Here is a 71,815-nt window from a genome sequence, read left to right as displayed (position 1 = left end):
AACTTCGTGCCATTGTCACTCATGATCTTCACAAGTGTGGCCTCAAATTCATTTTGAACCCTCTTCGCAAACTTCTTTAAGATCCCAACGGTCTTGCTCTTGTCATCTAGAAAAAAGTTCAAGTGTATCTTGTATAATCATCAACAATAACAAGGCAATAGAGATTACCACTAAGACTTTTGTAGGTAGTTGGTCCGAAGAGGTCCATGTGTAGTAGCTCCAAGGGTCTTGATATAGACATCATAAACTTGTATGGATGTGATCTTGCAACTTGCTTTCCTGTTTGGCAAGCGCTACACAATTTTCCTTCTCGAATACAAAATTTTTCAAACAAACTACCATTTTGTTCTTGAACACCTTCTTGAGTTGGCTCATTCTAATTTGTGCAAGTCGATGATATCAAAGCCAACCCATGGATGTCTTGGTGAAGAGGCATATAGTCAAGCTAGCTTCATTAGAGGAGAAATCTACAAGATATATATGTCCATGTCTAAAGCCTTTAAAGATTAGATCATTATACTTCTTGTTAGTTATGATAACATCAACATTACTAAATAAGCATGTAAAACCTAAATCACATATTTGAGCTACAGAAAGCAAATTAAAGCTAAGCGACTCTACTAAAAGAACATTAGAAATAGAGAGATCATTAGAGATTGCTATCTTACCCAAACCTACCACGTTTGCCTTAGAGTTATCACCAAAGGTGACTTTGTCATGATCTTCCACATCATCTTCTAGTTAGGTGAACATCTTTACATTACCGGTTATATGTTGTGTGCATCCACTATCAAACATTCAATGCTTGCCATCGGGTTTGTAATTCACCTACATATATGAAATCAAGCTTTTTGTTTAGGTACCCAACCAAATTTGGTACCTTTGATTAGACATCAATTTGCCTAGGAAGCTTACCCTTAGCTTGAGTTTCAATGAATTTAGCTATGATTTTTTCACTCTTAAGCTTATGCAATAGGAAATGATGATCATTGAAAGTGGACTTATATTTAGAAGGCAAGATAGGAAGGGGTTTAGTAGGAATTGGACACTCTTGTGTTGTGACCGGTGACTTGATAATATTGGTAATATGAACCAACTTCCTTGATGAAGGAATTATTGATCTTGGTGTTGTGATGACCTTTTCCACCAGGTTGGGGAAGCATCCAAGGTCTCTTTTGTTGTAGTACAATGCATTCTTTATGAGAATTTTTTTGTGCTTGTACTCCCCCTTAGTCAACCGGGCCACATATGACTTTAGACTTGCAATCTCATTCTCAAGTTCTTGCTCCCTTGCATGGTTAGTCTTAGAAAATATTATATTATCACATAAAGCGGAGCATGGTATATCAAGAAGATCATCACAAGAAGTAGATATATTGATCTTAACAACATCAATAGTAGGCAATTCATTCATGCTAGGATCAATGGCATCATAAGTTAACTCAAATTCTTGATATTTGTATTTCAAGTCAATATGCTCAAGTTTTAGCTTCTTGTTACTAGCCTCAAGAGACTTGTTAGATGCAACTAATCTATCATATTTCTTAAACACATCATTGTACTTAGAAAGCAACTCATCATGATTAGAACTAAGCATAGCTTTAGCATTTTCAAGAGACTTGATTTTAGCTTCTTGTTTCTTGATGATAGTAGCATAGTCATTCATAAGCTTAGATAGATCATTAGGAGAAAGACCATCATCATCACTACTACTACCATCATCCTCACTACTCACCTTGTTGTTACCTTTTGCCATGAGGCATATAGGTGGTGGAGGTAGAGGTGGATCATCATTGATGATGGCGAGGCCCGCGAAGTTGTTGTCTTCATTATCGTTTGAATCATCACTTGAGCTTTCGCCAGAGATCCATTCACCAACAATATAGGTCTTGCGGCCTCCACCATTCTTGTGGAGGAGCTTCTTCTTCCTCTTTTCTTGATCCTTCTTCTTGTGCTTGTCATCATTCTCAATTGCATCAATCTTCTTTGACTTATTCTTGTTTCTCTTGTCGGGATGAGGACAATCATATGATATGTGGTTAAGGTTACCATAATTGTAGCACTTCTTCTTGTCTTCACCACCGGACTTGTCAAATTTCTTTAGATGAAATTTGTTTTTTTTTTATCATAGTTGTAGCCCTTCTTTTGAAATTTGGAGATCATCCTTATGGTTCTTCTCATGAGAAGAGCAAGCTCGGTGTCAGAGTCATCATCATCTTCATCATTTTCACTTGATGATGGGAGCTTCTTCTTGTCAACCATATTTGCCTTAAGAGCAAAATTCTTCTTGGATAAAGACTTATTATCTGCAAACAAGAACATCTCATGAGCATATATCTTCCCAACGGCATCGGTGATGGTCATGTCATTGATGTCCCTTTCATGAAGAAGAGAGATGACAATGTTGTATTGCGGCTTAGGAAGCACCATCAAGATCCTACGAATAACGTCTCTTTGAGATAATTGAGTGAGTTCAAGAGAATTGATTTCTTCCACAAGCATATTCATGCGAGAATATATATCATTGAATAACTCATAAGAAAGCATCTTGAATTGATTAAGAGCATTCATTCCTCATAAATTTTCCTACCCTCATGAATTTCACAAAGAGCGGTATAAATCTCATTAGCGAATTTCTTGCTCTTAACTCTAGAGAAAACATCTTCACTAATTCCCTCAAATATAGTATTCTTAGCATTAGCATTCCACCTAACTTGTTAGCTGGTAAAAGGTTGATCAAACAAAATGGAGAAGGTTAGCCAAACTTCGGGGGAACTAGCTCGCCATGCAAACTTTTCAATAGGCTAAGTTCTTTTCCTTGAACTTTAGCATACTACTTACACTCCCCGGGGTCATTGTTCTAGGATTTTAAGCCTATAAAGAGCACGATGCTCTGATACCAATTAAAAGGATTGAATAGCCTAAGAGGGAAATGAATTGGGCAATTAAAAACTTATACCAAAAACTAGAATAAATAGTAACCTTAGTCTAGATGAAAAGAAATACGACTAGACAAACAAGCTAGGAGAAAGCAACTAAATAAGCAAGCAAATACACTAAGAAAATGTGGAATTGAAAACTTGCAAGAATGTAAATACTCAAATTAAATTGCGGAATAGTAAAGAAATAGACAAGAAAATATTGGATTTTTTCCTGATGTATCGAGTAGTTGGCACTCTCCTTAGTCCTCATTGGAGTATCCACCAAGGATATTTTTCTCGTTGAGTCACCAAGACTCAAGTACTACCTCATAATTGTCACTTCTCTATCTCCAGATTGGCGGGCATCAAACCAAGTATGTACTTCTTCCTGAACCCGTCACTAATGACTAATTTTACCAAATTTCGTCGAGGGTTATAATTTAATAAGTAATCCGGAGTACATTCAGTAAAACGGATATAACTTTTATATACAGACTCCGATTTTAACATTTTTTTACTCTACAGACATTTAAGCAATCAAAAGCCATATCTAGAATTCCACATCTGTATATAGGAGTTTGTCCCTGTATACAGGAGTGTGCATTAAATAATAGGACTGAATTTGTCCCTGTTATACTTGTAATTCCACATCTGTATACAGATTGCTTGCTTCACTACTTCCTCAATATAAAGAATAAACGATAACAAACATGATAGTATCAGATGCTTGCTATATTAAACAAAAAAATCTCTGAACAAGACAGCTTCAGATCAGCTCATACGGTGAATTGGAACACAATAAACTAATGACACGCTAGATCAAAAAAGGGATATTCGGATAAAAAAATCTGAATTGGAGATCAATTAATCACCATTGTTAAAGGGGATCGTGTACATATGATCTTACGGCCGTTGGAGCCACCGGTTTGTTTGGAATCGGATCCTCTGACTTCACCCACTGGTGAAGTCAGGTGACTTCAAATCTTTGTAGACCGACGGATCAGATGTACTGCTACAGTGTAACGAAACAGTAAAATATGTACAGTAAATTAACGAAACTGTTCATCTACTCACAAATTACTGTTCACTCGTGACTAGATCCGGTTTGCTTGCCAGGGATCCGGATCCGGTTTGCTTGCCGCCGCTGCACGTGCCCTTGTCTCCATGGGTCAGATCTAACAGAATCAGATCCTCCTGTCCATGGGTCTTCGATCTGTACGCACCAAGAAAAATCGAATTGTTTAAAGAGTAGCATGATCAAAACAGTAAGGGGAATATTGGGTGTGGGGTGCGGGGAATAGGTGAAATCGTCTAAATAGTATTTTAATTAATTATTAAATTGATTATTTATATAATCACGATTGTAATGATTAATTAGAATAATATTTTGATAATTTCGATATGTGTTTTTTATTCAAGATCAGAACACAAATCTTTTCAATATATACCATAAAAAAAGTTTAATAAAGAGCAAGTAATTATCATTATATTATAAGTTCTTAAACATTAACAATTTACAACAATTTGCAGTAAAAGAAAGCTAGGAGGATAATAAATTAGATCAACTCCTAAACAACACAAGAAACTATGTAGCGGAAGACAAAAGCTATAAACAATAAAAGATAGATAGAGCATATACCCTTAGACTCCATCCTAAAATAATTTCACCCGAGTAGTTACCTACTTATACCTGCCACCAACATTGACGGGCGTAAAGTAGCCAAACACTAGCTCCTCCTCGCCAGTAGCAACTAAAAGAGTAGAGCGAGTACAAATGTATTCGCAAGATTTAATTTATAATAGGTACATATAAATAACCTGACTCAAGGATAATGTATTTGGTTAATTAGCAAAGAGTCAATCATAAGATTAAGTAAATTCATATACAGAAGTTATTTGACACAATATGTGAGTATCTAACTTAACCACATCTATCTTTCTATCCTACATTCATCAACATAAACCTAGATGTGACTGAAACATTATAATTAGTCAAATGTCATCACCTACCAAATCCCAATATACCATTTATCCCATACTCATGACTTTACAATCGATGTGGATAGATAAAAGTATGCTCATTATCGAGAGCACGATAATTCAAATTGATCTTACACCTTGCAGGGTATATCTTTACCCACACGACTCGAAGACCATTCGACTTGCGTGACTACATAGGCTCGCACAATGGGTACTTATGCCAACCTTTCTCATATCTGAAACTATCCACTTGCACATGCCCCTATAGCACCAGGGTTACCGTGAGCATGTCCCGGATACCTCTGGCTCCCCACCACCTAACTTCTTCTTTTTTTCTCTCTTATACGTGATAGGGATGCATGGCAAGCGTTAGCACGGCGTATAATAATCAGCTTGTCTTACCATTAGATCGATATGTGGTTAGTACGGAAAATGCTAAAGTCAACGCACCAATGGACGGTACTTAACCGATGCAAAAGGTTTATGGCATCTGGGTTCCTCTCTCGACCTACCCCTAGCACCACACACATCTCGTCTCATTCTCACATCACATATATTCCAACATTATTGTTATCCTTGTGAACAATTAGATAAGCCCTATAACTCGCGAACGATGGTCGAACCACCGATCAACTTCTACCGATGACATATGCATTGCTAAACATTTCGATTAACCTTTGAAGTTAGATATCAACAATATTATACTTTGGTTATAAGGATAAAGATAATTATCAAAATAAATATAAGTAACACATCAACATAGATTCTACCCACAAGACTCCCGACATTCGACTCACCACTCATGCAAACATACATAGAGCATAATTTATCAAATTAGACAACACATGATCGAAAATAGTAGGTAGAGTATACTTAGATGCTTGCCTTGCTGCTCCGGTGTCTGCTTGATACTACCCGCGCATCACTTAAAGAATTCTAGACCACCCTCGGTCGTACCCGCATCACACTCCGATCCTTCATTCACTAAAGAAGAAAGCATGCAATGATGAGCATGAAAAGGATGTAATGAAATATGCTACATAATGCATAACATTAAGTTAAATGTGCAAGACATGCGGAAGAATAACGAAGTTTGCAATCTAAACAACTTCTGAAACTCAAACAGAATTCAGAAGTTTCAGGTTTAACTCAGAACCTCCGGGTTCGGAACTTCTGAGTTGACCTCTAGACAGGGGTCCTCGATTAGCAATTTCTGAAATAACTCAAAAGTTCCGGGTCAAGTCGGAACTTCTAGGTTGGGCCGGAATATTCGGGTTAGCTTCTGGGTGAGGGCTCTCTGTTTCGCTTTGTTCTGTTTATCTCAGAACTTCCGAGCTATACCCAGAACTTCTTGGTGGTTAGATTTTCCGGGTGAGGCTCCGAACGAAGGGGGCTCTATTAAACCTAACTCGAGGTATCCGGAACTTCTGGGTTCCAACTCGGAACCTCCAGGTTGGGCATACTTGAGCTTCGCGATGATTTTCCTTAGACGATTCAACTCACGTATTAATCTACCCCAGATAAACTTGCATATGCACTATACAAAAGGTTATAGACTCAATTTGCACCCTAAATCCTCATGATTCCCGAGGATAATTCAATGGGGATTTTGCAGGGCTACGGAACTTTCGGGTTGAACTCGGAACATCCGGGTTGCTACAGAGAGTATTTTTCATAGGGAAACTTTGATCGATTCGATTGCATGCCTCACCAATTCAAAGGTACAAAGGTACTAACTCATGGGTTCTAGACTTTATCTACCAACACAATCACACGATTTTCTGGCTCAAACTCATCCAAAATCCTCTAATTGGCTCCAATGCTCAAGAACTCGAGACGCGTTGGAACTTGACAACTAAAGCTATAAACTTGAAATCTATCCAATCAAAATGTGCATTCTCACCATGGATGCCTAGGAGACTTACTCAAGGTTCTTTGTCGAGGTTGGTGATCATCAGTTGAAGGAGGAAACAGAGGAAAAACTCGGGAAAGAGGAAGAAGGCTAGTGCTCCTTGTTTTTCAACCAAAAACACCAAAATGAGTCAAGAATGGCTCAAATCCTTCGGGAATACACAAAAGAATAGGATGGATGGGAAGCTTAGGATCTATTGATCTCGTGGGTACCACATACATACCTCGGTTTTGCTTCTTGAGGGAGAAATCTGAGGACAAAGAGAGAGAGCTAAAGAGGGAGGGAGAGCTCCTTGCTCTTGGCCGATTGAGAGGAAAGAGAGGAAGTGGGTCGGGTTGTTGCCCCATTGAGAGATGGGGTGGTTGGCCCACCCATATGGGCCCTATTTGCTAGAGAGACAAGATATTTTTGTTTCAATTCTTCCTTTCCTGAATTTCTTTCCCTTATCCTATTGACTCAAAACGAAGTGTTTTAGTGCTTCAGAACAAAATGGCTCAAAATTAAGCATGACACCTATGAAGCATAATTATATTTAATTAACTGATTACGTGTTTTGGGACGTGATAGGGAACATGAGAGGCGGGGCGTGGAGGATTGAGCGGAACGACGGATCCATGCAAGGCTAGTTGCGGTGGATGGAAGCAGTCTTTTTTCAGGCTGTTGTTGAGATAGACCATGTGATTTTTTTTAGGTTAGTTCGGCTTTTTATTAGACATCAGTTTTCCTACGGTTTTTTATCGAGGGGTGAGGTAAGAGTGGGAAGGGGTGAAGCGCTAACCAATTCGTGCTTTATATAGTAAAGACTAAGATAATTTTAACTTTTTAAACCTATTCAGATATGCTCCAAAAATTCTACCAAAGTTACTAAAAAATACTACAAACAGCAAAGTGTACCTGGTCAAAGTTTTGTAACTTTTAGCTAAGCCATTTTTTCTCAAAATTCCAAACCTATAAAACATGATTTTTATGCACAGAAAAATTAAAAAAAAAGAGAAAATCTCATAAATACATTAACACTAAACAAATCAACCACCACAGATTGAACACACCAAATGAATTCCAAAAGTAAAGCAAAGTAATCCAACTTATACTCCCAAAGTTTTAAAGAAGCTCGATGTCTCGAAAATTAAATTCATAGTCTCATATTAACAATGATTAATTATCTCAAAAACTACAACCTACAATTTTAAAATGTTACAGTCGTGGTTGGGCATCTACGCCGTGATGGACTCACCCGAGCGGGTGAACTAGATGCTGAACATGTACACGTTGGTGGCCACCTCGTGGAAGCCAAAAGAGTAGCTTCCACCCGGTGACACCGACACGTACTTGGTTGGGACCGTCCTCCACGATGATGGAGTAGCCACGCCATAGAATGCTCCGGCATCCACTCGTTGAAAGCGCGGAGGAAGTCAAGGAGGTGACTAAGCTATGAGGGAGAACAAGGTGAGGATAGTGAGTAGTCTCATGGCATTGCGAGTTGTGGCGTTTGTGTTTGCTCTCGGGTGCATGGGTGACTTTTGTACATGGAGTTTGTCAATTGAAGTCAACGAGTTGCGTGGTCTTTGGCTGGTTAAGATACACTAGTTGGATTAGTGCACCTACGACGTATTTTTTTTCACAGAGCATAATAAAAAAAAATAGATTTACTAGTTTTGAACATCTCAATATTTATATTTAACACATTCATTTAATTATAAAGAAAACAGTAGTACTATCATACATGTACATAATTTTAATACGTAGACGACAATAATACAAACCTAACAAAATGTGTTTCATATTTTTTGAGTTTTAGATATTTTTCTTTATATTTTAGATTATTTCAGTCGATTTATCAATATAACTAATATTCATTTCGATATTTTTTAGAATTTTCTAAAGATAAAAATTATATTATATATATGTGTATGTGTATATATATATATATATATATATATATATTTATAGGACACCTATTTTATACTCCTAGGAGTATGTACTCCCACATGCAATATACCGCCTAAACAAACACTTTATACTCTTTTATCATTTTTAGTATACTCTAATACTAATTCTAAGATACTCCAATATGAGTTGTATGAAAAAAAATTCAATGTTAGCCTTTCATTTTTGCTATATACTCTTTTTTATACATAAAAGAAGTATATACGCAAATTATGATAAAAATCATGGAATTTCATAAAAATTTTCGTGGAATTTGTATTGTAGTATCTTATAATTACTAATGAAGTATATTTAAAGTGATAAAGAAGTATAACATACGTGTAAAAGTGTTATATGAGAAGTGGGAGTACATACACCCAGGAGTACATACTAGTTTTCCTATATTTATACATATACCTATATGTACACATACACAAGACCCATATAAATAGTATTTGCAGTGGCTCCCGATTCTTTGTAATATATAGACTAGGAACAGAGACGCGCTCCACCGCACCCATGTAGTATCCAACTGCATGGTGTGTGTTGGGTGCTACGGATGTTGGTTAGGCCAACAATTCTGCCGGTGGGGTGACTGTCGTGTGCCGTGGGCTTTGAGAGGGGCGTGGGTGGGTGGGCTGGGATGTATTGTTTATGTTCATTTTGGTCCATGTCCGGTTTGGTGGTGGACTGTTTGCTTGCTGAAAAAAAATCTAAAAAGGCCCACAAGAGGCAAGAAGTCCTCTTCTCCTTAGCCAGTGCCCTCATTACCGTTTCTCTCTCCTCCTCCATGGAGCCCACGCCGCAGTCAGTAAATCTGTCGCCAGCGATGGTGGATCTCGCCGCCGGACAAAAAAATGGAACCCCACTGATACCTCGGTGCTATTCATCATGTTTCCCCCTTCAACAGATTCTTTGTCGGCACAAGCTACCATGCATGCACGCGCATGGCTCATCTTTGCACCGATGAAGGCTTCTCGTGGTCAGGTTTGGTCCCGGTGGTGGCCCAGCTTGAGGCAAGGACGTCGTTGTTGAGGCCTGCGGAGTTTTAAGGCACGACCATGGCAGATCGGGCGGGAGGGGCTAGGAGGCGAGGATCAGGAGCCGTGATAGCGGGTGGAGGCGGACGCGGTGGAGGTGGCTGGAGCCTGGAGGAGCCTTCTCCCTGGCTTCCTGAGGCGTTGCCGGTGGAAGGAGCAGCATGGGAGGTGGTGACGCTGTGGGAAGGGAGGGATGGGAGGACGGGGTGAGGCCGAACCCTCTGCAGCCGTGGGCTTGTGGCCTCGTGGGCGAGAGCGAGCGCGGGGTGTTGGATATGATCTGGACTGTCTCTAACATGTCCCAACTGAACGGAGAAAAGAGGGGGAGCTTAGACTTCATGTATGCGCCTTGATAGGGGGAACTGACTTGATGGTTATGGTCCCGTATTCGTGAATCGCTATAAATAAGAAAAGGGGAGTTCAACGTTTGGCTTTGATGAGTTCACTGGAGGTCTAGCACTTACCCCGCATCTCTAACCTAGTTGATCATTAAGGACGCTGCCACGATGCGAAAGCCGCCACCGCCAGATCATCCACGCCGATTGACATCACCATGGCGGTGACCACCATGACTGTTGCACCAATATGTTCAACTACATCATGATCTACTTCACGCCTGCTACCGTGACATCGACCACAAGCTCTAGGTCAACAACTGGCACTACGCTACTAGAACAAAATCCTATCGCGGCTCTACACTGACGGAGCGACAACGAGATGGTATCATTCGGGTTAGGTAAATTGTCATGCTTCCGCTAATGGTGATGTGTTTGAGCTTAGAGCTAGCTTTTATGTTGATCAAAGGAAATTAGATCTAATACGGGGGACGCATGGATGGCTCTTGAGCCACCAATTCCACGACCAACAAGGCTAAGGGGGCACACGGACAGCCAAATTGGCATCAGCCTGAGATCATACGCTTGTAACCGAGCCGCGGGACACGTATTGTGCATGGGTTGGCGGAGAGGCGCGCTCACGCCCTGAGCCCATGGACCCTAAGCACCATTATAACTTAACTAGCTCAGTCCCCATGTATTGCAATGAAAATATAAGTATTGGACACTGTAACATCAAACACAAACTCAAATGTGGATGCATCATTGGAGCAGCATCGAATGAATTCATCAGGAACGATATTGTAGTTTGATTTCAGATGAGATTTAAAAAATAAGGATATTATCCACTAATTTCTCTTCTAATTTCTTCACTTATTTTTATTTGTAAAATCGGTCACATATCCACAGCCGGTAACGAGACGATGAGGTTGAAGAACGAGGGTAGATGGTAAAAGTGAGTGAAATATTTGAACTTTATGGGATTTTGTTAGATAGGATAAGAGTAGGGGAAGAAGTGACGCGAGAACTAATTTGTATTTTATATAGTAGAGATATAGGTTTGTATGATGGTCACTGAACAGGTGTGTATCCTAGATCGGGTCATTTGTACTTAGACTGCTGGATAGTGGACTGAGAATTTACCGAATTATCGACATAATTGACAAAGAAACATACCATTCTCAAAGCACTTCAATTGACAAAGAAACAAAACCTAGGATCCAAACGGGGCCTTTAAAAAAATTAGGCTCTAAAGCCAATTGTCAAAACAAAAATAAATAAATAGATAGATATATTAGGCTCTAAAGCCAATTCCCTAAACATACCGCGCGTGACTGAGAAGGCACCACTACTACAGAAACAACCTTTCTTCCCCTCTATTACTATCAGTTTGGCTAGAACAACAGTGGTAGTGTATCACATCGGTTCTTGTAAACAACCGGTACTAAAAGTTTATCCGAAAAGAACCAGTAGTGAAATCATTTATTGCTACCAGCTCGTGTCAAGAACCGGTACTAGTACTATTATTACCAATTCTTGACATAAACCGATAGTGAAAATAGATTTTTTTTACTAGAGGGAATATCATTACCTGTTCTTGTTATAAACTTGTAGTGATAATGAAAGATAATCCATCTTCAAAAATTCATAACTTTTCAAACAGTCGTATGGAGACAATCTTTATATGAAAATTATAGCTCTCAATGAGATCTATAATTTTGTAGTTGAAAACTTTTTTATTCAAAGTCGTTAAGGTACCCAAATATGGCTCACAAATAATTTGACATATGTAACTTATCGAGAGCAATTTTTTTTCATTTTGGTTCACTCATGGGAGTACATAACACTCCTAAACAACATGAATAAGGGTAAAAATAGTGATAACACTGTAAAATAATAATATATACAATGCATAAATATGAAAAGAAGATTAACATGTTTGTACATATAAAATGCACTTATCAAAACTCTTCTCCTGCTTTTATGTTGGCGTAACTTGGATAAAATATAAAATGATACAAAAATAAATGTTTGATAAAGAATGAACTCTAATGGTAATAATCACATAGTGAAATGATATATGTGATGCTTAAGTTGGTTTGTGATGAACTTGTGGAAAACATGTGTTGGTTTGTATGTTTGTGGTGAAATATTTAGAAATTTATAATATATTCATACGAGTTAGATGAAAAATATATATATGAACATTATAGCTCGCAATAAGATCTAAAACTTTATAGTTACAACCTTTTTATTTGAAGTCATCTAAATGCCCAAATAACATCCAAAGATTTGGATAAGAAGAGTCAAAACAATAAATTACCTCATAGTCATCAGCTACAACTGCAAGATGGGATGGTAAGTAAGCTTTGCGTGAGAAGTTAAGGGTGGCCCGGTGAAAAAAAAATCGATTTTTTGGCTCTAAAAATATTAAAATTTGAGATCGAGTATCATTGCCGATGCAGCGATAAATGTATCTCTGCCGGTTAACAAAGCGGTAATAATGCCAATTTGAAACCGATAGTAATCAGATTTTTTTAACTAGCACACACTACGAGATGGTGGTCGCGCAGGAGGAAGCCGTGCCACAAGGAGATGAGTGTTTCACTGATAATTAGGTCCAACCAATGTCAATGTTGTCTCATCTGACGGTGTGTGATTGTAGAGGTTAAAATCTAGTGTTTTGTGGTACATGCGTCCATGTACATGGTGTTATGTAACAGATAGAACAAAACCGCGTGTATAGTTACATATGGCTCTAAGTTCCGTTTTGTGAAATCTACTCTCTTTTTGGTCTGATTCCAAAGAGATTCTTGAGTCTTATTCCTTCAAGAGTTTGTTCCTATTTGTTGAGTCTTTAAGAAATACAACCATTTAGCCTTATTCCTATTTGTTCTGTTGAGCTACTTAGCATCATACGAGGTTGTTCCAAAGTATATTATGTCGAATCATATCATGAAGGCATGGTGAAATCTAATTATCCGAACCGAAGATTCATAATGCCAACAGCTAGTTCGGCCATTTTAACAGGACTTGCTACATAGAGTAGATAGGTCAATGCTGAATTAGGTGGCTTTGAACACGAAAATATTGGTCAAAGGTTGTTTGACCATGATAAAAGATCGAAATAGAGAAAAATTAATCTACAAGGCACAAAAGAATAGAGAATAAAACAATGGAAAGTCCTGTGTTATCCTATCTTGAGCGATAAAACTCCTCAAGAGGTGCCTTCTGCACCATGGAGCAGATGTATTTTCTCCAAACAATCTCCTAGCGGAGACCAGAAATTTTCCTGTCAAAATTCTATTTTGTAGTGTCTCATCATGTGACGCATCTTAGGTAACCTCTACGAACCTAATTTGGTGGTCATGGATGATGTTCTTCCTCGTGAGAAGATGTTTGTGAAACCTGATGAGTTGGATGACTGTATTTCTTGAAGACTCGTTCTTGGTTTTCCCTCCACCATTCTTCAGCCTGATCCTCCACAAATCTCCTCTTGCTATCCCAGCAGAGAAGTTCCAGTAGATAGTGAGATTTAGGGAGAACAACAGTAATTCAGAATTCATATTGTTTTTACTCCATTGAAGGGGAAAAAGGAACCTGAATCGGACCCGCTTGAATATTTTGGTACCATCCTTCAGCTGGATAAGTGTCACATATACGCCAGGTTCAAACTGCTCAATTAGTTGCACTTCTCCATGGGTACCATGCTTGGGGGCAAAATCATTCGGGGCCTTTGCTTGGTTTTCCATGACACGATGGGACGGGGATTCACTTGTGATGGAAATTGCTGAGCCACTAGCGGAACTGCCATCTTGAGACATTACCAAGTAACCTACACTTCTTGGCTTATGACTAGCCAAATCATGTCTTCTGCTTCCGCCACTAGATAGGTGAAGATGTTACAATGGATTCGTGAGCTCCGATGGATGACTTAATTGTTCCCTCAACAATGACTGTGCCTGAATTTGTAAAGCTTTTATGCTGTCGGCAGCATCACTGGGCAGTTTATATACAATACTCTTGAACTGCAGAATAGCGGTAGATTAATATGAATATATACGATGACATAAAACCGTTCTTAGATAATTTGCCAAACCTGAATCATATTTACTTCTACGTCCATTTAGTAGAGAAAGTAATTCCATAACACATAAAGCCATAATATCCAGGATCTGAAACGCGAGCTTATAAAAAAAATAATCGTACAATACCCCATGGTCAAGAAATTGAACAAACTCCACCACAGCATTGCATCTGGTGGATTCTTCAAATGCCATAGAGGCAACTGTTTTAGCTTTCTTATCTGCTTTCTGAAGCTGCTCATGTTGGGCTTCACACTTTTGTTTCTGCAAGTTATCAATGTCGGTTTTAGAGCTCTGTGGAATAGTAGCAGCATGAGGAGGTGATTTTGTTTTCTTTGTGTATGGAAATATAGGTGCTAAAGAAAATGCAGGTATTGCAGGCGACATAGCTAGAGCTGGTGACATCCCCGTGACAAACATGAAGCAAACATGAAGCTTGAGATGCCTTCATGATTGAGTTTGCTTCTTTCGTATCACGCCTAGCTGATTTTACCTCCATATACTTGACTAGCTCCGTTGACATTGCTACAAGCCTGGAAGGCCTTGTTTGTGGCCTCTCTGACTTTTCTCTGCCATCAGTAGGGCGACGAGAAACAACATTTCTTTTGTTGGAATTGTTGCTGCTGGTATCTGCACTCTTCAGTTTCAGGAAACATGAATCGCACACGTGATGAGGTTTGCCTGGAGTTGGTGCCAAAGCAGCCTTCAACATTTTTCTTGAGCTACAAGCATGGCAGTGTACCAGCCCACAGTTGTAGCAATTATGCCTCTTTCTCGTGAAACCAAATGCTTGCCTACAGCCTGTGTAGACTGACTGGTCTACACCTGATACCCACTTATGTATGCAAATACATGTTGTGAAGTTTGAACCACATGATATACTTTTGACATGCCGATCTTTAAGTGCTTCAACAAGAGTTGGTGTCCTTCTGTTATTGAGATCGCCATGACCAAGTCTTCCATTGGCTCCCATCCCCCATGTGTATACTTCACTTCTTGACATTAGAACCGCAACATGGGAAGCTCCACATGAGATCTCTTCCAATCTATCTTTCACTAAGCATGGCTATTTACCATCAGATTTTGGATTCCCAAGTTGACCATTGTCAGAACTACCCATGGTATAGACATGACCAGATGTAGCAAGGGCAACGGTCATATTTTGCCCACAGGCCAGCTGATGGAAATTGTGGTCAACAAGAGCTTGAACACAGGTAGGAACCAGCCTAGCTTCTTTGCTCTCATGGCCTAGACTATTCTTATCTCCGTCACCCCAGGTATACAGCTTCTTAGACACCACATTCATGCCTGTCTGGCCAGTAGCCTCCACAATTGCTGCAGAATGCCAGATTCCACATGCAACTTTGACCGTTTTAAATCCATTCAAGGCTTCTAGTTCTTTTGGGTATGCGACACTTTCACGGGTCCCATGCCCAAGAACACCAAATGTTCCATCACCAAATGGGTAAAGTTTTCCACTTGATGTGGTCAAAGCTGAATGCCATGAGCCACATGCAACAGATAGTACTTGAAGCCCCTCCAAGGGCCCTGAGACACGTTTTGGAAACCAATGGCTAGATCCAGTGTCCTATCCAAGCAATCCAGCATTGTAAGAACCATCTCCCCAATTGAATAGATCACCAGAAGCAGATATTGCACAAGTATGGAACTCCCCACATGAAATAAAATCAACTATAGCCACTGATATTGATTCAACAAGCTTGGGACGACTAATATCTGCATCAGTTCCATGACCAAGGCGCCCACCAAATTCCTTTCCCCATGTAAACACCTCTCCTTGCCTGGTAGTAAGAGCAACATGCCTTGAACCATATACTATCTGATTAACATCTAAGACAACATCTGATTCTAAAGGTTTAGGAATAAAAACATCTATTTTTGAGCATGACGAGCTTGTGTGTCCATCTGATGGGACCACATCAGTCCATACTTCACCCCATACATAAACATCACCAAGGGACTCTATGTCATCTGTTCCAGAACCCTGACTGGAAGAACTAGGGGCACTGGAACACTAAGTCGGCTACTATTTGCACCACTTGTACTTATCATATTTGCACGATCAGATCCCACATCTGATCTTCTGAAACTAGAAGAATTAGATCCGCAGTAACCAGCTATGTTAAAACTACGTGAAATACTTGAAGCAATATCTAGTGTTGAATCATATGAATGACTATCTGGATGATATGATACTTCCTGGAAAGCAAAAAAAAAGATCATAATATACTGCATTTCGTAATCAAATAAAGAGACTTATGAGTCTTCAGCACACAAAAGGAGGGTTAGGGTGGATAGCTACATGGTGGAAAGATCGAAGTGGATACTCATCTTTCACAAGAAAATCCAATGAATAAAATAGAGCTGGCTATCATCTTGAAACTTTTAAGCTTCGAACATGCATGTGTTGTTTTCTTTCAATAAAAATCATCTCTATGTGTAGATAGGAAATAATACAGTACGTGTACACTAAGTACATTTGTAAGGGCATAAAAATACAATGGGGTGCTTATAGAGGGTGTTACATAAGAAAACCGGTCATTTTTGCCACATCAGATGAGATGGGTGCTTATAGGGAGGAGGAGGTATTTAAGTTCTCTTTAGGTGCTTAAGGTGTGCTGACAAGATAGTTGAACCTATTTAAGAACCCATTTACACTGGAGAGAAGAGTTTTTATGCAAGTGCTTAATGATTTGCCCAAGCATCTCACATAGTACATGCCCTAATCACTACATGACCTCCAAGATTTCCGAAGTACCTTTTTTGGAATGGCCGACGGTTATTATCCTTCTTTAGAAATTTCTTCAAATGGCAGAGGGTTTTCAAGCTAATTTGGACAATTCGTGAGTGTTATTTAGTAAATGGCCGACGATGATCTATTGTTGGGAATTATTGGTTGGTGAATTTTTGTTGCTAATTCGTTTTCACCCTCAAGAAATGTCCAAATTAAACTAGAAAGTCCTTGGCTACTTGAGAAAAAAATTATATACAAGGACAATAACCGTTGGCCATTCGGAAAAAAAAACACTTGGGAAATCTTGAAGATCTTGTAGTGAATGACACATAAATTCAGTCCTGCCTTCTTGATATATTCTCACTTAGTATAAGAACTTTCATGTTGACATAGCAAAATTGAACCACGCGTAGAACTTCTTATGATTTAGGAACACAAACTCACATCGGAAAATGATACTTTATCCTTGTGCTCATCAATTAGAGAATTTTTACAGCATGAACTTATTAACCCCTCAAGTGCTGAAAACCACACTTCAACTTCAGCTTGATCCTTGCAAACCTACAGAATAAACAGAAATTCTTGCTTCAATTGCCCTCATTATATCATTCTATCCTAGCTTTAGTCTATGAATAAATCCAGATGCAAAGCATTTAGCATCAGTTAATGGTTAGAAGCTCGCTAATTTATCTTTACCAGATCAAGCGAACGTTGGCCGTTCTTGTATATGAGGGAAAATGACAGATAGTCCTTCTCAGGGCGTAAAAACCTCCTAAAAACAGCCTGATCAAGAGTTAAACATGTAAGGGGCACAGTTTGACTGAGATTTACATGTTCATGTTCCCAAAGAAAAATGTCAGCTAATTTTTAATATTTATGTCTACTGCACTTTGCAAACTCTTCTTTATCACATCTTCTGTTGTTAGGGCTATGCTAACAAGGAAAATCTTGATATTTAACTCAGATGATAGCAAACTAACAGTTCTCTGTCCAGGAATAACTTTAGAGACAGAAGACAGTCTGAGGAACTTTTCCTTTTTGTGAGAATACCAAATTAATGTTGTTTCGTCCTGCAGCAAGAAATATTAAAGAAACAGTATCAAACACAGTATCTCCTATGTCAGACAATTAGCACGTGCATATGACTCTAGTATAAATATTCCCTTAAATATATTGGTAATCAGATGTTACAGCTAAAAAATCTAATAAATAATGAACACCAGGGCCTACTTGTGGGAAGGCTCTTCTTATCTATATTGCAAGAGATGCATTCAAAATTTTGAACATGCATTGACTCAGGAGTAAAAGCCACAAAAATCAACAATCAACTCATCCCTAAACAGACAAGATAATCTTATAGCATTCCAAGTATAGCGCATCATTGCTTTCAAGTAGTTCATACTTTTACTGTTTATCCCTGACCTTGTTTCATTCAGAACTTCTCAGATAATTCAATCTGAGAATAAGATAAGGAACGTGCTTATGAACTTACACTAGAAAGTCTGAAAAACACGGATCTTGGGCTTCCCTTTCCGGCTATACTTGATAAGCTTGCTACCTTTATTTAGAGTAATAAGAGCCTTCATAAAATGAAACACGGCTGTAAGTATCACGGTTAACAAAATTTTGACACATCTACAATTAAACAAATCAAATTAAGGAAATTGCAGTAATATCTATAATTGTACATTTTCATCTGGTATCATCTAAACAACTACAAGTCAACATCCTATTGTCGACTCTTTTCATCCAAAACTGCAACAAGAAAAAAAAAAGATGTGAAACTTTTGAGGCATCATTGTCAATGGATCACATGAATGGTTTTTCAACTTTTCAGACATTGAAGTTGACGTAAAATGCATTTGTCAATAACAAAATAAAAAATTGTACCAAAAGGTGACAATACATAATGCAACGATGAGATAATATTGAAATTCCCCCTATAATGGATGGATTCATAAGATCCGCGCGTACCATGAACCCTATACATTCCGCTACTACATTAGGCATCTGTAAGGCCAGAACACACAAATTCACATCTAACCCAATCGAACCATGGTCAAGACATGGACGGAGTGTCGCAGGAAGATGGCTCGACGATTAAACCAGGGAAATTTTGGATCGGTCAAGGCTCACCCAATAAATGTTGGGGCGGAGCTCCGTCGAAAGAGCTCACGTCCGGCGATCGATAGTGTGAAGCGAGGTTGATCCCTCTGGTGGAGACGAGAATAGCGGCTTCTTAGGCGGAGGAGGAGAGGAGGCAAAGGGAGAACGCAGGAGCAGGAATGGAAGGGGAGAGAGAGAACCGGTCGGCTCCAAACCAACGCCGTGCGGAAACAAATCTTCCAGCGCCAGTCTTCTCGACCAGACCCGTTTATCTCACACATTAATACTTATTTATCCATCAATTTTCTTATTTACCTTATAATTTTTTACATATCTCTCCAATAGAAATATCAACATAAATGAACGATTTAGATAAACTATACATTCATATGACCTAATGAAAATTTCCCTTTTTCCTTCTCTTCCTTAGTCCAGTGTGTTTCGCAGGTAGGACTGTAAATAAAGCTCGAGGCTCACAAGCAAGCTTGGGCTCGGCTCCAAGAAGCCGGTGGCCTAACGAGGCGAGGCTGGACTGGCTCACGAGCTGCTCGTTAGCTTGATCATCGGCTCAGCCCAAGAGCCCAGGCCACTCAGCTCAGATCTGAGTGCCCACGCTGCCCCAGCCTCCAGCGGATCAGCCCTCAGCACCGAGTCCTTTAAGTTTAGGGTTTAGGGAAGCCTCGAGTCCATCCAAAAAATTCCAATCTCATCTCCCACATCCCAAAGACGGCGCCACCTCTCCGTCAACCGTTATCGGTGCCCGCTTGCTGCCTCTTCAAGACTTCGACAGCACCAACACATAATATGGAACTAGAGCGACAACCAAGCATTGGCTCCCACACCGTCGCCACGCATGAAGGGAAGGGCGCGCTTCCACCACCGATGTCGAGGCCACCGTGAGCGTGAAGGCTGGTGCATCCCAATCCGTTGCTAATGTCATTATCATGATAGACTCTTCATCAGCAACCGGTACAAATCAAGTACTCCACGCCTCCTGTGTCTACTCTGCTTGGATAGTTCATAGTTGGATTGCAAGATGACGATAGGATTGGCCAGCGGCCAAGAGGGGATGATGTGTGATCGGAAGGGGAGGAATATCGAACACGTGTGGAAATTGGGGAAACATGAGACGATTTTTTGTTTGAAGGGAGAAAGCAGACTGGGTTTTTAGAGAGGATAAAAATATTATCTTCTTTTAGTTGATGAACTAGAGTGGACAAGGGTAGAACTAAAGGAATTCTTGTCATTTTGTTACTTTATTGTTTTTGAGTGACATTTTACCCTAATAATGTTTTAGTGTCATATACATTACTCAATTTGATGTAGAATCCAACTAGCTCCAGAATAGTTTCCTTGATTAATTTGATTAAAATTAGCCTTTTGGGACATGGTGAACAATGCTTTAGTGCTTTACCCCACTCATCTCGTCGTCATAGCAAACTTTTGCTATACAAGCATTTCTGTCTAACATGTGATCATCAAGATGTATGTCAATATGAAAGGATATGAAGTTAATTACCACTGAGTAAATTCACTTGCATGCTTAAGTTACTGTCTTGCTTTTTGTTCTCTGTTAGTACCTTTACTTCACTGCAGTTGTGAAGTTTCTGTGGCAAGCTTTGTAGTTCTGTCTATCTTGTGGTTTTTAATGTTGTGGAGGTATTTTTATGTTAGTAGAGATAACATATTGTAATAAAGTTCAAAGTGTGGGTTTTTTAATCTTTTACTTGGAAGGCAAACATTATCATAATTTTCGGCCTTGTCTTTGTCCTATGTTTCCACTATTTTATTTGCTATACTTTCTAGCCATCATTTGCAATGATATTCTAAACCTGTATGATTTGTTATTTTGTTCCTATGTGGCTGTTATTTTGTGTTGTCCTAAAGCTAAAGTGTTTAAGTACTGAATTATAGTATCGTGTTATGTGTACTGATAAAGAGTTAGTACTGATCATAGTTCTATGAGTTATGATTTTATCATGTGTGTTAGTATATACTATATATTGATATGATAATTGTAGAATGGACTGTATGGTACTAATAGTTCTATTTATCTATTATTCATATGTGCTGGCATATTTTTCATCCACGATAAAATGATCATAGTTCTATTATGTGTCTTTACATGATGATTGTTGTATTATTTTGCTAAGTGCTTCTAGTTCTAGCTGGATTATATTAAAATCACTTTGCTAGTTTGCTGAAAGCATGAAAGTCTGATATCTGAAAGACTGAAATCTTGGCTGAATTGCTGAAAGGTTGAAACTGAAACCTTGGCAATTGGCTTACAAGCCTAGCAGAGCCGGCTTCAAACCCTGGCTCGGCTTCCCCCTATGCGAGCTCGTTCGGCTCGACTCGTTTCCACAATTCCACCCCTATTCGCAGGCATCTTCACGCCACGCAGGCACGCTAGTCACCACTTCCCATCCTTTATATTTGTTTCATCCGTTGGTCATTTGTTTGTCTCTAAGAAAAAATGTCATATGTTTGTTCGTCAAAGACTAGTACACAAGATGGTATTAAAAAAACTAGTACACAAGATGATAAATGTGGTTTCCCGGATGAGTGCGTAGGGTAGCATAAGTTTGTTTTTTAAAATCGTTAAAAGCCTACATGTTCTATTCCAGAGTAAAGGACAAATACATATACTATGTATTTTCAAACGGCGATTCCTGAATAAGGGGATAAATGCATTACAGAATATGACTTTTAAAAATTCCATGGAAATGCATGTTGTGGTGAAGGCTGAGCATCATTATGGAAGGCGCAATATGAACCATAGCAGTTCAAGATAACTTGAAGACTACAAATGTTAAAAACATCTAATAGAAAAGAGCGAGCAGCTTGTAAAAAAACAGTGGAACATTCGTAATCTAGTTTGTTAGAACAATTTTTCTGTGAGAACTTAGTATAGCTTAGTTGGTTAGGATTTTTTGGTGCAATCTGTCTATGTGGGTACGAGTCCTAGACTGAGCAGGGTGCTCATCTTTATCTCATAATTAAATTTCGGATAGAAATAGGATGAGTGATCAAACGTGTGTCCATGCTACGTGATGTTAGACCTTCAATCTGGTTAGATGTGTATTAGAACACATCCACGTAGGCATGGGTGTGGATGCGTAGGCATGGGTGTGGATGCGTGTGCACGTTCAATTTATACTTAAAAAAAGAACCACTTTCAAATATTCTAGTGTTCTTCTGTACTTTCCGTTCAATACTGGTGTGTATATATGAGAGCAAAGGAGTGGGTCAACACTTGAATGCCATTATTTGTTAAACTAAAATTTGATTTGCCAAACATGGTGACAGATTCTTTTTTTCCCCACGATATATAGCTTTGAAACACAAGTTGACACAACACAGCACAAGAATCGCAAACTGACACTGAACAAAACTTTACTACCAGCATGATGCAGTGCTTAGATTGTATCGGTACATGCAGGTCTGGCCTACATGACGCCTAACAATATCTATAAAAATAGAGCCTAATGTTCACAATAGAAATAATTTTGCAGAGAAATATACCCGAAAGAAGGCGGCGAAATCAATTGCAAGTATTCTTCTTTTCCAATGAATATGATAGATGCTGTTCTCGCAAGAAAAATGCTGTTTGAAGAACAGCTTCAACTATAAATATGTGAAGCGAAATAACTAGACATAAGCCACCACCCTGTACAGCACACTGACTAGGACAAAACAACACATAGGATCTATTACAAATAAGTAATAGACTACTCTCCTTCAAAACACCATCAGCCCACTCTTTCCTGAACCCAAACCACGGCGCAACCAGCGCTAGCTGACTGAATATTTTCAGCTTCAATCAGGCGAGCAACGGTGCAGATGAATCGCTGCATTTCCATTTCCTGCTGTAGTAGGCGTACAGCACCAACTGCGTTGCTCCAAGGATAACTCCAAGCCCATTAGGGAACTGAAAATTCACAAGAAAACGTATCAAAAAAGTTCGGTGTACCAAGTTCACAAAGATATCGTCAATTTCGTGGAAGTGAAAATTGAGGTGAGGACTGAATGCTCACATATATGAAGAAATCACGCAGCAGAAGCCCATACATCGCGAAAGAGGCACTCATCAGGAACGTCGAGAGGGACAGGTAGAACGGCATGAACTCCACGCACTCGGTCCGGATCACCAAACCCTGATGAACAAAGGCGAAGCACGCGAAACCGATGAGAAAACGGTTCTTGATTACATTGCACTGGAGGAGTAATCAATCAGGTACTCAGCTTGGAAAAGCATACCATGACGGCCAGCGGGGAAGCAAACATGGAGACCAGAGACGCCATGCTCACAGCGCCAACAAACAGCTGCCGAACCGGCTGATCGAAGAAGGCCAGGCTCCCATGCGCAATGAGCGCAAACCCAGACACTACGAGCACCAGGAGCCCCGTGATCTTCAGCTGTGGAGGAAATGGAGAACAGGCCTCAGCATCCATGCAAACATTTATCTCTTGCAAAAGCGAAGAAGAAAAACGGGGCTGCACAGTCCATGACACTGGCGTTTAACACGCAAGAGCCAGCACAGCTCTTCAGTCTGCGCAGGTGTGTATGCCTCTTTCTGATCTGAAACTCGGTCAGGGCAGCAAGAAAGAATCCTACCTGTGTCCTCCTGCTGTCGGCGTAGAAGATGAAGAGCGAAATGTAGGCGAGCTGGAACACCGCCCCGGTGCCGTTGACGGTGGCGACAAGGAGCCTGCCATCGGAGACCCAGGGGAGGCCGTACCAGAGGCAGATGCAGCAGTTGAGCAGGGAGAGCAGGTAGGGGAGCCCATCGAACTGCTCCGTCGATTTGGCCTTCAGGACCCTCTTGAACGTCGGCCTGACAAGAAGAGAACAGCAACGCATCCATGAGCAGTTCGTCCTTAGCAACAGCCGGATCAAAAGGCCGCAAGAGAGAAAGAAATCATCTGTATGGTTAGTTACTTACACCGGCGACAGGAAGAGGGCAAGTGCGAAGATGTTGCCTGCAATGGTTGAGAAGAGTGGCCAATTTAGCAGAAGCTCTACTCTCTTGAAAACAAGAAGGAATTCTGTAAGCATGAGAGGTGAAGAACATGATGGTTACCTGCAAGGCCAGCAGCGAAGCAGGAGATATCGTACAGGGAGCTCATGAATGCGCCTCCCTTCTTCGTCCTCACCTTTTCGCAGCCTCCCTCGTGCGAAAAACCTTGGACTCTTATAAAGTCGGGAACCAGCACGGGTCAGTGAGCAGCGAGCGACACAAACACGACAACCACCGATTTAACTCTGTGATTTAATCACTGGAAACCTTACTGGTCCTGCGAATATCCCTCGTTGTCCTTGCGGTGAGATTTATAGTATATCTCTCTGTCCAATAAACCACAAATATCACTACTATTTAAAACACGAACATTTATATATCATACCTTTCTCTACTCCCCTCTTATCTAATAAAAAACTTCAAAATTTAAATAATTTATCTATTTTTGTTATTCACCTCTCCTACATCATTCCTGTCTCGTTACCGGTTACAAATATAACACCAATTTTATTAATAAAATAAATTAATTAATTAAAAGAAAAATTAGCAGATAATCTTCTTATTTTTTCAAATTTAATCTGAAACTAATGATATCACTCATCTTCGTACTTTAAAAAAACCTACCTAGTATCCATTGAATCTCTCCTGTCCGGATACCGGGTTGGTTCATTTTATCGCATGGTCGGAAACACATTTCCTTTTTTTCAAAATACAACAGCGAGTCACTGAATGGCTAGCAAAAGGGCAGTGTGCATACTTTTCTCCGAGGAAAAAAATAAATACTGCGAATTAATCGATTTGCACATGGAAAATGTACTGGCAGCTGTCATTTTCAGAGATGAGTAGAATCTCTTGCCTGACTGGCGTTCAGCCATTCTGGTGACCGGTTGTGTGTGTACCAGGCCATGCAGCGAGCACCAACCGGCCAGGTCGCTTTACGAACTGGCGGCCGTGAAGGCTGGGTGGCCACCGCTTGCCCCTGCTGATTCAACCAGCCATCTAGCTAGCTTGCGCGACCAATCGCTTTGCACGGCCACAAACGCTTCTGGAAAACGAAGGGTTGAGGGCGAGGCGCATAGTTATGGCCGACGCGATGCGCCGTGTCAGCCTCTTAAAAAGACCCGATAAGCGAACGAGCTGATAGTATCAGCTCGGTGGTTCGTTCCTCGGTGTGCGAGCGGCCAGTTGGGAATCTGAATAAGGCCCTATATAGGAATTTGAGGTTTCGGTGTGAAATACAAAATGAGACTTTAAAACTGGAAAATACAGATAACTAAAGTATACTTTTACTTAATTATATAACATCATGTTCTTTCTATACTTAGGAATATATCAAATATTAATATTAAAAGAGAAAAGATAGTACTTAAGTAATAAACTGATCTCATATTCTACTGAAAAGCATAATCTTTTTGGTATTTCTTGAAAATAAAATATTATATTATATTTTCATAATTAATCTTCTCCAAGACATTATTTTTAAGTGCTATTATCGCGAATCTATTAAATTTTTCTTGTGGCATAGTTGAACGTAAGTAGGACTTGAACAACTTGAGTTTAGAAAAGCTCATTTCCAATGCAACAGTCCTGGAAATAGTTAACACAATTTTGTATGTAATAATGACATTAGAGAAACAGCCTAGCTCTTTCAAATGCTTCAGGATATCAAGAGGGCAAATAGAATCGTTAATGATAAACTTATGGATGAATTTTAACTCCACACACAATTCTTTTCTATCAATGTTCTCAACTCTTCAGTGCTGCCTCAAAATGAATAGGAAAATAAAACAAACTTTTATCATCTAAGAAGCATAGCCTATCTGAAGTAAACAAGAAACCAAAAGTATTTTAGTACCTCTGGTATTATTCAAATCTGCTAGTAAGTTAAGCTATAGCTTGATCAATAACATGTATAAAATAATTGATCGTGAATGACTCCTCTACAGATTGTGTAGCAATAGATGTATCATCGATGCTCTTGTCAAATTGTCCTTTTCTTTTAATTTTACGCTTGGTGTAGAATTCTAGATCAATATCCATCTTAAGTGCAATTTTTTTTTTTGCAGCTTTCATTGCATTTGAAAAGTCAGTTTCTCTATACTTACTTAAAAAAGGAAATCAGCCCCTGTACTTTCTCGATTGCAATATCAATAAGCATATCCTTTGCTTGTAGCTGCTTACTGACCAAATTAATAGCAGATAATATTTCATACCAGATGACTAGTTGTACTAAAAATTTGAAGCCACAAGTTCATTATCCGCCAAGGATTTAGCTTCACTACTTGTATTTGGATCATTATCACTTTCAACCACAAGTAGTAAAGCCTCCCTTATTTCTGAATCTGAAATCTTATAACTTTAGCACTATCAACACGACTTTCCTAACGAGTAGATGGCAATGACTTCAGAGTCAATCCTGTTATGTTCTCTTTCAAAGTGTAACATTTTTTAGTAGAATTAGCAAATATTGTATCAATACGTTGTATAACTCCAAAAAAATCTTTTGCTTTACCACAAGACTTTGCCATATCACATAGTGTTAAATTCAGACTATGACAACCACAAGCTGAATAAAAAGCTATAGAATTTATATCCAAAAGTTTCTTTTGTGCCCCTTGATGTTTTCCTTTCATATTTGACCCATTATCACATCCTTGTCCTCTCACATCATCTACATCCAGGTCAAGATTCTTCAATTCATTTTGTAGAACATCAAACAATCCTTGCCTAGTTGTATCGTTTACATCCGCAAAACTTAAAAATGATTCAATGCAAACAGAATCTGAAGACGCGTCAACATACCTTATGATCAAAAACATCTATTCTTAGTAGCTTGCATCATGAGTACAATCAAGTATAACTGAGAAGTACTTTGCTTCTTTTACCTTTCTAATGATTTCATACCTGATTGTAGCAGCAAGCAAATTTATTAACTCATTCTGGATGGCATGACCAATATAATGAATATGAATTTCATCATTCGTGGTGCGTTGAACATGCTATTGGATAAGTGGATCAAATTCAGCCATCATTTGAACAATTCCTAAGAAATTGTCATTGTTGTCTTGGTACAACCTGCTATTAGTGTCACTAAATGCTAGATTATGTTCTGCAAAAAATTTACAATCAAGATAATTCTGAACAAGACTTTTCTCCAATGCTCCCTTTCTTTTTGAAGTTCCCGCTGAGCAACTTTATTAATTGTTTGATTCTTTTGCAACCTGAGGCGCAAGTCATATCAAGTAGTCATATTCAAAATATGTTCTGCAGTAGTTTCGTACTCTTTAAGTCTAGTGCCAAGATGATTCCAGTCATTGAAGCCCTCATTTGCTAACTGACATTTTCCATGCCCTTCTCAATAATTTGCAATAAAAATAAAATACTCTATCAAGATCTTTGCAATATACAAGCCATTCTCTGTCAAAAGTTTCTCCATTTGAGAGAACTCAAGTGTAAGATATTGCAGAAAACCTTCTAGAGAATCTATCTTTAGGATCTTTCTGAATATACAAGTCACTTTTAGGACCCTTTTGCACCAAAATATCAACTATTTTAGGATCAAATGCATCCCAATATCTTGGATCAACTATATTATGCTGAAAAGAATTATTGATGTCATTGTTACTTCCAGTATTTGGTGATCCATCCAAACTAGCATGAAGTCCATCAGCATGGCCACTAACTTCATCGGTATTATTGGCATCATCACCATGATCAATTTCTGTAGTGCACACCTCAACTTCTACTGTGTTGTTATCATCATCACCATGACCCTCGTCAACATTACCATCAGGGATTTGATTTTCAAAAGTAAATTGAGATTCTTTCACAACAAATCTATCAAGAGGATCCTTTTGAGTTTGAGTTGCTGCTTCCAATCTTTGTTTCTTCTTACGCTTCATAACCAGAATCATACCTGCTATTCTAGAACTAGAAGACATGATGAGGATTGATGAAGAACAAAAGCCTTCCTATTTATAACATGAATTTTAGATGTAGCTAGAGATTAGAGAAGGAAAGAAATAACCTAGATGTGGAATGATGGACAGGGGTTGTACCTTCTACCTTGAGTTGTTGGCTTTTTGGCTATTGTGATCTAGAGTAAGGAGTTCAGGAGTCAGGAATTGTTGCGATGTGCGATCGAGACTTTGGGGATTGGGAGTTGCAACTAGCAGTTGGCTGGCTATGAGCCTGCAACTTGGCGCACCTGGTGGACCTACGAGACTACTAGTCGGCAGTCGATGGAGAACAGGAGAAGACAAAGCGATCAGCCGATCAGGGATGCGGGAGTTGCTGCGATTTGGTCGAGTCATTGGGAGTTCACATGATGGTCACGAGCTCACGATGGTGGATGTCTCACTTAGCAGGCCTACGGGTGCCATTATGGGCCTTTTTCATTTTTTTTCTCTTTGTTGGGCCTTCTAATTTGATGCTAATTAAGTATATATAGTTAATACTAAAACTAGATTAGGGCCCCCTAATTTTTGGAGGCCTTGTGCGGTCGCCCACCCTGCACATGCCAATGGACGGCCTTGGTCTGAACTCCCGACCTCGTACTTACGTTCGGGTTTAACCCAGGTTACTAGTTTCTTCCAATTCGTCTCAAGCACCCTTGGACCAAAGGGGAACAGAATGTATCCATCGCTTGCAGAGTCGGAGGCTTTGTTGATCTTTTCAATAGGTGTGTGTATATGTTATATATCTAAGATGTGTGTGGATGTGAATGTGTAGGTGTGGTGTGAGTTTAGATACTACTAGTTGAGTGCCCATGCGTTATAACAGAAACAAAAAAATTGCATATGCAAAAGCTATTGCTTACATCAATGTAGGCAATCAACGGAAATAGGATGCACTTCGTGCTTTTTAAGTAGTATAGATGAAAGGTTCTACAAGAAACAAAGAATTTCAAAAGGCTGTGAACATGTAATATGCCTAAAACATGATTTGCAGATAGTCAAAGAAACTTTTAAAAGAAATAACACAAGGGAAGACAAATTGGTATGGGGATGTTGAATTACCTAAAGACCAAGTCCAAGCTCTATATTCCTTGCTTCTGTGATTTCTATAATTCTGTCATTCATGGGCAAGGGATATCCTAGGGTGTCCATGACCTGAGGTCTATTGTAAAAATCCCAAATATTTCCTCTGAAACGATGCATGTCTGGTGGCACACAAGCTCAAAAAAGCCCTAGGATGAGTGAAAAGAACATCTGGAGGTGGTTGTGTGAGATGTAACAAGATAAGAAAGAAGCAAAGAGTGAAGATATAGGGAAAACAATAGTAAGAGTCGTTACCCTGTAGGCAGCAACATCCTGCCATGTGAGTTTCCTCTTTTCAAACTACACTAAAACATAATCAACATCCTCTAGTTGGTGTCGCAATTTTGGCAGACAGCTCTCATCGTCAGGGTCCATCCCAAATGCCTCAAAAAGGACTCAATACACGTCAAGCATTCCAAAGCACAAATATATAGCTCCAAACAATGCCCAGAATACAGCCCTAAGACACATATAGATATTTTACTGAAAGTTTACCAGATATGTACACCATTTAGCAACACACATTGCTATAAGAAATAAGAAATTCGGAAAGAATGTCATCCACAACACACGGTAGCAGCATGAAGGTGTGAAGATACGGTTATGTACTCCATATTCTCATGCTACTAAGTTTCCCACAATGGATTAGCATATCAAAAAGGTACAAAGCAATACAACATAAAGGGATGAAATATTGTAACATTTAGGCATATATGGAGACAAATCGGCAACAAAGGCTACAAAACATTCAACATGTAACATTGAATCATACAGTGACACAAAGAAAAAAAGAACTGATCCTTTTCATATCCCATGTTAATATTATCATGCTTAAATCTAACCAAATATATTTAAAAAGTCGACTACCAATGTGCCAACAAGGTTAACAAGCCCTATATCGCCGTCGACATAAAGCAGTCAGGATATCTAACAACCTAACCATGTTATGTCCTGTTAATTGAATGCAAATATTCAGGAAAGATGCGGTTGCTTCATTTTGCACAAACCCACCACTAACTACTCAAATTATCATAATTTATCATCAGAAACAAGGTTCCATCTCTACACTTCTAATTGAACATTTTCATTATAAGAAAGGAACGCACACTTTCAGTAAATGGATAAGAACATGAACACTCACTTGGACGGCAGCTCCCTGTCCTTGCGTATCATCTTATCCAAATCATCATAAGGAAACACCAAAATTGTGCAGGCTGGTCGCCTTGATCCATTTGGGAAGCACCTTCTTCCGAGTAAGAGCGAACACATGCTCCCTCATCAGCCCATGTGACTTCATGGGATACCTCTGGAAGAAGAACTCGTAGAAGGCGAGCTCTAGCAGGTACTGGCCCAGGAACCAAAGCTTGGAGTAGCCATTGCGGATGTGTCGTGTCCGCACGCACTCGCAGGAGGGGTCCAGGTGTTGGAATGTGAGGTAGAGAAGCACCTCGAAGTTGCGCGTAGGGTAGTCATCCCCTTTCATCGAGCGTCTCTGAGGGCTCGAGTAGGAACCCGAGCGCCTGCTTGGCAACGAGAAGGTACTCGTCCATCTAGGTCCTATCAGTGACGGAGAGTGGCGCGGAGGGGAGGCAAGAGGAGAGGAGCGGAAGCGCCTTCATGGATAGTTGCGGGCTGCTGAGGAACCGCTGGGTGAGGTGCTCGTCATAGAGTGGCGGCTTGAGGATGAAGCGTCATGGCAGGTGCTTCTTCCTGGGGGAGACAACCTTCTTATGCTACGCGAGCTCTCGAAGGATGCGACTCGGACTATTCTCCAGCTCTGGAGGGGAGGTCGACAGCAGTAGAGAGGTGTGGTCGGTTGCGACAGCGAGGATGCGAACTTGGACATGGCGGCACGAGATGGAGAGAGTACATCAACGAGCTCCCAGAGGCGCGTGTGGGATATCCCCGACCCTCCCGATATTGAGGCCGTTGGAGAAGAAACGGCCCTCGCCGACGGTGATGAGTGTGGAGACCGTGGTGGTGGAGGTGAGCGTGGAGCGAAGGGAGGATATGAGGGGCGAGAGGCGAGCGCGGAGGGGAGCGGTGTGGGGGGATCTAGAGGCGCGGAGCGTGAGAAGGTCGGCAATGAAAGTGCATCTAGCCCTTATGTGTGGTTTTGTTAATTAATGATAATACCTATGGACTAACAATATTGTTGAGAATTGTTAGTAGGTTGTTCCATAGGTGATGCATGTAGCTCATTGAGAATTGTTAGTAGGTTAAGATATGCATGAGCTCTAGGTAAATGGGGAAATTGAAAGTGCATCAAGATGAATGAGCTCTTAGTGATGCTAGGTGATACTCATGAGGAGAAGGAGAAGCTCAATAAGATTGGCAATATGCATGAAGGCTAATAAATACTTGTGGACATCAAGTAACTTAAGGTATAAAAGTTGTCAATTGAGTTTTATGGACTAACCCATGTGCTTTGTGCTTGAGAGTGGGTTGAGGTTAGGATCCATAAGAAGGTATGAGTTGAATTAAGATATTCTATATGCCAAGAGTGAAAAACAAGATTGGACTCTATCTATGATAAAGTGAATTTATTGAAGATGTCGAATACAAAATGGTTTTCTATGGCAAGACGGTGAAGGACAAGCAAGACTCAGCTGTGATGGACCATCTCGTGGTGAAGAGCAAGCAAATGGCTTAGCGCTGAAGGACCAAGATGGTGGTGAAGAGCGAGCGAAGGCTTTGCGCCTATACCGTGCGAGGTCGTGTGAAGCTACCGATGATTCACATCAATCATATGAAGAATCAAGAAGAGATGGAGTGACGATGATATAAAAGCTGATAACCCTCTAAGTTTGAAGGAAAGAAACGGCACTTGAAGATATTCAAAAGCTCAATGTGATTCAAACATGTTTTATCTTTGAAATTGAGTATAGGTGTGTCGCACTATTAAGAGAGATGCAACGTGAGTAATTTGTCGTGTCTCGGTGCTCAAGAGTTTTCTAACCAACCCAAAGTGAGAGTTAGCTTAAGGAGCTCGATGCAGAAAGTGTGGAAGTGTCCGAATCCGGTTTTGGAGTGTTCCTAATTTTATCCAATGTGTATGAGGCATGAATTAAGTTGGGATGTGTAGCCCTCTAAATAATCTTTCCATAGAGTCCAAAATCGTTGAAATCGAACTTTGGGATCAAAAGTTATCGTCGTTTTTTAGAGGACCAGCTGTGCTGAACTCGGATACTCCGGGTTCTCCAGAGTCTCCGGGTGAGGTTCCGAGTCGAGTGGTCTATTAAGGCCTAAGTGTTTTACCCAGATACTCCGGGTTTCAGACCCTCCGAGTTGTACTCCAGCCAGGGCTCTCAGTTACGCGTTCTAGTGCCAACCCGGAGACTCCAGGTTGACCCGAATACTCCGGGTAAGTACAAAAAGGTGTGTAACGCCTAGTTTTTGGAAGTTGGGTATATATATCCTCTCACCCCATTCTTTGTTGCTACTACAAGAGAATGAAAAAGAACATCTTTAGAGCCAAAAGAACTCCTCCTCACTCCATTTTAGTGAGAGATTTGATAAAAAAAAAAGTGAGTTAGGTTGAGAGATTGAAAAATTAAGTGCAAGTGAGCTAAAAATCTATTATTGAGCACTTGAGTTCATCAGCAAGAAGTTCACGAAGTGTTTGTTACTATTGGAGTTTGAAGCTCCTAGGAGGTTAGGCGTCGCCAGTGAACACCCAAGGTTATGGTGTACCGTGGGAAGTTTGTGAAAGCTTCAATTTTGCCTTCACAAGGGAAGAAATCAGGAGTGGAAGTCAAGTTCAAGTGTGACCGAGCCCCTCAACGGAGACATAGGAACCTCTAGAGGAGGTGTCCGAAGTTTGGGAAATAAATCGTGTGTCTCCTCTCTTGTTTTCATGATCTTGTGTTCTTACTTAATATTTGTGTATTTTGCTCGATCTACCTGTTCATGTGTATTTGATTGTAGGTTCTCTGTGAATCTACTTAGAATCATTACTTGGAACATACGACTTCATTTGGTTTAAGCTAGAACTCTTTAAGCGTTGTTTAATTTCATTTTCGAGCTTATTTTCTGGTAACCAGGAGTACCTGGGTCAACCCGAAGACTATTGAGGTTCCGGATTTAACTCGGATACTCTGGATACTGTACAATCAGTTCTGAACCCAGAGTATCTGGGTCAACCCGGAGACTATTGTGAACAATGTTTTTCGAATTTTCAACTAGAGTTTTCTTACATATCTTTTGTTAGAATTAAATAATTTTTATCACCCTAGGATTGTAACTTCTACATTTATTTATGGACGAAGATCACCCTAGGCACTAATTGAGCCTAGCATATCTAGGATTTTCACTTGTGAAAAATTCGTTAGTTTATTTTTCACTGCAAGTTTAGGTCAATGGTAAAAGGTGATGAATTTTTGTAAAAATGCCTATTCACCCTCTCTAGGTGACATCATTGTCCTTTCAGGCGGTGAGCGGGCATAGTGCATCGACAGGCTCCCAAAGGCGCGTGCGGGAGCGAAGCGCGAAGCGGCGGGAGGCGTGGAGCGGGAAGAGGTCGGGGAAAGGAGGGAAGAGATGAGGGGTGAGTGCAAAGCGGAGCGGCAAGGGGGATCTGGATGTGACGTACGAAGATTGGGTGTGGAGAGGAGCAATGAGGGGGGATCCGGAGGCGATGGCGGGAGGAGGCCAGGGAGATGGCGGCTACTAGGGCTGGGAGCAAGGACACAGGATCAAGAGTGTGGAGGGCCCACCTATCAGGATGTGGGCAGGACGTGAAAAGGTAGAACACGGAAAGAAAGCAATACGTACTTTTTAAGTAGTAGAGATAACTTGTACCCTAGTGTTGAGGCTAAAAAAATACCAATAAAACCTGGAAAGACCAAATGTGACAGGGTAGAACTAGCTAGTACAAACGTTTACCTATTAGTAAAAGCTTTCGGTAAATTAAGAATTTATTTGACAGAGCTCTTAAATCAGCTTTTAGAGTAGAATCAATAATAGTTATGTCAAACGGCAGTTTGCAAAACTACTTTTTTCTGATTCACTTTCCTATAGAGTTATTTTCTTTGTAGAGCTTGCGCTAGAAAATCACTGTAGAATACTGTATTTCAAACAAGCCCTAGCTCATACTCGTTCACGAAATTTTAATTCGAGATTACCAAACATTGGGCAGAGCTTCCGCACCATGCAAATTTGTATCCAAAATTAACGCCATTATTAGTCTACCTTTTGTAAACTGTGGCCATTTACCATCTCTCAAACAGCTTCAACATCAAATTTGTCCCAGGCTTTTGAAAGACAATACTGTATTTCGCTACCGAATCCTTTCCGTTCCGTTCCTTGTTCATTAAAAGAGGTAAGCATGTTCCAGTTGAAACTCACAGCAAGCACCATGTGAAGACAGGCAGAGCCAAAGGGAACGACCCACACTTTGACACAATACAGAAGCAGTTGAGCTCAGTTTCCAAGCGAGCGGTCCCGACTCGATCAATGCTCTGCTGGGCATCTCAGGTTTTCTTTTCTTCAAATTATGAGCAAATCTGCCTGAGATGCTGTGAACTATCTCAAGCTAAGGCTGCAAAGAACATCGCAAATTGTTTGAACAATATACTCCTTATAACGTGAACCATGAGAAAGGGACATAGCTGATGACACCCCCAAAAATAAGTACAAAAGCAGAAAGAATAAAATTTCTTTACTGTCCACTCACTTCAACGTTTATGCTACAGAAACAGGACCTAGATGACACTAGACAAGGCGGCAGGTATTCGGAGTAACAAGGAAATCAAGAATATTAACCACAACCACGAGGGTGTAACTTTGCACAAACGGAGAAACACAGGCCACGGACAAACATCAGCTCGATGTTATTCAAAATACTTCAGCTTCATCATTCATCTGATAATTCTACCAGTTTAGTTACAAATGCCCATCAGCTCTGAACTGAACATCGCATCTTCTGTCTTCTTGACTTCCAAGTTCCAACCCTGTATCCGGGAGAAAATAAGAGAATGTTAAAGCAAATACTAAGATACTACTAGTATCACAGAAAGGAAAAACAAATCTTTACGTCTTATTCTCATAAGTCAGAAATAAATGTCTACTCTTAAACACCAGTATCCATTATTGAATTAGTTTATACTGTGTAATAAACAGCAGAGCTGCTTCAAACATAGCAGCTGAAATGAGGAACCATATTTGTCCAAGATTGGCAGTATTCTTTTTCAATGAATTGTTGTTCAAGTCCACATTGATATAATACTAATTTGATCAGTTTATTGAGCGTATTTCTGTGCATTCCAAACATTACTTAATATAATAAATATATAAAATGCAACATGGACAGACTAATAGGTTGCAAGTACAGGCCTCGGATGGAATCATCCAACAATCCTCATTACAATTTATGGGTACCACAATTGCCGTAATCAGTCATCATGTAGCAGATGCCATCATAGTACCCAAAAGTAGTCTGGTAAGTACTCTTTTACATTAAGTCTAAAGTAGAACTGCCACCGTCCTGGATGCAATATTATGCTGCCAGCTAAATATAGTACGTAAAAGAGGTCATCTCCAGCTATTAGGGGATTCACAAGTCTGTTCTACTAAATTAAAGGAAAAATAAACAAGTCAAAGAAACATATAAAACTTGGGAACTCATTTTCAAATACATAATGTGACTATTCACTAGTAAGATGTCAATTTGGTGCATCATATACAGAACATGGATATCGCACTCAAGTCAAATAAATGGTGTGTTCTCAACTTTTTATAATCGCTGTTGTCACTTGTCAATAATGTTCTCATGCTACACCATAATTTATAATTTCCTTTCCAGGGCAGTTTATCAGCATTGCAACCGTTCATGAACTGAATATAGCAAGCATTATTCTTTGTCAAAAAAATCACTACTGACATACATAGAACATACGATTTGGTCTCTCAATTCAAATACATGATACAATCCAAATTAAGTGTCATCTTCCAGATAACTTCTACCAGCACCAAACTCATTTCAGAAGTAATTAATGATATGAAGCTCATTACCATATATTTACAAGAGTCAAAACAAAAACATCCATCTCACAAGATATGACGCATCCATTCATATAGAAACCTTGCCATGCCAATGAAAGTCTAGTTTCAACTTTTTCAAGGAAAGGGAACCACTGAAAATATACTCAGAATCGATAACGAGGGATGTTACTCCCTTAAAAGTGTCCAATGATTGCAAGAATGCTTACGAAACAAGTCTATTGATAAACCCACAATCACAAAGGCATTGTTTGATAGATTAAAAAACATGCAACTTTCATAGATTAATTGATGATTGTCTAACTACATTCTCTAATGTGGTCCAATCAGCTTTACATTATCTTCACCTTGGACAATTTGTTCAATGAGCTTTCTAGACACTGCTCTAACTGGGTCAAGTATGCTCTCCATTCAAAACTCAGCCAATGAAGTTAAGAACGGAATTACAGAGCTATAATGCATAGATGTACATAATAACTTCGCTGCAGAACAACATCAATTGTGAATGTTTCTGGTGATAAAAGTCAAATGCACTGGTATTAATCCTACGAATGGAGGCACAATTGTTAAAAGTCAAGATTTGGAGAATAAAATTTATAAGCAACAGTCACACAAGTTAAGTAGAAATTCTTTCATTGAGATATTCTCAAATTACATCTAACAGAAATGATAAGAATCTCACAAGTCGCATGTTAAACCATGTGCAGGGAATACAAAAATGCACCTCATGATTCAAAGGTTCACCGTGATAAAAATTGCTAAGTACCCCGAAATCCAAAATTTTAAGCAATTTTACAGATTTCCTAGAAACTGCAAGCTGAATTGTATTTTCATCAAACTTAAGCATTGCTGTCTAACTGAAATCACAATTATATCACCTGTCATGCTATGTACGGGGCATAAAAATATGCATCTCATGTTTCAAATGCTGAAGCAATAAAAGTCAGCACCATATTCCCAAATACCACTTTCATTAAGAATTGAATGCCATTCTGAGTCACCAAAGCAATATCATGAGACATAAAACCATCTCACCTTCATCTATTTCTCTGAACCAGCAAATCCATCAAAAAGCCCGCAGCAATTCCACCATGTTGCCCGCTGCCCCGAAGTGGCCACTGCCACTGCAGGTCCACGCACCACCTGCAACAAACATAACCCCTCCCAATCAGAACTCATAGCTTCAAGGCGTGGGGAAGGAATAGAACTTCAATCAAACATTATCTACCTCTGTAGTATGGACGTCAACAGCCTCCCGAGACCACGACACCTCAGCGGAGTCCTTGACCACCACATTGCCACCTTTCGTCTCTGGTTCCTGCACCAGAGGTGTCGAAACCGTCTCCACGACTGTGACACCGTCACCCTTCACCTCCGGTTCGTGCACCACAGGTGCGACAGGCGTCTCCCCGACCACCACCATCTCATCAACCTTTGGTTCTGGTTCATGCACAGGATGCACCTTGGCCACCCTCGTCACCTCCAGTTCCTGCACCGCAGGTGCCTCGGCCACCTCCGCTTCCTGCGCCGTGGGTGCCTTGGCCACCACCACATCCTTCACCTCCGGTTCCTGGACCACAGCATGCACCTCCACCTCCGCATCCACCTTACCCTGATGAGCCTGCTCACCGGCTTCGGGCGGCAACGCGTCCACCATGACCTCCTCCCCGGCATCACCCGCCCCCGCGACGTCCGCCTGGACCACCTCGACGGCGCGCTCCACGTGCAACTCGGACGCGGCCTTCCTCTCCTCCTCGTCCGCCTCCGACGCGGCGGCCCTGGGCGTCACCATCTCCTCGGAGCTCTCCATCGAGTCCTCGTTCACATCCACTGCGCCCACAAACACAGCCTCAGAAACCACACGCATCCATCGTACATATAGCGCGAGAAAGGGAGCAAGGAAAAGGGCGAACAGCCCGTAAAGCAGAAGCCGGTGGGAGTGGTTTGTGTGTGTGTGTGGGGGGGGGGGGGGCGAAGGGGGTGGCCGCGGCGCCAGCGAATGACACCCTCGCCGCACACGAAAAGGCGATTCCCCCCACGCTGGTGCCGAAAGCGGCCGCGCGGATCTGCCCCAGGTTAAAGAGGGGGGGAGGAGGGTTAGGTGCCATTCGTACCTTGATGGACGTTCGGTGGGATCCGGAGGTGGTGGTCAGCGTCGCGGCGGCTCGAGGTGTTGTTGTCGCTGCCGCTGCCGCTGCCGTTGCCGTTGTGGTGGTCGTTGCCGCCATCGTCGTGGTGGGCCTGCTGCTGCTTCTTCTTGAGCTTGGCGCGCTTCTTGGCGCCCTTCGGCATGGCGGAAAGGGATTCGTGGGGGGTGAGGGGGCGGCGGAGGAGCGGGGGAGAGATGGGAGGGGGAGGAGGGAGGGGCGAGAGGAAGGGAAAATTGACTATATGGTCCGTAGTTGATGAGTTTTTTATAAAATGTTTAAAGTTGATGATTTTTTATTATATATTCTACAGAGATTAATTTATAATAAAATTTTGTTTTAATATTGTAACTAGATTCATGTACATAAAATGACTTTTTGCTGCCTGCTGCCCTACCCATTCGACTCTTTCCTGTAGGGAGCGGTCGTTATAAGAATTCAGAGAAGCATATGAAGGGGAGATAGACAAAATTCAGTGGCCTATAGTGGATCAAGTGTTTGTTGTGCATGCACCACTGCCAAAAAGGGTGCAGAAAAATGTAGGAAACTAGTGATAAGGGGTGCCCTTGAGGGGGGGTTGAGGGAAAAAAGTTAAGATGGGGCCAAGAACAAATGCAAAAAATAACATTGGGTAGGACATAGGGAAGCCGGATGTCCATACAATGGGATAAAGAAAATGTACAAATACTTTATGTATTCAACTTATGCAGATGTGTGTGTTCTGAAATTGCACTTATGCAAATTTATATGTGCTTATTGTGATAGGAAAAGTAGGAGAAATGCTGCTTCATGAAAAGCTGCAAGCAACTCCACAACTATTGAGACACCAAGCAAGTAACTCTATCTAGTCCTAGACCTGTCATAATGAGGTAAAGACCTTGCTTGCTATCTTATTTGCAATTTTTTCATATGCAGTCTTGTGATATCATCTTTCTTTTTTCAATCCAAGGTATGTCACTCCATCTAGTCCTGAACCTTGTCACAAGGTCTCAAACTACCATGTCACTTGCCGAGACTCTAAGGAATGCCATTCCATCTAGTCCTAGACCTGTTACAAGGTCTCAAACTACCATGTCCTCTTCCAAGACTCCAGCCAAGTCTCTTGCAAAGTAAAAGGCAAGACCTTCCAAAAAAGTTGACTCTGAAGAAGAGAAAACGCTACCATCTTTGATCTAGATGGAGTCATTTCGTCAATTGCAATACTTATGTCTGATTGTCATTTGCTTAGTACTTTTCTTATGATGAGCTAGTACTTTCCAGTGTAATTGCAATACTGATGTTTGATTTTCTGCATGTATGATGAGCTAGACATATGGTAGTTGTATCTCTGCAGAGGATGAAGCAATACCATACTGTGAGTTTCATCATGTGAGTTCGTCCATCAGAGCTGCACTTGAGCATTTTGTGCAACATTCCATCCATATATTGGCAATCAGAAATGAACCCAAAAAAAGAGTAAAGAGAGGTAGTGCCTATTGGCCGAGCAGGGATCAGAGCAGAGCATGAACTGAACGGAGAGACAGACGAACAGGCCTGCAACGGCGCACTGCTGCATGCTAATACTAGCACGAGAGCAGAGCAGAGGATACGAGAGGAGGCAGACGCAGTCACGCAGCTAGCTAGCGCCAGCTCGACCGATGCATTCATGCTAATGCTGCCAAACGAACATAAATTGAGATATTTGTCTGTGAAGAGTAAACTCATCTATTTATAGAGTTATTTGCAATCTATTTGTAAAAACGACCCTGTAGATATATATCAAACTATACAAATAACTTTAGACATATAATCAAAGGTTCATTAAATTTGGACATTTTATCAAATATTAATCAACTTCAAGATATATAGTCAATTTTCCCCGAGAGGAACAGGGAAGCGGATTTGTTTTGTTGTGGAGGGAGGGGGATTGGCCCAAATTTGTTAGGTTTACCCGGAGCATGGATTTTACTGGAACAGGAGGTGATGTTCTTTTTTGCACTCTTTTTGGTAGAAAATTGTGCCAAGTAATGTTGATTTAGAAACTTATAAATATTAGTCATTTACTCTCTTTTTACATTATGTTAAATTAACTCTTGGACCTATGATTTTTGTGAAATTATGAGACTCCTTATGTTATTTACCATGTTTTACGTAAATATTAGAAACTCCATATTCTTGAAGAAGAGTTTGACATCTTATTAGCAGGAATAATAAAAAAAAGAAAAATGTTATACACCGGTAGGCCTTCGAGAGGTTGTTCAGAACCTAAATGAACTATATAAATTTGAAATAGGTGATCTCAAGGGCATTCTGGTGTGAACATGAGATTTTGACCCCATTCACACTGAACTGAATTCTTACTGGCGATGAGTTGTACTAAAAGTGTGAACTGTATATGGACTAAATAGAAGATGTGGACAAACAAAATAAACACACTAGAAGAAAAATATCATGTGATCACGATGAATGACAGGTTGGAATTTACATGTTACTGTAGCTTAACTGGCTACTGTAAGCCCTTCTTCTTCTTTCATCAAAGAAGAAGAAGAATAAGAGAACAACAAACACCAAAACGGGAACCAGCGATCTTACGTTTGCGAAAGACGATTGGTAGCTCTTCAACTCGTGTTGGCATAGCAGTTTCGTATTTTTGTTTGTGGGATGCGTTGGAGTGGACACCGGAGGTTAGATCATCTCTAACCGTTTTCCGTGAGGGCCCAAAATTACTTCACGAGGGGATTTTCGTTCCCTTCAGCGTTTCAACGGTTTTCCTTTACGGTTCCCGTCACGAAAGAATTCCCAAGGTCATTCTCTTCAGGATGGGATTCTCTCTCCTTTCCCTTCACGAATTCCTTTGAAGAGAAGCTGTTGGAGATAAAAGAAAATAAAAGGAATGGGAATGAGGAGGGAAATCAGGAAGAGAACGAAATGAAGAGAATATGGTTGGAGATGGTCTTACTGCCCCCGTGCATAGAGGCACCCGGCATGCAGAGAGTTCATGTTACTTCACTGCACGGCGTGGCGTCCCCGCTTGGCACCCATTGGACCTCGACCCTGATTCTCTACGCCTTACCCCGATCCCCGATTCTCTACACCCTCCCTCATGCCACAACCGTATGAAACAGTAGCAGAGCATGCTCTAGCTGTGCAGTGAACAGTCCACTCGAACACACTGGTGGTCTCCCGTGGGAGTGATACAGTAAGGGTCTGTTTATTTCAGTTGTGAATTTTGAAAAGTAGTTTTTAGATTTTGAATAGGTGAAAGTTGGATTATGGAAAGCTAAAGGTTTAAAATCTGAGAGCTGTTTGGTAACCTGAATTCTGAGTGAGTTAGATTGCTGTTTGTGCATATCAAAAATCTGAAACGCCCCTATACAAATTTTTTTAGTCCCTGTTTTATAGAATTTTTAGACTACTCTTAAGCCACCAGAAAAATTCGAGAATACAAATAAGAAAAATGAACACACTAGTACACGCAATATCAAACATTAACTGGCTTTCTTCTTCCTCGGTTGTTTTCCTGCCTCTCTCTCCAGTCCGTTCCCCCCCCCCCTCTCTCTCTTTTTCCATCGCTCTAGACTCACACCACTGAGCAGCCGTGCGAGCTCCACCACCACTAGCTTCGCTCTGAGCTATCCAGCTGACCAGGAGCTTCTAGAAGTCCATTGATGTCCAGGAGCTCGGCTGCGATTCCGACGACAGAGAGCCCAACCGTTGCAGAAGGACCTCGCCGACAGCGGCTCGGCCAACCGACGGCACCCATAGCACTAGCGCTTAACAACGAGTCCAACCAGGAGGTTCTCGACCACGAGGCCCGACCGAAACATGACCAGCGGCGGCGAGGCGCACGACAATGATTGAGCCTCACGATGAAACCCGTGCCGGCGACGGGCCAGAGCCAAACACGCACGCGCACGAGCATCTACACACCTCCATACATAGAGGAAGGGCCACAGTGTTAGCAGACATAAGAGGAGATGTGCGGGGCGAGAGCTAGATGGAGGGGTCGGGGGACAGGGGCATAGCGGTAGACACGGCACGGAGGAGGGAAGGGTCGTGGCGGCGAGGCGTGAGACGGTGAGGGGGAGTCAGCGACGAGGTGACTCCCTTCCTCGTCAGGCGAAGGGGAGGGACAGCGGGCGTGAAGGCACAATGGCGCGGATGCATCCCCGGCGTGGAGAGAGAGAGATGAGTTGGGGAGAATCAGGAAAAAGCGATTCGTTGTTGAGATCATAATGGTACTGGTGAGTAAATATATCAAAAATCCATGCACATGTTGATTTACTTAGATTTAACAATCTGTCAAAAGCTGCTCTCCACCGAATTATAGGATTGTAACAACACAAGAAACAGATTATAAAACCTGAATTCTAAAAACTGTATTTGTTTCCACTTCAACTTATAGAAATTGCTTCCTTACTTTCTGTGAGAAAACCAAGCTAGAGCTCGATTCGAAACATTTTCCTTCTAGATGCCTCGTGTTTTTAAACAGAACCACAAGTTTTTTTTTTCCGAATAACATAACCACATGTTTCAGTGCAGAGAATGAATGACCAGATCGCGCTCTTGCCTGGAGCTAGAGGTGCCTGTCCCCAGCGTGCACGTGTCGCTGATAGTCCATGCGTCGTATTCGGTTTCAGCGTGGCCCGCGCTGGGAGGGCGACTACGCGCCGATGATGTGCTGCCATCCACGGGCAAACTGGATCCAGAAACTCAGCTGTCAGCACATAGTGGCATGAGGGCGTCGTCTTGGAAGGATTCGGCGTCTAATCAAGGTTTAGGTGGTGATCACGTGCAGTTAGTTTTTGTTAGTACTTAGTTTATTTTTTTAATTAATTGGAAAAGAGTGAATCTTTAATTTATTTTATAGTTTTTAGTCTACCAATAACTTAAAAATACAAAACTTATATTCCTATACGCGGTTCTAACATCTAGTTGTTCATGTTTTTCTAAAGCCACTTTTTCCGGTCCATGAATGTGTTTCGGCATCTTAAATACTTTGAGATTTTTCGCATAGTTCTTGTGAGAATAATGATGTTCGCTATACAATCCATACGTGCATCCTGTAGCGTTGGAAAGAGCATGCTCCTGAAGAAATAAAAGGAAAAAAGAAAAGAAACAAGATGCTTATTCAAAAGTCCGAGTGTTCACACACCTGACATTATTTTATGCCAGGATCCGTTATCATGATCCAAGCATAAAGATTCCTTTGATTTTCAAAAATTCGATTCCGTCTTGTACCCGTTCAAGATCTAGCGATCCACGACAATAAATAATACTACTATATGCTTACTAGTTCCAGGCGCTGTTTGAATTTGCTTCTTACAATAATTCTGTACGGGATGTGGATGGCAGCGCTACAAAATATACAATAATACTGCTCGTAGTCAATTTCCCATCAACATGCTCCCATGGATCGCCCTGCACACAACTAGTAGGTGTCGCAAAAATAAAAGAAGAGAGCGTTCAATTTAAATCGTCAAGATGCCCCTAGAAGAGGTAAGCGTTGGCAGCGTGCAGCTGCTGCTCAACAGTCTTCCTACAGTCCCATGTTGCACTTGCACGTCATGGGAATGAAACGGATCAGATCGGGCCTACAGTAAGTAGGCAGGCATGAATACGACGTAAAGGAATTTATTAAAAAATTTAATTATGTGGTGAACTATATCATTCTTCCATTAGCATAACTAATGGATTGTATGCTATATTTATATATGGTCTTTTCTCAAGACACTTTGAGCTAAAGCAAGAAAGCGGCCTAGCACAAGCATAATCAGGCCCGTCATGAGATGTGCACAGCCAGTATAGAAAGATCGATGAGAATGCAAATTTGTTTTCTTCACCGGGCAAACCAGTTCAATGACTCCTCACTCCTTCCTATTCCTCCTGCCCTACCGTACAGAGCCATGGGACTCTCCTCCGTGTTGCCATTCGATAGGTTTCTCGAGCTACGAAAGTTTCCCACCTGTAGGCAGCTGGCGGATCCAGTGGCTCCCAGGTGCCGCCTGTTAGCGGTTGGTACTGATGGAACACGCGAGTACAACGGTTTCGCAATGAGTTCTCGTACCTGCAACGCATGGTCCCGCAGTTAACGTTCCGCGTCGCGACCTTTGCCGTTCAAAGTGAAGTCCTGGCGTTATTTAGGCTATCTCCAACGGAGTCCTCAAATCTGTAAATTCTAATGCTACAGTACTTTACGGTCTACTGTAGCACTGAAAATTCATCTCTAACAGATCCTCTATCCAGTGATACAGTACTGCTACAGTGTTAAGGATAGGGGATACTGTAATAATATTTTGATGATAAAAATTTGAGATAGCTGTTGGAGATGGTCTTAGGAGTTCCTTATTAATTGCTCTCAAGCTAAGTATACTTATTTTTGCTCTGATGCATCCCATCCATAATTAATCGGGAGAAACGTTACATCACAAGTTAATGTAGCGCCAGGCCCCGAAAACCCAAGGAGCCCTAGCATATTATGTATCAGTGTATGGGTTTTGGCTGATGTGGTGTTGTTCAAATGGGCATGTCGGATCAGCTTAATACGGTTCGGCTAGGTATGATCTGGTTACGGTATGACCTAACAGGTCCAGTAAGATTAATGAGTCATACCGTGCTGACCTACGTGTTTAAAGCTGGCATATGGCATGGTCCGTCAGTCACTGTGTCGTATTAGACCGGTCCAGACACTGTTGCGGCATGGCTAGCCCGGTGACACGACAGGCACGATGCGACAATGGGGAGGGCGGAGCGGGGGTAGAGTGGAGAAGCCGAGGGGGGGGCGGCGTGGGGGCAAAGTGCAGAGGATCAGAGTTGATGTCATTGCCCTTGTTGTTTCGAGGCCCAGGGTGCTTGATTGTTTTCTGAAGATGACTCATGCTTTTGGTACTTCGAGGACACAAAGCGAAGTGCCGTGATTAAAGCAGTTTTGGTGGCCCATGATGTCAAGCTTCTCCTCTAAATCGCACTTCGCCACGTAGAGGGCGGTGATCTCGTCTGCATGGTGACTCGACGACTTGGCCTAATCGGTGACTCTTCATCTCATGCAGTTCTACCATAATCGGTGACTCGCACTACTGCAGAAATCTTTGTACATATGGTTTAAAAATCCCATGTAGAACGTTTTTTTGAACCGTCTGTGGAAAAGAATCTATACTAATCATTTGTATCGATAGTTCATAATTAGTACAGACGGCTCAGTGATTAAGTCATCTAAACTAGTGAAATAGAACATACGGCTCGAGATAGGAGCTGTCTGAACTAGCGTGGTAAGTACAGACAACTCGTTATCTGATCCATCTGAAATGGAAATTCAGCTCATCTGAAATTCATCCCCATTTGACGATATGTGTCTCACAACACAAATCAATCCGAGATACAATAACCTCATGGATAAGCGAGGCACTTGCGCAAGCAAAGCAAGACTGCAAGATCAGATTCAGAAACAAGAAAAACACAAGGCACTTGCTCTTCTTCTCATTAAATCATAAGACCATAAAAATTCCAGCACCAACAACTACAACTAGAATTAGACTAGACCCTGCCCAAATCTAACCACACTACACATGACGCAACACTAGATACATAGAAGACAAGAACACCACCACCACATGACTAATCAAATCAGATCAGTGCTTGCTACTTCTTGGGGGACTTTGTGCCGCGGATGGCGGCGAGGTAGACGTGGGTGCCGGTGCCCATGAGCTGCGTGTGCTGGCCCTTCTTGAGGTAGCGTTCAATGCGGCCAATGGGGAATTGGAGCCTAGATTTCACGGACCACGACATCGGCTTCTTCTTTGGGCCGCACAGCTCCCCCCCCCCCCCCCCCCCGCGGCCACCGCCTTCTTCAGCTTGCCGCCACTGCCATCCATCTCGTGGGATCCGAGGGGATTTGGAGGTGGAGAAGGGATTATATTGTTTTTTTTGTGCGATTTGTTTTGGATGAGCTTCATTTAGGGTTTCGAAGGAGCGATCCACATGATGTAGAGTGGTGGCCATTCAATTTGATGATAAGCTGACGGTGGGGATTGGATTTTAGGGGTACGGTCCGTGGGAGGACGCAGCGAGCCAATCAGGAGCGAGGGAGCGGACAGGTATGTATTAATGCAAAGCGTCCCACCTCCCCCAACTATTTTCTCATACCATTCTTGTTTGGAGTCATTTATGATATTTATTTTATCACAGATGGCTCTAAATATGATTCGTCTATATTAATATTACAGACTGTTCCAAATTAAAACTATCTATACTAAAAGCGTCCCACCACTTCCGGATGTGTCTCATCATCTTTGCAGACAATTTTTATTTAGAGCTATCTGTAATAATCTTTGCACAGACATTTCCATAAAACTGTCTGTACATGGGCATCCCACTAAATCATTTCGTGTAGTAGTGTCAGCAACTTGGTGATCGGCATTCATCGTTTGCAGTAATCCATCAATTGACAGGTAGGGGATACAAACTCTTGAGAGTTCCACGTGATAATTGGTAAGATTTTTTTAAGTTGATTCAATGTTTTTATAGCTTTGCACTGGTTTTCAGTTATTAATGTATTTTTTTCAATTTTCAACACGTTATTGATATCATGCCTTCTAGAAATTGTTTAAGATAATCTTTAGAAAGTTTTTGAGATAAGCGTTGTTTTTTATATACTTTAAGTGTTTATCGAAAATAATTTTCTTAACCCACTAAATATTATCTTTACAATTTATATATTAGTTGTTTTTTTATATTTCAATTCAATGGATCCCTTTTTAGTTTTGTCCTAGTCAGTGAAATCTCAGGACCAACACTGTGTAGCGCATGTGACTTTCTCAAAGGAAACTAGAGTTAGACTATCCCCAACTGTTTCCCTTCATTTTGTTCTCTTCTCAGCCTAAAATCCCTTCTCAGAGGGATTACCTTCCAGACTTGTTCCCTTCAGGTTCCTACACTCCAACAACATTTCATTCCATATTCTCTTCTCTAACAGAATTTCAATATTATATTATTTCTGTGTAACAAAGAAAATTTGATGAAGCATATAAGAGAAAATTGACAACCAGCTGGATTCCAAGAACTCCATTAGCAATCGACAGCGATTACCGGAAGAGAATAGGAATTAGGGAGGGATAGCAAGAATTTGGGACGGAGATCAGACGGAATTCCATTAACAATATCCGGAGGAAGGTAGCACGAGAAGGAAGAAAAGGTCCGTTGTCTTACATGCCTCCTCCAACCAGCCGAGCTCCAGCTCATATACGCACGCCACACACGCAAACCAACACGGCTCCCCCTCTCAAGGGCTTAGCCCACACACACAACTCACACACATTCGGGCCCAGACACTCTCACATTCGGTTGTTTGGCCCGCTTGCTCTGGGTTCTTGTCATCCACCGGCCTGCTCACCCTGACTCGGCCGCCAGAGTTGTTGTATCAACTATAGGTGTGCTGACAGTCCTAGGGTCTTGAGAACCTGCTATCCACCAAGCAGGCACAAATGGGAAGGATTGTTGTAGAGCCTCAGTGTCCTCCCACGAAGCCAACTCTGTTGTCATGTGAGATCACTTCACGAGCACCTGATGAATGGCTTTGTCACCACGGCAGACTACTTTGCACTGCAACACTGCTTCTGGGACCTGCAACTGAACAACATTGTCAGGTAAAACAGGATCACTTGATTCTTACCGATGACCTTCTTCAGCTATGATACATGGAAAATAGGATACACAATGCTTTGTGATGGTAGTTCTCATTGATAAGCCACACAACCAATTTGCTCAAGGATCATGTAAGAACCATAGAACTTGAAAGGTAGCTGTTGATAAGAGCGATTTGATAAAGAGGACTGCACATACGGCTGTAGTTTTAAGAAAACCAAATCATTCACCTCAAACAAATGCTCAGACCTGTTCTCTTCGGCACGATGCTTCATGCACATCTGTGCTCTCAACAGATGTTGTCGGATCAGTTGTTGCATCAACTGTCTTTCAGATAACCAAGCATTGACATCAAGCAGTGGGGAAACTGAAGAAATGTCAAGACCAAAATGCCTAGGTTGATGGCCATACAGAACTTCAAAAGGAGAGTGTTGAAGAGCAGAATGATAACTCATGTTGAACCAATACTCAGACAATGGAACCATTTGCTCCACTGCTTTGGACAGGAATGAGCAAAACAACGCAAATACGTTTCCAAGCACTGATTTACCCGTTCGGTCTAGCCGTCTCACTGGGGGTGGTATGAGGAACTCATCCAAAGCTGGACATTGGCTAAATGAAAGAGCTCCTGCCATAACTTGCTGGTAAAGATGCAGCTGTGGTCAGAGACAATAGAAGGTAACCCGTGCAACTTATAAACATTGTTCAGGAACAATTGTGCCATGGTGAGTGCTATGAATGGATGCAAAAGAGGTATGAAGTGGCTATATTAGAAAATTAGTCCACAATGATCATATTACAGTTGGCTGACCCAGATCTTGGCAAACCTCTGTAAAGTCCATTGAGATCATCTATCATGCTCCAGTAGGCACTAGTAGAGGTTCCAATAGTCCTGGGTGCTTAGCCCTATCAGGTTTTGTCTACTGACATATTTGACAGGATTGCACAAAAGCTATTGTGGCTACCTTCATATCTATCCAAGCAAAGAGTTGTTTGATCCTCCCATATGTCACAGGGAAACTTGAATGCCCACCTAGTGCTTAACAATGAAGAGTAGTGAGAATTTGCTGGTGCAATGCAGTATTATTCCCAATCTAGATTCTATTTTTGTATCTAAAAATGCCATCATTGAGGGTGAAGTGTGAAACTGCTTTGGAATCAATAGAGAGAGATGTCAATAATTGTTGAGCTCTATTGTCAGCATTATAACCATTTTTCACTACTTCCAACCACAATGGCTGACAACTTGATGCAGACATCAACTAAGAAGGTGGATTAGGGTGCCTTGACAAAGCATCTGCCACCCTATTCTCTGTCCCTTTCTTGTACACAATGTGATACTACAATCCCAACAATTTAGTGAAAACTTTGTGTTGCCAATAAGTGTGCAATTTATGATCAGTCAAATGGGTAAGACTTTTCTGGTCAGTAAATATGACAACCTCTGCTAGCTGCAAATAAGACATCCATTGTCCCATAGCCACAAGTATAACAAGGTACTCTTTTCATTAGTAGAGATGCCGCCAGTTTTAGGACCCAATGCCTTGCTAATATATGCTAAAGGATGACCATTCTGTAACAGCACAACGCCCACTCTGAACTCACTAGCATCAGTTTCAATTTGAAATTGCTTACTAAAATCTGGCAATGCCAAAATAGGAGCATCAACAAGAGCTTGTTTGAGCGTGTTGAAAGTAACAGTATGAGTTTGTGTCCATTCAAACATAGTATACTTCTTGAGAAGATCTGTCAAAGGCCGGCTGATAATAGCAAAATGTTTGACAAACTTCCTATAATACCCAACTAGCCTCAAAAAAACTTCTTAGTTGTTTAAGAGATGTAGGTACAACCCAATCTTTGCTTGAATTTTGGGTTGATCAGTTGTAACACCATTCTCAGATATTACATGCTCAAAATAAGCTAATGTTCTTTGAGCAAAAGAACATTTAGACCACTTAACTTGCCAATGATCTCTATGCAGGAGTTGCAACACTTGCTGGAGGTGCTGTACATGATCTGATAGAGTCTTGCTATATATTAAAATATCATCAAAAAACACCAATGCATATTTTCTCAATAAAGGTGCAAGAGTTGTATTCATAGCCTTCTGGAATGTATTGGGAGCACTAGTTAAACCAAATGCCATAACCCCGAATTCATAATGTCCAGAGTGGGTTTGAAAAGTTGTCTTGTATTCTTCCCCTTGTGTCAGTCTAATTTGGCGATAGCCGGGTCTTAAATCAAGTTTAGTGAACCAGCTGGCCATAACTAAGTCATCAATGAATTTATCAATAATAGGTAAAGGAAATTTCCCTTTGATAGTCAAGGCATTAAGGCATCTATAATCTACACAAAAATACCAAGTACCATCCTTCTTTTTCACCAAAAGTACAGGAGAAGAAAATGCACTAAAGCTTGGTTGTATAATCCTAGTTTGGAGCATCTCCGCAATTTGTTTTTCTATTTCATCCTTAAGTGCAGGTGCATATCTATATGGCTGAATTTGTATAGGTTTGACACCAGGCACTAGAGGGATGTGATGGTCACATACATGAGCAGGAGGCAACCCTGAAGGCTCAGCAAATATTGCAGCAAAATCTTGTAACACAGTCTGAATAACTGCAGGTATAAGTGTTTCGTAATGTGCTTTAGTATCTTCAATAATATGTAACAATTCAATTAATGTGCAAGCAGAAACATCAAGTAATAAACCTTGTAAGACAACTGCTGAACCTTGATAAGAAATGGACAACCACTTTTGGCTCCAATGAATTTTTATAGGAGAATGAGCTTCTAACCAATCCATTCCAATTACCATATCATAATTAACTATTTGAAGTACTTCCAATGGAGAATTGAACACATACCCTTGAATAAAGGATTGGCCATTGCATAAACCCCTTGGATGAAAGAGGCCACATGAGAACTAAGAAATGTGTGTGAACTTCCAGAATCCACAAGAATCACCAGATCATTGTTTTGAATATGACCATTTAGCTTCAAAGTACGAGGTGTTTCATTTCCCACCATAGCAGCTTCTAAAATAACCATGAATAACTGCTCCTGAAACACTGAAGACTAAAGGGAATCAGACTGAATATCTTCTTCTGTTTGAAATAGGTCCCAGATTTCCTCTAAAGCATGAAGCTGCACTGTAGGAGCACATTTATGCTCTCTACTCCACTTTTCACCACATTTTTGACAGAGTCCTTTAGCTCGCCTATATGCTCTCAGTGTCGCCATTTTGTCATCAATAGTTGGTGTTCGAGCAGCTTCAATAACTCTTTTGTCATCAGCAAGAATAGATTGCTTGTCCAAGGTGGAGGCTGGTGGTACTAGGAGCGGATGAGCGTTCTGAGAGCAGGCTTGGCAGTAGGAAAATCAACTTTGTGATATTCCCTACGCTGCCTAGGTTCCAAGACTTCTTCTTGTAAAGCAGTAAGCACACAAGCAGCATTGAGGTCTTTGGGACATTGAACCAAAATAATGGAACGAATATCCTCTCGTAATCCATCAATGAACCTCATGGTATAGTATCTAGGATCCGTAACTGAATCATAGACCACTAACTGATCCACTAATTCTAAAAATTGCTCAACATATTCAGAGACAGAACCGGTCTATCGAATATGGAACAATTGCCGAATGAGTAAATCATGGTGATCTCGACCAAATCGATCATGGATTAGGGACAAAATTCATCCCAAGTAATGTGGCGAATACGTCATTCTACGGATTGTAACCAACGAGCCGCATCCCCCGTAAAATGCATAGTAGCCACCTTAATCCATAAGAATGGCGTGACACGATAAAGCTCAAAGTAATCTTCACTGCGGGATTTCCATAGTTTTGGGTTAGATCCATCAAACGAAGGGAAATGTAATTTGGGAATCTTACTACCAAAATCATGCAAACCACTGTAATGAGGCAACTGATGATGGCTACCAACAGGAAGACTAAAAGCATGCTCATCACACGAGAATGGTGCCAAATAGGAATCGGATATACCCTTGACTGGGAGATGAGGGAGGGTGTTAAACACCCCATACCCATGCTCCCGATGATGTGTGTCGATGTGGTGCCTGCCTGGACTGACGATCTACGGATTATCAACCAGAGTTGATGGAGTTGCCGCAGCCGCCTCAGGTTTGTCCAGGAGTCCCGGTGATGGAGATGTATGCTCGAGGAGAACGTGCTCGATGTGCTTACGCAACACCCCAAGCTCGCTCTTCAAATCTCTCACAGTCGCCTCCATCTGGGGCTCCAAACACCCATGGCATTGATGGTGCTCTCCAACTGCACGAAATGCGCATTGTGTTTCTGATCGGCTTCAGCGAGCTACCTCTCCTGCATGTGCTTCGAGTTCTTCATCCAATAGAGCATGATCTTCGTGTTAGGATCCATGGCACCCAATTTTCGCTGAAATCAAGTATAATGGTGGTGAGACTCTAGATCTGGCGCGGGATCGGTGTCTCTGATACCAATTGTTAGCAATCGACAACCATTACTAGAAGAGAATAGGAATCAAGGAGGGATAGTAAGAATTTGGGACAGAGATCAGACGAAATTCCATTAACGATATCTAGAGGAAGGTAGCACGGGAAGGAAGAAAGGTAAGTTGTCTTACATGCCTCCTCCAACCATCAGAGCTCCAACTCATATACGCACACCACACGTGCGAACCAACACGACTCCCCCTCTCACAGGCTTAGCTCACACACACAACTCACACCCATTTGTGCCCAGACACTCTCACATTCGGTCGCTTGGCCCGCTTGCTCTGGGTTCTTGTCATCCACCGGCCTGCTCGCCCCGATTCTGCCACCGGAGTTGTTGTATCAGCTGCAGGTGTGCTGACTCATCATATCATATCACAATTGGCCTCAGAAGGTTTATCTCAACCTGACAGATATTGATATTCTAACTACAAAGAGTTCAGATCACAAGACGTCCCACATGAAGAAGGTTTGTCTGTAGCAATCTTCAGTTTTTTTCAACATCAAATCCCAAGAACACAACTGAAACGTTCTCATGAAGAAGGTTTGTCTGAAACCAGCATATTTAGATTTTTCATGAGAATTTTGGCCTGAAGGTTCTCAAACCACATAAACAATCTACCTCTTCTGCCTGAGCATGCGACCGCAACCACCAGCACCTGGAGCACACGACGGATCTGCGAAGGGATAAGAGAGAGGTTCCCGGCCTCTCTCATATCCTGTCCTGCGTCGGCCCGTGATGGACAACAGTTGGAGCTCACGTTTTGTTCCTGTCGCGATCTTTTTCTCATCACAAAAGGAACAGGAATCGCAACTGGAACCCCTTTGAGATAGTCTTAGGGTATGATTGTTTGGTTTGTCTGAAAAGTAGATTTTAGAAATATGTTGTTGGCTTCTGCAACACATTTTTAGTTTATCAGAAAAACGTCTCTCAGCGAGCTTCTCATATTTAGTTTATTTTTCTCAAAAACAGCCTTCTGACTTTTTCAAAAATCACTTCTTAAAAATCATATTTATTCTAGCTACTGATTTGTAACACTAGCAGAAGCAAAACCAAAACAGTAAACAAACACGTTAGAGCGCTCCGGTACGTTCAGTTCGCAGCGTATCAGTTTTTTGAGTTCTTCTCTGTCTCGAGGCAAGTGAAACTCTTTCGGCTCGATCGCCTAGTGGGCCCAGAATGTGCCTAAATTTCTTTTGGGCCAAAGATAGTGTTTTTCGAGGAATTAATGGCCCAAGTCAAAAAAGAAAAGAAGAAGCGATAACACCGGAAGCCAATAATCACCACGGCATCACATATAAATAATACAATCAAATCAACATCTACACATGCATGATAGTTTGCAACACATAGAGCATAGCCAAATAATCAACGAATCACACGGAAATATATCCGACACACAATCGACACAATTAACAAGACACACATGGCGTACCCAATTTAACACACGAACACACGCTGCCTCTCCATCTCGTAACACCAGAAGCCGATGAAATCAAAGGCGCGCACACAGCTAGCGTGATCACCCCCATGCTCGCCAAATTGATCGATCGACCTTGAATCTTTAGGCGAGAACGGTACGTACTCTCGCCGATCAGATCAGAGCCGTTCACCTCCCTCCGTGAATGGCGAGCAGGTAGAAGAGCTGCGTCACCGAGAGGATGATGGTGAAGGACTCCATGCATATCTACAAGAAGAGGAAGAAGAAAAATTCAAAGGCGTAACACAGTTATTAGTAACGTGCCAATCTGCCATACACAATCTACCATCGTTACAACCTACTGTAGATATCAGGTATGTGGACAGGGTATGTTTGGCGATCTTACCAATCTGGAATTCCTGCCGTGCAATTCAATCTCCTTGAAGGCCAATCTGACAACAAAGTAGTTGCCGAGAAGAAATAAAGGTCAGGAAGATGCATGGATCATAGACGGGAAGCAAGTAGGACTAGTGTGTATGTGCGACGATCGATTTGTATCGTATACGTACGTACCCCATGGCAAGCAGGGTGAGCGTCCAGGCAATGAACCCGGAGGAGGCCGCCGCCGGCAGGCTCTCCGGGCTCCACGCGCGGACGTGGTGGAACCCCGCGAGCGCCGCGGCCGCGCCGACGACCCCGGAGATCACCGCGAAGATGACGAAGAACCCGGTTGCCGCGTTCCCGATCGGGAAGTAGATCGGGGAGAATTGCGCCGGCAACTCCAGGCCGGCGCCTGCATGTGTATATATGCAGGTACGTAATCAGCAATGCACTCAATCATACATGTATACACCCATCAACTCACGATAGCCATTGTTAGTGATCATGCACGTACCGATGAAGAAGCCGTAGTTGATGGCGTGGTTGATGGCCCAGCCGCCGATGGCCACAACGATGACGTACATGCAGAAATTGAGCACCAGGAGGAGCCCGGCCACCGGCTTCAGACCCGCGTTCGCCATGGAACCTGACTGATGATGGCCAACGAGACCGACAACCAGTTAATCTCCTAGCGCTTCGCAAGCTAGCTACGTAGTGTTTTCTGCTGGCCTGAGATAGAATTGGCCGCAGCTGGGCCTTATATATAGACGCAAATATCAATTATTTACTGACGAGATACGGTATGGGTGTAGTAGCTGGCCTGGCTGGCTTTGTTCCTTGCTTCCATTGGCTGCATGAACAGGATCGCTTGTGGGGCTTAATTACGTGAAGTTTCTGACAAACGTGATGCTTAAGGCAGGAAGCTAGCCAGCCAGGCCCGGCGGCCATCTACCCCGCGGCCGGGGGCTTTCAGTTCTTAGTTACTGTGATCAGAGATTCTGTTCGTCTCGAGGTTAGGATTGCGGCTGGAGTAGTGGATTGGATGTGCTGGATAAGTGCTACCTTTTCCTCCGAGACATGCATCCCTTTCAGTTCAGTTCAGGCGCTTTATTCCTTTACATCAGATCGCAGCTTTGGCCATCGAATCCGTGAGCCTTTGGGAGAAGTTTGATGCCCTGCTCTGCCGAGCACATACGTCTGGTCTCGGAGATGCTAAGGATGTTGTACGCAGATCAAGATCCTGTGGGGGGGTTTTCCGCGGGGAAATCTCATTTCCATTAACAGAGTAACGGAATAGCCACCAGTACAGAGTTTACAACCTTAGATACGAAACAAGAATTAAAAGATAGTCTAGAACAAAGGATCTAAGCCAGAAGCGTAACATAGCAATGTGCAGACTAAACGTTAGAACAAGCGCCGAGGGACCAGAACTGAGACTAACCAGACAACCACAGATACCACAACAAGCACACAATCGCGCCTCAACTGCCCCATTCTCCTGGTCGTTGTTGGTCTGATCTTCGTCATGAAGAAGCATCAGGTGGCCACGAGGGGAGCTTGGGGTGGCTGATGATGGGCCAACATCTGGGATATAGATTGTAAGTAGGCTTTGAGCATCACAAATCAAATCTTCATTGTTCATATATTTGAGGAAATCTGCTCAAAGAATTAGTGAGTAACAAGTATGAAAAATGATTTCACTAGGGTGACGACGAATCAACTTTTTATCAAAACAAGCTCTATTTCTAGCTTTTCAAATAGCCTAGCATATAGCTACAAAATCCATAGTGTAGAAGGTATTATCAATGCTCACAAGAGACTCAATCTAGATATAGTACTAAGGAATGGAACTAGGAATAGTTCTAGCCCCTAATCAATTAGCAACAAACCCCCCGGATTGCCTTAGCAAAATAACATAGAAAGAAAAGATGCCTGCAACTCTTAAATTGAGTACAAAAATAAAATGTATCATGACCAGCCCATCTCCTCTTAATCATATTGTCTTTAGTTAGAACTACATTATGCTCAAGAAGCCGTAGGCATTTTTGATTTTTTTTTTTAAGGAATCTTAGTCTTGCAAATATGTTTGTAAGGTCAGCTGAGAGCATCTCTCATCAACCAGTTAATGAATTTTCCATTAGAATTAAAATTCCATATCACTATATCCTCATCATTTGACATCTGAAACTAGGAAAACCAGTTCTAAATCAAGCCCCACTTATCATGAAGATTAGCAGTTAACATCTCCTAAAAGAGATATGCCATTGATTCATGGCAACTTCATAGACAAAAGAGTTTTTATTCAAGAAGATATAATAAAGACTAGGAAATATGGTTTTTCAATAAAGGAAGTTTTTATTGAACTAAGGCAATTACATCAAGATGATACAATCGAGCTGAGAAAACTCCCGACCTATGCATAACTATGATACACACAGCCATAAAAAGAAAATAGAAAACACCACAAAGGCTTAACTTCGGTGGAAACAGAAGTTGCTAAAGTGCGCCAATTCTTCGACTAGACCGCCACCCATTTTCCTAGGTAAAAAACTCTCTGACCACATGCTCCAAGTGCTGACACGTCTGTACAACCATACCCTGAGACTCCAGCCTATATAGGATGCCCCAGGTACGGAGCTAATGAGTACATTGATAAATAACATGCAAAGGAGAAAAATAATTCTCTTATCAAACACCATATCATTCCTGCATAAACATAGGGGCCAGCTAGTAGCAGCCTCTTCTAGCAGGACTTGCGGTTTCAAGTCCTTCCTAATACCCCGTAGTCAAGTACGAACATATGAGATACACTACGAGGTTTGAAAAATCCTAAAGCCACTTGTATGATAGACCACACAGCCCGGGCAAGACAGCATTTAAGAACAGATGTTTAATTGTCTCCTCTTTATGATAGAAGCAACAATATGTACTATCTTGCTAATTGCGTTTAGCCAGATTATCTTTCGTCAGAACTACACCGTGGTGTAAGTACCAAAGGAAGATCTTGACTTTGAGTGGTACCTTCAATTTCCAAAGGTGTTTGTTTAAGATGGTAACATCACAATTCCCCAAAGCAAGATAGTGAGACTTCACCGTGAACTGTCCATTGAGGGTTAAATTTTAATAGAATTCATCTTGCTCCTAAGTGAGCTCAATATTAGCGATTCGAGGAAGTAAAGTGTTCCAGACCACTAATTTTGGTCCTATAAGATCCTTTCGAAAGAAAAAAACATTTGGAGGGAAAGTTCGGAATACTTCTGCTATAGTATCATGTTTACTCCTAACTATATTGTAGAGGCATGGATACTGTTCTCGCAGAGTTAAATTTTCCAACCATCGGTCTTCCCAAAACTTGATTTGGGTGCCATCTTTAATTATGAAGTTTCCGAAGCGGAGCAAATCACGCTTCACCTTCATAAGACTGACCCAAAAATGTGAGTCCCTAGCTTTCCACTGGACTTGCAAAAGGGGCTTTGAGCCCAAGTACTTGTTACATATCAGCAGTTGCCACATTCCATCATTCGTGATCCACTTAAAAAGCCATTTGTTAAGCAAGGCAATATTCTTGGAATCAAGATCCTGAATCCATAGACCCCCTTGTTCTCTGGATCGGCACAAGATATTCCATTTAGCAAGACGATATTTTTTCTTTTGATCATCATTTTGCCAGTAGAACCTGAAGCAAAAATAATTAAGTTTTTTAAGGACCCCCCTTGGTAAAGCAAAGAAGGACATCATGTACATAGGCAAACTGGTAAGCACTGAATTAATCATTGTTAGTCACCCGCCAGTTAAAAGGTATTTTCCTTTCCAACTACTAAGTTTCTTCTACAATCACTCCTTAACCCCTTTCCAATCCGCATTTATCAATTTCCTATAGTGGATAAGAATATCAAGATGCCACAAAGGGAATTCATGAGTAACGTATCCGAAAAGCTTGGTGTATTGCTCGGTCATGGCTTGAGCATCACCAAAGCAAAATAGTTTACTCTTATGAAAATTGATATTAAGGCCCGAGAGTTGCGCAAAAGCACAAAGCAGTAGCTTCATATTGCGAGCTTTCTCATGGTCATGATCCATAAAAAGTATGGTGTCATCAACATATTGTATAATAGATATATCATCATCCAAAAGATGAGGTATTACTTCACTTATGTGCCCGTCAGCTTTGAGCCTTTTGATAAGAACAGCTAACATGTCCGCAACAATATTGAATAACACCGGGGAGAGTGGGTCTCCCTGTCGGAGTCCTTTTTTAGTTTGAAAGAAAGGTTCAACATCATCATTCACTTTAATTGCTACACTACCTCCCAAAATGAAAGTCTCAATCCAAGAGATCCATTTGTGTAAGAAGACTTTCATCCGAATAGTCTGTAGTAGGAAGGACCATTTGACATAGGCTTTTTCAAAATCTACTTTAAAAATAACCCCATTTAATTTCTTTCTGTGCAATTCCTAAATTGTTTCATGTAAGATGATTACTCCATCTAGGATATTCGTCCTCACATGAATGCAGTTTGAGTTGGACTAACCACAGGATCCACAATGAAATTTATCCAATTTGTGATCACCTTTGTGAAAATCTTGAAGTTGATATTTAGCAAATAAATAGGTCTATATTGTTGGATCCGGTTTGCATCTTTAATTTTCGGCAGTAGAATTATCACTTCGAAATTGAGGCTAAATATTGGTAGTTCACCCACATACAATTCTTAGAATAAATTTATCAAGTCAAACTTGATGACATTCCAGAATTTTTGGTAAAATTCTATCGGAAATCTATCTAGACCTGGAGCTTTATTGTGTTCCATTTCAAACACGGTATCCCGAACTTCCTTCTCCGAAAAAGGTGTCATAAGGAAATCATTCTCCGCCTTTGAGACCTGGGAGACATCGTCTTTCCTGGATTCATCAAAGAGAAAGAAATGTCCTCAGGTGCCCAAACAAGGACTTATAATAATTAGTGATATAAGCCTTTATGGCGGATTCACCTTCGATTTTACCTTCCTCTTGATCTAGGCAAAAAGGTCTTTTTCTTTCTATGTTTTTCATTGGCAACCAACTGGAAGTATTTGGTGTTATTGTCCCCAAGTAAGACGTCTGTCACCTTTGCACACTGATACAACTTGAGTTCTTTTTTATGAAGAAATCTGGCTAGCCGATCTCTAGATTGAGCCAAATGTAGTAGGAAATATGGTAAATAAAGGTTTGTCCTAGATCCATATATGCTCCCAAAATTTGGTGTTAAAACCATTACCAACAATGCATTTCCTACCTAGAAAGTACAAACGTTTGATCTTCAGAAGATCAGACCAACAGGAAGAATGACCAAACTTATGTTTGACTAGGGCAATGAATGCATTAGTAAGATATTTTTTTCTAACAATTTCTTACTACAAACCATCATTCTTTTTAAGTATCGACCACTATTTACAAATCAGAGCATAGTTCATTCTAATCAAATCTTTGATACCTAGGTCTCCCTTTTCTTAGACCTACAAATCTTAATCCCAAGCAACAAGATGGTATTTTTTCTTGGTACCTCCTCCTAGCTAGAAGAATTTTCTTCTAGCAGCATAATATGTTCAAGAACAGCTTTAGGGAGAAGATATATTGACATATGATATTTAGACATATTAGATAGACTTGTATTAATCAATGTAACTCTTCCCCCAGTGAACCACCCTTTCAAACATCGAGTTTTTTCATAATTTTTTTCTTAATAGGAATCCAATCAGCAACATGTAACCTATACAAGACTAATATGAACTCCCAAGTATTTTATAGAGAAATGATAATTTGACAGTGAAAAAAAATCAATATATTCAACTGCAATCAAGTCATCACCCCAAGCAAATGATTTCACTCTCTGATTGGGACGTCATACTGTGGTTTGGGACGTCAGATCACAAAATAGAGGGTTCAGATTGGAGGATAGATAAATGCGGCCTCTTATTCTATCCAACAGAGTCTGCGTACGTGTGCGGTCTTAGCAGGACGGCAGCAAATCCTAGTGGTGAAGGTACGCATAACACACAGGGTGGAAAGCATTCGGTTCTTCTGCCACCTAAATGCTATACGGATTTAAAATGAGAGAATCAGGATTGCTGCTGGCCGATGCAATTTTCCCATCTGGAGATCGCTTTTTCTGAGCCATAAAGCCACCAAATGCTTCTTTCGATTCCTGGGACTTCTGCTCCTTTCGGTTTAGGCGCTTCAGCTCCTTTGCACAATAAGAAGACGCGTATCAGTCGCTCTGTCCAGCAGCTTCGTTCTAAGAGAAGACAAACTGCAACCGGTAACTCGTCCAACGGGGACTACACTCGATTTTTACCATGAACTTGCCATGCTTGTACCTTGTTATATTTCGGTTGCAAAGCCTTGGAATGGCTATGCTAACCAATAGCACCATTCTCAGAAAAGGGACGAACGAAGAAAGGCGAAGTAAACTGAACTTCAGAAATTCGAATGCGCTATTTCGATGGGTGCTCTGACCGACGCCTGTAAACTGAGATCGACGTCGACCCGACCAGGAGAACCTGAACCTTCAAAACACACTGGAGACTGGAGAAAAAACCCGAACGCACGTCGTGCCCCGTGGGTCGGCTACTAGACCGTCTTTTCAAGTGAGCCTCGTAAGACTGCACGCACGGTAAGCGGCCCGTCGAACTATCAAGCTTGCGGGCAATCTTGCTGGGCGCACGGGGAGCAATCAGCGATGCTACCGTGGGCCGTGTCCGAACCGCTGCACGGTCAGCAGCTGCAGCTGAAGACTTTTTTATTTTTATATTTTCTAGCATTAATATTTAAATAAATAGGCATCTACTACTATTTGAAAATAGCTATTTTAGAGGGTGGTAAGTATGCTACGATGGCACAGGTACCTCTTATCACTCTCTTAGGTGACGATTAAACCCCACGCTCTCTTTACCGTCCTCTGAGAGAGCGGTTAGCACCCCTATCATTTTCTCAGAGGTGATTAGCTTAGTTTTATTATAAAAATAAAAAATGGCAGAAGTTATTTAAGATAAAAATAAAAAAAAATCAGAAAATATTGAAGTAAAGATAGATTAAATACATGTAAGTGAAATGAAAAAAATCACACTAAATATTAGATAGAATGTGTATACGAGATGAGTATATAAAATTTGAACATTACTAATAGCATATAGGCTATATCTAAGATGCATACACAACTTAAGTAATAGATTAAAAATGATATAAAAACCTTGAATTCAACAAATACAACATTTAGTAGCATAAACATTACGAACGAAATAACCCTTGAAGTCACATTTTGGGGATTTTAGTCTATATAGTGCCGGTATATAAGAAAAATAATCAAAGTTAGGGTCTCAGTCACCTGCTCTGTCATCAGAGAATTCGCAACGGATTGGAGTTCTCTGAGAAGTAAGCACGAAGTCATCATTATCGGAACCAACCTCTTCAATTGTGGTAGAAGTGGTAGAAGCACGTCCTCTTGTGGTTGTTATCGAACGACCACCTCTTTCACGATGGCTTGAACCACCGTCTCTTTCACAACGGTGTGAAGGTCTCAAACGACCACCTATACGTCTCCAGTTATGTTTGGGTAGGCAGCTATCACCGAAGAGTAGATGTAGCTCTAAAAAGTTATCGATGGATTTGTTCAGCAACTCTTTACAACGAGGGACTAGTATAAAAAAGCATACAAAAATATAAACGTGACTTAGAAGTGCAACATAACAATTAACTGGGACATGTAATAACAATAAACATACCTTAATGTAATCCTCATACTGCTGAGGGTGCATAAATATCGTGTGTGTGCTTGCTTGCTAAAACACTTTGCTATGTCGGCTAGTTCGTACATCCTGATATATCTCTGATGACACTCTAACAAGTGCGTTTTTAGGTCCATAGAGGTCATAGAGCTTACTGTTTGCCGCCATTCATCCATGGTGAAACAGGGATAACGGGTCATGGTCTGTCATTTCAATAGCACTTTATTCAGGTTCTCCTTCTTGAACACATTATATGTAATTTAGAGATAGTGCATGCACTGTATACCTTCCTATAAGGAGCGGACAATGGACTATGAGTAGTCGGAAGCGTGCGGTCACATTGGTCTAAAAAGGTGATTGCGAGCGGTTTCGTCAATCTGAAAAATTGACAGCGAGGGGTCACATCTCTTTGAAAAGGTGGCAGCAAGAGGTTACTTTACTCTGAGAAGCTGGTAGAGTGATGCCACATGAGATTAAGAAATGCAGTAATGACATGGTAAGTAGTAACGTCTGAACTTGTAATATATAGAAAGCAGATATGTACTAATATGTAAGACTAGATGTGTCGTATGTCATTCGTCATGTAGCTGACAAAGGCAGATCATCGGAGGGAGAAACAAAATGTGAGGTAAGAAAGGTTTTAGAATAACGGTTGGTGATAATTCATTCAAGTACAGTTACATATCACAGTTGCACTACCATACGACACACACATAGAAAAGTTACAATTTTTGTGGCGTTAGGTATCATAGTCGATACAAAATGTAAGCATAACATGTTGACACGCCTAGCTGGCCTACAATGGAGTCGCACCATAGTCAATCATCGGCACTTGATGCTTCTTTCTTACGCACGGGCTTCTTTCTTACGCCTCCAGTTCAGCTTGTCCTCGCACTTCTTCCTTTGATCTACCCATTCCTGATCCTTGGGGGATATGAAGTCATTGATACACGGGTGAAATGCACACACTCCTGTTGGTGGCTGGATGTGATTTGTTACCACCGATGAAATGTGTTAGTACAAGAAGTGAACGAAAAGTTGAGTTTTGTAAGAGTGATTACCTGAGAAGGTTCACTCTTTTTGGAAAGCGCATATATGTTTGAACAACAGAAGTACCGCCTCACGAATGTATCCAAGTCAAATGAACACCGAACACTGCATGTCTATCGACAATGGCTTTCGGGCCTCAGCATACCTTTTGACAATAAGCGGCTGGCGTATAGTGAATGCATTGTATGTCTTCCTGAAATGAGGGGTCGGTTGATGCAGAGTAGTTGGCAGCGTGCGGTCACATCGCTCATAAAAAGTGGCGATGTCCAGTCACATCGCTCATAAAAGGCGACAACCAGCGGTCACATCGCTCATAAAAGATGGTTTCGTTAATCTGAAAAGGCATTAGCGTGTAGTCACATGTAATACATAAAAGTAGACATGTCCAAATATATATCACTAGTTTGTGAATCAAACATGCATCATGAAACAAACATCTAAGTTACGAAAGTAAAGATAAAGTCCTAATACTGTCTCCCTCGCTGTCGTCGGTTGTTCCCCACCATCATGGTCTCGTCATCATTGTCGCTGGTTCGCCCTCGCATGGCCCCTAGAGTAGGTCAGGTTTCCTGGTGGAACAACTTGTCTGGTAGGTCTCGTAGCGATCACGAGAGTCGAGGCCTCCTCCTGGATCTGCTGCATCAGTAGTGGAGCAGTGGGCAACTGGGACTGCGTGACGACTTTGTAGTCCGGTGTACGAAGAAGTCCCTCACAAAGTCGAACAGGGGGTTCCGACCCAGGCTCATCCTCCTGACTCGGGTAAGATGACTGCGATGGTTCCGCTGTCGTCCATGCATAATCACTAGAGGGGCCTGTGAACGAATGAATATATTAGATATGGTAAATGTGAAAATGAGTGTATTAATAAAAATACAATGTTGTACTTGTATGGTATGTAGGGGCAGTTGTAGACAGCCAGGACTGAGTGCCAATGTAGGGTTCGAACGGTGGAGGTGCAGATAAAGACGTCCTGGCCTTATCACCGTAGTAACCTACGGAAGGTTGATTACATTAGATATATTATTAAATATATTGAATGCGGCAGTATATTGGTGCCCATTACTTGAGAGGCCTGTGAACGGTGAAGGTGTCAGCATTGGCCATGTTATAGGTGTCAGCGCTGATAAGTGTGTAGGTGCACATAATATATTTTTTGAAATTAATGCATCAGTAACAAAATGATATCGCTAAACGCCGTGCGTATGGAAAATGCGTACATATTGTTACTGGCCCTGGAGGCCGTGGCCGAGGTGGCTGTGTGGATGCCGGTCCAGGTGGAGGTCATTGCACATCACACCTCCTGGACGACTCTGCGTGGACCTCATTGGACCTGGAAGCAGCACCGACGACGTCTACGGTAGATCGGCATGAGGTAAGCTTCAGGGTTCGGGCAATCTTATCGAAAACCCATTTCACAAATCCCGCTACATCCGTCACACTAATTTGAATCCCTTGCCTGAGGCATCTCATGGCTCCAACCGCGTCCGTATGGATATCGTATATGATATCGGCCTGTTGAAACAATCATGAAATGAGAATTTCGGTTCACAGCGGTTCATATGTGATTATACGATGAAAAAAGATACGTTAATTAAATATACGCTAATGCAGCTTCCTTGTCCTAATGGCTCGGGTAGACCTTTGTAGTCGAAGCGACATGCAACCGGATATTACCTAGGGTGTAGATGACGTCCTAATGGCTGGGGGGGGGCTATCCGTTTTCTGAGTGGGCGGATAGAGGTAGTACAGGCTCTGCACTTAGAGGATGGAGGCATACCAGCCCTCTGAGAGGGCGGTAAGGTTTAACCGTCATCTGAGAGAGCGGTAGGAGATACACGTGTCACTATGATATGCTTACTGCATTCATAGTTGCATCCCTTTCAGATGACGATAGACACATATTTGTATAAATCTTTTCATCAAAAATCTCTTTATTTAAATATTAATATTAGAAAATATAAAAATAAAAAAAGTCGCAGCTGAGCGGCACCGTGAGGTGAACCGCTCGGCCCAGTGGAGACAGGGAAGTCGCGGAAATGCATGCGGCCTGCCCATTCAGCTCCTTCAAGTCGATAACATACAGTCGATGAACCTGTGGATGATGCAGCGAATGCCGCAAAAGTTGTCATATAGTTTTCCCGTTTTCCTTTCCATCAGACTGTTGCGGCACTTCATTTTCGATCCGTGACGCTAGATGCAGTGCGACATTGAGAACATACCAAAAAGATCAAGGCGAAAGGACGATACGTGGTTTCAGGCTAACAACCCTCCTCGTGTGAACAGTGTTTTGTCAAAATCACACTAATATTTTTCCCTCCCATCTTCTTTATACAAAACTGTGATATTTTATTGCTTCAAAAATCTTAAGTTTCTTTATATGTTTCATAATTCATATGCAACCTAAAAATTAGATTCACCTAAAAATCATGTGTAAAATTTAAACTAAAATTCTAAAAAAAAAGAGAGTACTTTTATAACATTTAACAATTGTTAGGGTCTCAAATGAATTTCAAAATTTTTGAAAAACTCACTAATATTTATATTATGTGATGGACTCATTTCTAAGCTTATTTCCAACCCTAGGCTATATGATGAAAGAGTTCTTTTGTAATACTCTATTCACATGAAATGATAAAAAAATACATATAAATAGAACATTACAAAGTAACTCACTTTTTCACCATATATCCTAGAGATGGAAATTATTTTAGAAATTATTACATCACATAATCTTAATATTAGTGAATTTTCCCAAATTTTTAGAAATTTATTTTAGGCCCTAACAATTGTTAAAAGTTATAAAAATAGTCTTTTTTAGAATTTTAGTTTAAATTTTACACATGATTTTCAATGCATCTAATTAAAATGATTTGCACATGAATTATGAAATACGTACAAAAGGTTTTAGGATTTTTGGAGCAACAAAAGACCACAGTTTTGTATAAAGAGCATGGGAGAAAAAAAATATTATTGTGAACAGTGATTTTGACGAAAAACTGTTCCCATAAAAGAAACGTCTATTTTTATAATTCTTTTCATCATCGATACTTTTATTTAAATATTAATATTAGAAAATATAAAAATAAAAAAGCTACCCGGATGCTGTCAAAGGGGAAAAAAAAGCAACCCAGATGGACATGTGCGCTAGGCGTTCCGAGAATCCGAGGCGCCGCATTCAGGGCTCGTTTGCTTGCAGCCCTGGAATTGCTGCCTGGCGCATCCAGTGTCTCCACCAGGGTCCCAACAAAGAAGCCCTCAGTAAGCAGATTCGTCGGAAGAGTGCTTTTCTACTGCATGTTTCCCTCCCGGTCAAGCACAACGTGCTTGTTGAAAAGCAAATCAGAAACAAGAGACTGCTTCCACGTCAATTTTATTAGAGCGTAGGCACTCAATTCTAAGCAGGTCAAAGATAAAACTTCGTCTCTTCGAACAGGCAAATGCTTTTTATACACAAGGAAGAAGTGCATCGCGACTCTTCAACTTCAAGCGAGCGAATGTTTCTACAAATAAACAAGGAAGAAGGTGACTCGAATGCCCCAAGTATGAAGTGTCCAACGAACTAGCAAGGTGGCCACGCTAGTCTAGTTGTCATATTTTATAATGATAATCTTTAATTAAAAATTAATATCTTTAGTTTTTTATGAGATTTGAGTTATAGTTACAAAATGCATAAAAAGTAGAAGAAACAATAAAAATTATGTTAGTAAAAAATAAATTATTTATGCTCTAAACTTGTACCCAAATTGCATACATGTATTGGTTCGATTCGTATACATTTTGATCGACTGTTAAAATCGTTTGTCATATACAGGCAACCCAACTAAAATCATAATAGATTTGTCTTCCTTGCGTGTTATACTTTGCATGTTGTCTGCTTGATATGATGATCTTGAGCTATACGGTGATTCTTAATCTATTATCTTAGTAAGAATTTTGAATTTTTTCATTATTAATTTTAGCTATTGATTAATTATATTTTATATGGACTCTTTATTTAGATATTTTATTTTTATAATAATTTTATTTTTTTTTAATAAGATTATATTTGATATGAATCTTTTTTTCTATTCTAACCCTAATTTTAATTATTATTTATTTTATTTTATTTGGACTCTTTATTTAGATATTTTGCTTCACAAGCCATATAGAGTTTGAAATGCTAATTTTCCTAATTTTTAATTACGAATTTAGTTATTTATTAATCATATTTTATATGGACTTTTTGGTTTCCGAATTTTAGCTATTGATTAATTGTATTTTACATGGACTTTTTATTTTGATATTTGATATCTATTATAAGACTATTTGATTTGGATACTTATTTTTTCTATTCTAACCCTAATTTTAATTATTATTTATTTTATTTTATTTGGACTCTTTATTTAGATATTTTGCTTCCTAAAATTGAAATGCTAATTTTTAATTTCAAATTTAGATATTTATTAATCGTATTTGACAGGGACTCTTCGATTTCCAAATTTAGATATTTATTAATTTTATTTAATATTGACTCTTTAGTTTAATATATACCGTTGGATTTTTAATTTCAAATTTAGATATTTATTAATCGTATTTGATAGGGACTCTTCGATTTCCAAATTTAGATATTTATTAATTTTATTTAATATTGGCTCTTTAGTTTAATATATACCGTTGGATGTTCATAATAATTAGTGATTTAGATTTTTTTTCTAATTAATTTGATAATTTTATGATCTTAAAAGCGAATATGATATCTCGTTTACTTCTTAAATAATAATAGTATAATAGATCTGAACAGTGCAATCGGTGTAATCAGCCGACCCGATTGTAAGTGGCAATTGACTGGTCCGTGAGAGTTGAGACCACGGCATTTTTGGCCCCAGCTTGCCGACCATTATCCAACGCTAATCGCGCTTGGACGTCCCCATCAAGCTCTTGCAGTGCAAACTGCACTTTGGTGAAAGCGACACGTGCATCGAACTTTCGCAAGGAAATAAAAGAGGGGAGATTAACAAAGGGCGTGTGCATGAATGAACCTTCTGGATGGCTCTACCGGTTGACCTCTTGTAAGGACCAAGGACCCAGGCGGTTGGAAGTTCCAACAGCCGAGTGAGACCGGAGAAGAGAGCCTGCAGCCCAAGTCGCCGGGAGAGGGCCGCCGCTCGGGGGTCACCTGCCGTCTGCCGACTGCTAACGAGCAGGGGCGAAACGTCCGGGCTCCTTCCTTCGCGCTCTTTTTGGCAGCTTGCGGTAGGACTGTAAAAAAAAACTCGAAGCTCACCAGCTATTCGAATTCGATTTGTTATAAGTTCAATTTAAGTTCAGTTCGAGACTAACAAATCAAATTTAAACTTAGCAATAAGCTCACGAGCCTGTCGAGCTCGAACTCAAATAGCTCGTTAAAAGCTCGACTAACTTCAACTGAGTTTCGTCGAGATAAAACCGTTGTCCATTTACTTTAGATGAATTTAATTTTTTAACCTCACCATCTAATACAAAGTCCAATCGTCCAACATGAAGACTATATAAATATATACATATGTAACTTATAAATAAGGTTTTTAAAAAGATTGGGACTCACGAGCTACTTAAACTCGACTCGATCTACACTCGATTTAAACTTGGTCCAAGACTAACAAGTCAACCTCAAACTTTATTGTAGACTCGATTAGATCTTTAGTTCTAATCAAGCTCGGTTAGAGTTTCTATTGAACTTCAGCTTGAGTCGACGGGCTCACTGGAGCTCGGTTCATTAACAGCCTAGCTCGCGGCCTGCTTGAGACTTCTTTTATTTTGGTTGTTTCTGCATGAGAGGGAGCCTGAGACTGACGTCATCCCTTGGGGTCGCGGCCATCTACCTGATCAAATATCTGCACGGGTGTTGACTTCTCTCTGACAACATGTTCTTGGTCTTTTACTCCATGTAACGAGTCCCTTCCACTGCAACCACTCGATGTTGAACAAGGTATGTTTATCAGAAAGAGGAAATTAAGAATTTTCCTATGACTACTGAAGGGAGCGAACAAACCTCACCAATCAGGCCTCATCCGCAAGATTAACGTGCAGATAACTTTTTTTAAATGACGCGCAGATAATTTGACAGCCCCAGTTCAGACTAGCAGTGTGACACATCTTGTTCAGACTTCAGTCCAAGATCGAGTAGAGATTGCGAGATGCTCGGATTGGCCGGGCACCTACTACGTACCAATCACTGGTTCGTCAAGCCGTAGGACGAAAGCATCGCTCGAGCGTCCAAAAAGACGGGGCGATTTGGCCATCCGCTGCTGCGACAAGCCCGGTACTCCGTCCCCTCGGCGTTGACGGGCTCCCGGCCCACTCGCTCACTTCCCGCACGTTTTCCCGCTCGTCGCATCACATGCAAACGAGACGACTCGGCGTGGGCGTACAAATAGACGCGCGCGGGGGTCCGGGAAGAACAGAGGGAAGGACGAGGAGGAGAGACAGAGACGGCGCGCAAGAGGGGGACGGGGGCTGTTCAGTGCTTAGCTATCGGGTGAATTTTCATTCACCCGGTAGATCTAGCCCCCCCACAAAATCCCCCCCAAGAGCTTGCGCGGAGCCCGAATCTCTCCTCCGGCTCCAACCGAGGATGGACGCCGCCGCGAAGAAGCTCAGGCGGCTCCGCACGCTCGGGCGCGGCGCGTCGGGCGCCGTCGTCTGGCTCGCGTCGGACGAGGCCTCGGGGCAGCTGCTGGCAGTCAAGTCGGCTGGTCCCGGGGCTGCGGAGCAGCTGCGGCGCGAGGGAAGCGTCCTGTCCGGGCTCCGCTCGCCGCACATTGTGCCCTGCCTCGGCTCGTGCGCCGAGGCCAGCGGCGAGTACATGCTCTTCCTCGAGTTTGCGCCACGCGGCTCGCTCGACGACGAGGCGGCGAGGAATGGGGGTTGCCTCGAGGAGCGCGCCATTAGGACGTACGCGGCGGACGTGGCGAGGGGCCTGACCTACCTCCACGGGGAGTCGCTCGTGCACGGGGACGTCAAGGCAGCGAACATCATGGTCGGCGCCGACGGGCGGGCGAAGCTCGCGGACTTCGGGTGCGCGAGGAGGGTGGACTGCGAGCGGCCGATCGGCGGCTCTCCGGCGTTCATGGCACCGGAAGTGGCGCGCGGGGAGGAGCAGGGCACCGCGGCCGACGTGTGGGCTCTCGCCTGTACCGTCATCGAGATGGCCACCGGCGCCGCGCCGTGGAGCGACGTGGACGACGTCTTCGCGGCCGTCCACAAGATCGGCTTCACGGACGCCGTACCGGAGGTGCCCACCTGGCTGTCAGCGGAGGCGAAGAGCTTCCTCCGCACGTGCCTGGTAAGAAACCCCCGCGACCGGCCCGCCGCCGCGCAGCTACTGGAGCACCCGTTCCTCGCGTCCGCCACCAGCGCCGCCAAAAGAGCGAAACACGACTGCGCGTCCCCCAAGAGCACACTCAACGCTGCATTCTGGGAGTCCGACGGCGAGGACGACGTGGCGGAGGTGGAGGCGTCAGAGAGCGCGGCCGAAAGGATCAGCTCACTGGCGAGCCCCTGCTCGGCCTTGCCGGACTGGGATTCCGAGGAAGGCTGGATCGAAGTGCGCAGCGAGTGCTCCCAGGTTTCCGAAGCTCCGGCAGCTACGGTGACGGCCGGTGCAGGTTTTGGTCTTAGCAGTAAAGCGCTGGATGCCGCCGAGGTTTGTCTCCACGTCGTCGATGTGGAAGGCGCCATTAGATATCCTACGTGTAATGTAGGAGTAACTGATGATTTCGTCGAGTGCGAGAGGCAATCGAGTGTGAGTATATGCAGTGATGCGGTACTCGGTTGTCCTTGTAATGGAAAAGGAGAAAATAATTTTGATATCGCACAAATTTTGCCATTTCATGACCTTGTTTGTGGATATTGTTTGCATCTGGTATTAAAGTCAAGGATGGATAAAGAAGAAACTGTTTCACGGCTGTTTCATTTCCAAACTAAGATCATCCTCAAACATATTCCCTTCATTTTGTTTCCTTTTCGATTCCTTTTTCCGTTCCCATTTCCTTAATTTTCTCTTATCTCCAACAGCTTCCCTTCGAGGGAAATCGCGAAGTGAAAGGAGAGAGAATCCCGTCCTGAAGGGAATAACACTGGGAATCTCGTCATGAAGGGAATCGTGAAGAAAAACCGTTGGAGCGCTGAAGTAAATGAAAAACCCTTCACGACAGTGATGCGGTACCGTGTTCGTGCCCGGTCGCTTGTCACTTGGGCGAAACTGTGGAACTCGGTTGTCCTTGTAATGGAAAAGGAGAAAATAATTTTGATATCGCACAAATTTTGCCATTTCATGACCTTGTTTGTGGGTATTGTTTGCATCTGGTATTAAAGTCAAGGATGGATAGAGAAGAAACTGTTCCACGGCTGGTTCGTTATCAAACTAAGGGGATGCGTCGGCGAGGGGGTTTGCTCGTATAATGTTTTAAGATTTCTAGTCGTACGCTAGACTAAATTATAAGGCTCCGTTTGAATCTCTGAATTGGTACGAATGAATTGAATTGTGCCTCAAATCAATATCCAAGTGGAAATGGAATGCAATACAGTTCTTTTGTTTGGTTAGTGAGAAAACTGTTGAAAATGAAATGAGAACACTCCATATCCAACTGTAGATCTAGATAGACACCTCTCCACCAATCACCGCCTCTAAACTCACGCCCTTCCCCCTGCTCGTCCCCACCTCCTCCACCACCCATACGCCACCACCTCTGCCCATACCGCCTCCTCCTTGTTGTCGCACCGGTGACACCTCCTCCCTACTGTTGTACCGATGTTGCCTCCTACCTGTACCGTCAGTCTCTTGGCCTCGAGCAGTATGTC

At 41.5% G+C, this 71,815-nt stretch overlaps 5 protein-coding genes and 2 pseudogenes across 6 annotated transcripts; 1 reads left to right on the top strand and 6 right to left on the bottom strand.

Annotated features, from left to right (window-relative positions):
* Window positions 1-13,480: 13,480 nt before the first annotated feature.
* Window positions 13,481-18,660, bottom strand: LOC133906217 (PH, RCC1 and FYVE domains-containing protein 1-like; annotated as a pseudogene).
* Window positions 18,661-22,604: 3,944 nt separating this feature from the next.
* On the bottom strand, window positions 22,605-24,299 carry LOC133908556 (bidirectional sugar transporter SWEET2b). The gene is made up of 6 exons (XM_062350632.1): window positions 24,145-24,299; window positions 24,007-24,043; window positions 23,679-23,898; window positions 23,321-23,479; window positions 23,098-23,217; window positions 22,605-22,991 (listed from the first exon to the last, which is right to left on the bottom strand). The coding sequence occupies exons 1-6, from the start codon at window positions 24,188-24,190 to the stop codon at window positions 22,884-22,886; spliced, it is 690 nt and encodes a 229-aa protein (XP_062206616.1). The 5' UTR covers window positions 24,191-24,299; the 3' UTR covers window positions 22,605-22,883.
* Window positions 24,300-27,527: 3,228 nt separating this feature from the next.
* On the bottom strand, window positions 27,528-27,995 carry LOC133906207 (uncharacterized). The gene has a single exon (XM_062348032.1). The coding sequence runs from the start codon at window positions 27,993-27,995 to the stop codon at window positions 27,528-27,530; it is 468 nt and encodes a 155-aa protein (XP_062204016.1).
* A 1,104-nt stretch (window positions 27,996-29,099) lies between these two features.
* On the bottom strand, window positions 29,100-36,966 carry LOC133906198 (ribonuclease III domain-containing protein RNC1, chloroplastic-like; annotated as a pseudogene).
* LOC133908555 (uncharacterized) lies at window positions 34,679-38,497 on the bottom strand. 2 transcript variants are annotated; one of them, XM_062350631.1, is made up of 4 exons: window positions 38,234-38,497; window positions 37,348-37,949; window positions 37,155-37,262; window positions 34,679-35,071 (listed from the first exon to the last, which is right to left on the bottom strand). In XM_062350631.1, the coding sequence occupies exons 1-3, from the start codon at window positions 38,409-38,411 to the stop codon at window positions 37,161-37,163; spliced, it is 882 nt and encodes a 293-aa protein (XP_062206615.1). In that variant the 5' UTR covers window positions 38,412-38,497; the 3' UTR covers window positions 34,679-35,071; window positions 37,155-37,160. The 2 variants fall into 2 exon arrangements, with proteins under 2 accessions (XP_062206615.1, XP_062206614.1); XM_062350630.1 differs by having other exon boundaries at window positions 34,679-35,078; window positions 37,156-37,262.
* Window positions 38,498-53,642: 15,145 nt separating this feature from the next.
* On the bottom strand, window positions 53,643-54,934 carry LOC133910037 (membrane protein PM19L). The gene is made up of 4 exons (XM_062352561.1): window positions 54,697-54,934; window positions 54,375-54,594; window positions 54,208-54,253; window positions 53,643-54,068 (listed from the first exon to the last, which is right to left on the bottom strand). Exons 1-4 carry the CDS (start codon window positions 54,821-54,823, stop codon window positions 53,991-53,993), a joined length of 471 nt encoding a protein of 156 aa, XP_062208545.1. The 5' UTR covers window positions 54,824-54,934; the 3' UTR covers window positions 53,643-53,990.
* A 14,455-nt stretch (window positions 54,935-69,389) lies between these two features.
* Window positions 69,390-71,080, top strand: LOC133906192 (mitogen-activated protein kinase kinase kinase 17-like). Its single transcript, XM_062348009.1, has 2 exons — window positions 69,390-70,877; window positions 71,030-71,080. Exons 1-2 carry the CDS (start codon window positions 69,588-69,590, stop codon window positions 71,078-71,080), a joined length of 1,341 nt encoding a protein of 446 aa, XP_062203993.1. The 5' UTR covers window positions 69,390-69,587.
* The last annotated feature ends 735 nt before the right edge of the window (window positions 71,081-71,815 follow it).

This window comes from Phragmites australis, chromosome 2 (genome assembly GCF_958298935.1).
Source record: "Phragmites australis chromosome 2, lpPhrAust1.1, whole genome shotgun sequence".
Classification (NCBI taxonomy): Eukaryota; Viridiplantae; Streptophyta; class Magnoliopsida; order Poales; family Poaceae; genus Phragmites; species Phragmites australis.
The sequence above is the reverse complement of the archived record's forward strand: the minus strand, read 5'-3'. Positions and strand labels throughout refer to the sequence as shown.

Bases quoted from the DNA above. Each gene is read 5' to 3' on its own strand.
- LOC133906207 (XM_062348032.1), bottom strand. From the start codon at position 27,995: ATGATTCTGGTTATGAAGCGTAAGAAGAAACAAAGATTGGAAGCAGCA.
- LOC133908556 (XM_062350632.1), bottom strand. From the start codon at position 24,190: ATGAGCTCCCTGTACGATATCTCCTGCTTCGCTGCTGGCCTTGCAG. The intron at 23,480-23,678 runs GTAGGATTCTTT...TTTCCTCCACAG, and splicing joins CCGACAGCAGGAGGACACAG to CTGAAGATCACGGGGCTCCT. The intron at 23,218-23,320 runs GTATGCTTTTCC...TTTGTTCATCAG, and splicing joins CTTCCCCGCTGGCCGTCATG to GGTTTGGTGATCCGGACCGA.
- LOC133906192 (XM_062348009.1), top strand. From the start codon at position 69,588: ATGGACGCCGCCGCGAAGAAGCTCAGGCGGCTCCGCACGCTCGGGCGC. The intron at 70,878-71,029 runs GTATTAAAGTCA...TATCTCCAACAG, and splicing joins GTGGATATTGTTTGCATCTG to CTTCCCTTCGAGGGAAATCG.
- LOC133908555 (XM_062350631.1), bottom strand. From the start codon at position 38,411: ATGCCGAAGGGCGCCAAGAAGCGCGCCAAGCTCAAGAAGAAGCAGCAG. The intron at 37,950-38,233 runs GTACGAATGGCA...TTGTGGGCGCAG, and splicing joins CCCACCGAACGTCCATCAAG to TGGATGTGAACGAGGACTCG. The intron at 37,263-37,347 runs GTAGATAATGTT...TGTTTGTTGCAG, and splicing joins TTGACGTCCATACTACAGAG to GTGGTGCGTGGACCTGCAGT.
- LOC133910037 (XM_062352561.1), bottom strand. From the start codon at position 54,823: ATGGCGAACGCGGGTCTGAAGCCGGTGGCCGGGCTCCTCCTGGTGCTC. The intron at 54,595-54,696 runs GTACGTGCATGA...ATACACATGCAG, and splicing joins CAACTACGGCTTCTTCATCG to GCGCCGGCCTGGAGTTGCCG. The intron at 54,069-54,207 runs GTAAGATCGCCA...CTCTTCTTGTAG, and splicing joins ACGGCAGGAATTCCAGATTG to ATATGCATGGAGTCCTTCAC.